At 36.0% G+C, this 60,976-nt stretch overlaps 1 protein-coding gene across 1 annotated transcript; it reads right to left on the reverse strand.

Annotated features, from left to right (window-relative positions):
* Positions 1–12,323: 12,323 nt before the first annotated feature.
* BCL2L11 (BCL2 like 11) lies at positions 12,324–60,380 on the reverse strand. The gene is given in 6 exon segments (XM_069075566.1): positions 12,324–12,536; positions 12,539–12,669; positions 14,802–14,893; positions 32,289–32,398; positions 58,585–59,000; positions 60,144–60,380. Coding segments are annotated over 5 exon segments (765 nt in total). The 5' UTR covers positions 58,988–59,000; positions 60,144–60,380; the 3' UTR covers positions 12,324–12,507.
* Positions 60,381–60,976: the final 596 nt, after the last annotated feature.

The following is a 60,976-nucleotide window of genomic DNA, read 5'->3' on the forward strand; positions in this document are numbered from 1 at the left end:
TTGCATTGTTGTAATCCTTGCCTGCCTTGTTTTCTTGGCTCTTCTTACTTCACTTTGCATCAGTTCATGTAGATCTTTCCATCCTTCTCTGTATTCATCACATAAACCATTTCTTACAGCATGGTAATATTCCATGTTCCATTCATGTGCCACAATTTATTTCACCATTCCCTAATAAATGGGCACGTACTTTGCTTTGCTATAAAAAAAAAAAGTGTTGCTATACGTTTTTTGGTATATATGGGGACTTTCTTATCAATGGCTTCCTTAGCGTATAAATCCAGTAATGGTGATTCAAAGGGTATGAATATCATAGTTATTTTATATACATGATTCCAAATTGCTTTCTAAAGTTGTTTATGATCTCACAGCTCCACCAATAATGCACTGGTGTCTTTATCATTCTATAACCCCTCCAACATTGACTATTGCCATTTTTTTTGACATTTGCCAATTTGCAGGGTATGAGATAAAACCTCAAGGTTTGCTTTGATTTGTATTTCTCTTATTAATGATTTGGAACAGTAATGTTATGATGAGTACTTTGCAATTCTTTCTCTAAGAACTTTTTGTTCCTATCTTTTAACCACTTATCTAATTAGAGAATATATGTATATATAGTGTGTATGTATATATGTGTATATAAATATATACATACATACACACATATATACATGTAAAATATGTCTTGGAAACTAAACCCTTATCAGAAAAATTTGATACAAAGATTGTTTTCCCTCTTTTGACCACTTTCCTTCTTATCCTAGGTATGTTAATTTTGTCTGTGCAGAAGTTTTTCAGTCTCAGATAATCAAAATTATCTATTTTGTCTTCTGTAATAGCCTCGATTTCTTGTTTGGTTAAGAATACATCTCTTACCCATAGCTGCGAGAGAGGTATATGATCTGTTTCTCTTCTAATTTTTTTAAATAGTATAATCCTTAATATTGAAGTTATATATTCATTTAGAATATATTGGGGAATACATGGCCAACCGGATAAATTTCTATATGGAGACAAGGAGATTTGTAGCTACTTTGAATCAAAGTTGTATCTTTGTTGAGTATCCTTTCTTTGCAATTGTTAAATTTACTACTTTTTATTAAAGTATTCAAGGGATTAAAAAAAAAGAATATATTGAGGAATATGGTATAAGGTGTTAGCCTAAATCTAATTTCTTTCTTTTTTTTTTTTTAAAGCAATTGGAGTTAAGTAACTTGCTCAAGGTTACAGGGCCAGTTTTTTTGTGTGGGTGTTAAGTATCTGAGGCTGGAACTCATCCCAGGTTTCCCGATTCTGGGGCTGGTGGTCTTACTCATTTCACCACTTAGCTGCCCCCTAAGTCTAATTTCTGCAAGTCAGCTTTCTAGTTTTCCCAACAGTTTTTATCAAATAGGAGCTCTTCTCCCTCCCTGCCCCCAGTAATTTGTTTTCCATTTTATAAAACATTACAGTATTGAGTTCCACTGTTTCTGATTCTCTCTTATCTTGTCTGTACATTGAGTTATCTATTTTTGAGCTACCTTTCTGTTTGTTTTTAAACTAATACCAGATGGTTTTGATGGCTACTGATTTATAATATAGTTTGGGATCTAGAAGTTCTATTTCCCCTTAACCTCTGCCTCTTTTGCATCATTTCCCTTGATATTCTTTTGCTTTTCTAAATGAATTGTATTATTTTATTCAAGTTCTAAGGTAATTTGGTTGGTATAAAATTAAAAGTGTCAATTAACTTTGGAAGTAATGAAATTTTTATTATGTTGGCACAGTCTAACCATAAGCACTGAAGATTCCTCCAGCTATTTAAGTTGTTTTTTAAAAATCTACTTATAGAGTACTTTGTAATTGAATTTATAAGAGTCTTTTATGTGTTTTCGTAGATCAATCCCTAGATATTTTATGCATTTTGTAGTTTTCTGGAATGAGATTTCTTTTTCTACTTTTCCTTCTTGTATTTCGCTATTATTATTATTATTATTATATAGAAAAACTATTGATTTTTGAATAGACTAACTCCTCTGCCTGAAATTTTCTCTTTCCTCAGCCTTGCCTGCTCAGTTCAGCAGCCATCTTCTTCCTGCTTTTAGTTGGTAGTCTTTCCTCCCCTTGCACTCCTCTTCACAGCCTTAGATTTACTTTTTATATATTTTGTAAATAGATATAGATGTTGTTTCCCTCAGAGAGAATGTAAACATTTTGTTTGTTTTCTTATCCTCCACCCCTAATAGTACTAATATTTTTTTTTAGTAACTTGAACCAATGATTTTTCATCTGTGCTTTTTATGAAGAACACCTTTTACCCATTCTAGCCACCTTCTATTTGATTTAATCTCATGCTGGGGTTAAAGCAAAGACCCCTGGGTTTGAGGATTTACAAGAAATTAGTATTTGGGAAGTTAGTAAAAGTGTGAACTTTATTACTGTGCAGCAGAACAAGTAGACAAAAAACAAAGCCCATACGCATACACACACGCGCACGCACACACACACACACACATACACACTATAGCAATCAGACAGAGATTAGATGAAGAGAGATAGAGACCATGGCAAAGGTCTTGGTGGGGAATACATCATTAAGTGGGGTCTGTACCTTAAAGATGGGCTTTGTATAGAACAGGTAATAGATGCCAGCTTTAAGGAAAAAATAATAGATGCAATGTATGGGAGGGGACATTCCTAATCAGACCCAGATGTGGTAGGGAAATGCCGCAGGTCACTTATTGATACCAGACTCAAGTCAGGGAGTTTGTGAATTCTAACCTGACATTAGGTAAGGACTTGAGTTAGTAATCAGGAATCCCAGGAATGGCTGATGGCTAGCCTCATCCAGTCAGAAGCTGGGATTGTGTACATGTTTAACACAGAGTCAGATGAGGCAGGACAGTGGAAAAGCACACTGCTTTATAGGTTCCTGGGTATTAGAATCACTTAGTCTATGTTAGACTCCATGCTGAAGTCCTATGATTTATAACATCAAAAAAAAAAAAAAGAAAAAAATAACAATCACATCTTCTCTGCAACTAGAGTTGCCTAGGGGCACTGATAGTTTAAAGTGACTTGCCCAGGGTCACACATCCAGTATGTCTGAGGTGAGATTTGAATCCAGGCCTTCCTGACTCCAAAGTGAGCTTTCTATCCAGTATGCCAGCCTGCCTTGACTGACACATGCTAGATACTTAAATGCTTGTTGATTAGGCATATAGTAGGCATTTAATAAATTTTTAATTGAATTATAACCTTATAACAAATGGAGAAAGGCAGTTATAACATTCCACAATCAAGCTTGTCAGAATCCCTACTTAATCCTAAACATTTCTAACATATAGAAGGTAAGAATCCTGTCCAATTATTTTGTACTCTTTGTACCTTATTTTCATCTAAGAAAATCATTAACAACTCTGAAATAGAGAAAGATGAACTTTAAACTATGATTCAAAAGTGAATTCAGAAGTGACTAAGTTTGATCTTGTCTAGCCTGTGGCTAAAACGTACGATATACTTATTTTGAAATAGCTTCTCTGTTTTAAGGAAATACAGCAGAGCCTTTATTACAATCTTGATTTCATTTTCCTCTCTCAGTACTGTCACTTGCAACTCCCTGGTACCAGGCCAGGCGTCAAGGAAGAACTTTTCATCATTTTTCCAATTGTGTTGTTTTTATTTCAACTTAGCACATTTGATGAATTCTTTCAGGAAATAAACTAAAGAAATAAATTTTATTTACAGTCTAACATGTTATCATAGATATACCTTATAGGAAATAGTCACTGAGAGGAAAGATGAGCTATTAATACAACTTGCCCCAAAGAAAAAAGGGAATTTAACAGGTGACCTATCATTTTTCCTTTATAGTGTTTTTCAGAGAAACCCCCACTCTCCTCCCTCCTTCTAGGGGATGCAAGCCCCTTATTAAATTGTATTATTTTAGGATCATACATTTAGAGTTTGAAGGGAGCTCAGGAGTCAGCTGGTTCAAATCCATTTTACATATGACAAAACTGAAGTCTAGAGAGGATGTGACTGGCCCAAGGTCACACAGATAAGTGTTGAGGCAGGATATGAACCCAGATTCTCTGACTCCAGAATTGAGTTCTTTGATACTGTGATAAATTGTGTTTCTCTATGTGCTGATCAGGTGGCATAATTTTTATCTAGGGTGTATTTTATTGGTGCTCAATAAAATACCCGTATGGATTAATCTTGAGGAGAACAAAAAGCTTTTTAAAAACTCACTTGTAATAAAAGGCAGGGCTAATTTGGGAGTATGAGGGCTTAAGGCAAGACTGTACTACCACCACATGTAATAGTCCTCAACTGAGGTAGTATTTATCCATTTCTGTTTTTCTTAAGTTACAGACATACAATCACAAAGTTGAAAGGGATTCCTCAACTATCAGTCTAATGCAATACTGAAAAAGGAATCCTCACTCTGCTTAAGAAGTGGCCATTCAAGTTTCTGGTCTTTCTTGAATACAGCTAGATACCAGTTAGTACGAACAAGGAATCCCATGATGTAGTCCTATTATTAAAATTCAGACTGCATTATTTCCATTGGGCTGGAACCAATGATTATATTTTACATAATTATAATTTAAAATAATTTGAAATATTTTACATAATTACAAACTTAAAATATTATTAAAAATAAATGGAGTTGAACTAGATGGTTCTGAGGTCCCTTCCAGCTCTAAATCTAAAATATTAATAAAATTTAAATACATGGGACCATTTTACAGAATTTGTTACTTGCACTAATCAGGACCTTATTGTATATTAAGTCTGCTTAAAGGCCTGCATTTTATTGTTTTAATTGAAGACTCCCTGAAGAAATCAACCCTTATTTACACATGATGCTGGGCTGTTCTTTGTTGAATACTAATAACTTGTGCTGTTTGGGCAAGGAACTCAGGCCATCTAATTGCAGCTGATTTTTCTGGAGCTGTGAAAATTGTGACCTGGGATTCTCCTGGACAGGCAAGAAAACAAGAAAACGTTAGCTTCCTCAATTAATGTGGTTTATGACCACATCATAGTAAAACTTTAGTGTGCCGATGGCTTCCCGTAGGCAACACAGCACTTTGGAAACACCACACTAAAACAGATTCATTACTAATTCTGTGGTTGATTGATATAGGAAGGGTGAGACTCATATGACTTCTATCAGATGAGAATTTTATGTGAACTGGGATTTTTTTTCTTATTGTCACTACGTTTTGTAAATTTACAAACAGTATTTAATATCATCAGTTACTTTTCTGCCTGTCAAGAAAAACCTTTTACTTATAAATCCTCAGGAATGACTTAAATCATGTTATAGGCTAAATACATTAAATGTTTTAAATGTCAGTAACTTCAAAGAGTCCCCAAACTAAATTGAATTGATGATACAGATGCCTGTGGCAGCATGTAGCAGACTGGAGTCTTGTCTTAAATAGGTGATAAAATGGTGAATTGTAGTCCTTCTTGTATGACTTAATTGTCAAAGAAAGACATAAAACAGACTGCTCATGTTAATGTTAAAGACCCTGTGCTTGTTTCCCTCTCTATACCCCTCCCCCAATCCTTTTTGCTCTAATCTGCAAACTAATGTGTTTAAACATAACTGGCCTAGGAATGACAGCTGACTTTATTCCTATTTAGTGATTTATTAGTCCATGATCTTGGATAAAAATAGCCTAATCTCATAGGAGCATAGAAATAGAGTTGGAAAGGAATTTGAAGGATATCCAGTCCAACTTTTAGGCAAAGAGAGATGAAATGATTTGCTCAAAGTCACAGGAGATTTTCCCATTCTAAAGGGTTAGGGTATGTATTAACACCCAAAAAGTACTAAGAACTTCTTAGAGAAGTAGCAAGTGATATTTTATAAAGTTTGTCCTCCCATTAAAATGGCCTGTAGCTGTTTGCACCTTGGTGCTCCATGACTAGTGCATCTCAGAATCCCTAGCTTCCTTCAAATCACCACTCACATGCCATTTCCTCTAAGTCCCAACTGCTAGCAATTGCTCCATCCTGAAATAACCTTCAATATGTATCTGCTTATTTCTTGGTAGCTCATGCTTTATCTCCTTTTCCTCTCTTCAATAGGAAGCAAGCACCCTGAAGGGACGAATTTGTGCCCCGTACATAAGTATCTGGTAAATGTTTTGATGCCTTGCTTCTCCTTAATGTGCCTATATTGCAATACAATTATCTCTTCCACTTCACAAGGGTTAGGGGTATGGTAGCCCTCCAATCTGGAAAATCCATGTAAAATTTCTTGGCCCTCCCTTCCTACCAGAGAAGCCTGACTTTTCCTTTTATGAGGCATTTGCAGTACCTTATTATACAATCTGGGTTAAATATTTGGTCACAGGCTACATGTAGGTGAATGTTAGGTAAAAACAATGTGAAAAAGAAATTTCTGAGCTTCTAAACTTTTCCTGTGTTATCTGCTGGCTTCTGCATGTCTTTTGCGGCTTCTGCAAGACTTCCAAAAAATTCCTATTTCATTTCTTATGCCTACCTGCAATATATTGAAACCACAATGGGGAAAATTGCATTGTGGAAGGGATAGGTTTGAAGAATATAGCACCCTTATACCGTTTGTCTCAATTATTCGTAATGAAACATTACTTCTTCAATTTGAATATTTCCTCCATCACTGAGACAGATGCCTTTCCATACCTTCGATGGTCTTCAAGAACAACTTTGGCCAAAACAAGGCATCTGGTGGTCAACGAGGTGATTTGATATCAGGCCAAAAAAGTTACAAAATTTTTCTTTACAAACTTATTACAAATGCAATTCAGATTTAGCAAAGCAAACACATAACAAAAGATTAACTACATTAATAAGTCTAGGCAGTTTTTTCTGCTTTTTTTCAGCAATTAGTAGTATTCCTAAAGTACATGTGGCAAAGATCCTCCAATTACTCATTTGAGATTTCTATATTCTATATTTCTTCCTCCAAGGCCAGGCTGCAATTTCTCCCAAACATCTTGGGTTTAATTCATATCCTGAATGCCACTGTTTTTAACAACAATGAAACAAAATGGTATAGAGTGGCAGTCACAAGACTTTATTTAAGACAAGTAGTGATTATACTTACAAAGTCTCATTATGCATAGCAGAAGGGGAGGAGACAAGTAAGGGAACTACTTCTTTCTAAAGTTATGCCACAGTGTAATTTTGCACTAGAACAAAATAGGAACTTCAAGACCTCTTGTAGGAGAGGGCTTAAACTACCAAGGTAAAGATGTAGATTGGTAGGAACACCAAGCTATTAAGGCCATGTTGGACTATTTCTCAATACAGTATCATTAGCAACATTGTATCATCTTTCCTAAAAGTGTAGCCTGGTACATTTGTAGTGTATGATATTTCAGAGCATTTGGTTTACTGATTGGAATGAAGATAAAAGTTTGCTTGTTCTATACTTCCACCCTCCTCAAAGGCAGCATGGCATGGGGGGAATGGTCAGGACATCCGGGAAGTCAGTTCCTGGCTTTGATTGTTACATGGTCTCTCTGTGGTTGTTTCCTCATCTGCAGACGAGGAAATATGTGGATTTTAAAAAATTTACTACCTTACCATATGGGGTTTTTATAAACAAAGTACTCTTTAAACCATAAACAATTATATCTAATGTGAGAGTTAAAGTGTAAAGCACACACAGCCAAGGTTCCAATTAGTGTGAATAATAAATCTGGTGAATTAGTGGCATCCTTCAAATTCACAATGTATATTTCCATTGGGTTGGCACCAATTATTACAATAATTATTTCAAATAGTACAGATTTGAATACATGTGACCACTTCACAGTGCTTATTATTTTCACTAATTGGGACCTGGCTTTATATACAACCAAACACAATTCCAATATGCAATTTAGCCACCCTATCCACTCCCCCCCCCCCCCATCTGATTAAATTAAGTCAGTCAATCCATACCACACAGGAAAACTAGTTGAAGGTTTTATTTATATAAAATTCATTATTAAAGAACATAAAAGATTGAGTTTTTCCTTAAAAAATCTGCAATTATTTACAGCAGTATTGCACAAGTAAGGTGACAATTACCCTGTCAAAAATTTATCAGTGCAAAACACAAGTAAGCCAGGGAAATTGCAATAAAAATGCTACATATGCTGGGTTCTATGAAACAAAGTAAGTGATTAATCAGTCTAAGTTACAGATCAGTGCTATGTACATATAGGTACCTGATGAGTTTGTATACAGTATTAGTGGTCTTAAAACCAGGGTACAAAATGTTCAGATCCTTTGAAATCCGAAAAAATACTTAAGTAGTCAAGTTATTTACACGAGAACTTGAGGGTGCTTCATGTGTAAGGAAATGTGTGTATGTGTAAATATCAAGTTACACGGCTGATTTACCTGTGTGCCTGCACCAAAGCTCCCATACATCGTGGGTATGAGTGCCGAGTAATAGACACACATGTAGGCACCTAGCTAAGCTGCAAAGGCAGAGCTTTTCACTTGTTACATGCAGAGACTATCAGTAAATGCATTTTCTAGAAACATTCACAACTTAGAACATCCTAATAGCCAATTAAAGATTTTTCATTTGGACTCAAAATAATCTCTTTTGAGGGAAATACAAATTAAACCAAGGCCAAACAGGGATATAGGAATGCTATGGATTATGATTCCATTGAGGGGCAGGCAGAATGAACCATGTTCCAACTGCAAAGTAAAGCACACAAGCAAGATTGTTTTTGTTGGAGGGGGGGAGGGAGGGCAATTGAGATTAAGTGACTTGCCCAAGGTCACATGGCTAGTGTGTCAAGTGTCTGAGGCCGGATTTGAACTCAGGCCCTCCAGACTCCAGGGCCTGTGCTCTATTCACAGCCACCTAAGTGGCTGGGGAAGGGGGGTACAAGGCAAAGAGTCAAAAACAGGGTTCTAGTCTTGCTTCCTTCCTGTCAAATGAAGGAGAAAAAATACCAGGGGAACCAAATAAGGTAGCTTATCTCCTGTCCACTTATCCCATGGATCCCAGACTTCGGCAACCTTCATCATCTGATGATCATCTTTCTGTTTTTCTCAACCCTGACTAGTCAACAGCAGTAAACTTTTCCCAAACGCTAAATATATTTTATATCTAAAGATGGGATTTAGGGGAAATATAATCTGCTATGGTTTACAACTGGAACAATTTGGTTAATGCTTTGAATAGGGTCCAGCATTTGGCTATTATCAGCTCCCTCAGTGTTAAAAATCACAATTGGCCAAGTGTAAAAGTTTAATAAAAGTAAAATGAACAAGAATGAAATCTGGAGGACCACAGTAGAAAAACCATACGGACAGCACTGAAAGAGACAGTGCGTTAAACTGATCAATCACTCCTGTGTTAAAGCAGATAATCTGGGGGAGGGAAAGGGAATGCATAACTTTACAGAACTTAAGAAATTAAATAAGCAGAAAATAAATATACAATATTTCTACAAGTTACAGCATTATGAAACAGTAGAACACATTACACAGAAAAGAATCTACATATTTACAAATGTCAATTCTAAAAAAAGGTTTAGAAAACAGTGATTTTTACTTATTTACAAAATCTTACAGAAAAGGCAAAAGAACCACACACAATTGCACACAGACATTTGGCTCAGTTGATAAGATAAAGTAAAGATGTCCTAATCTAATAAATATTCAAATATTTACAATAAAATAGAAGAGGAGGTAAAGGGAGGGAATGAGGAAAAACTTTTATACAAATTTTTATATCAGAAGAAATTTAAACTGGTTTCTCCACAACCAAAGAAAATTCTTCATAAAATTTTGGCAGGATATAAAGGATATATTATCTAAAAAATTGCTCATGAAATTAAGTATTGTATTTGCTTATTGCATTTCAGTGTTATGCCATGGAGACTTACTACAAACCCAACGTGGGTAGAGGTTGTCAAGGCACAAAACCCGCATTAAATTTTCAAAAAGTGGAACTAGTTCTGTCTTTAAAAAAAAATGTATACCCAAGGTATACTCCTGCAAGAGGCATCATGATCTGTAAGAGATACAGTACAGAGAAATGTATTTCTCTCTCAAACTCATGGTGCCAACATCCTGTTCTTTACTGCTTCCTAATTCATAGAATTTCTCTAGTTCACCATTAGGCTTATTTATTTCATCAGCCTGAAGCAATGGTGGCAAACCTGTTGCATGACCATGCTTGAGGTAAATGTACAAGAAAGGACATGAATCCCCACCGGGGCACTGGGCCAGCAGAGCCTTACAGAAATGTCCTTTTATAAGTTTCATTGCTTCCAACTCCCAGGGGAGATGTATAGTTAAAAGAAACAGAAGTAAAGTGCTCCAGTTGTAGAAATTAGCGTAAGTAGGGGATTCAGGTGAAACCATACATCTTTGGTGTGATCAGCAAGGTACACAAATTCTAATACTTTCCGTTACAGTTTCTGTTCATTCTCATAACCAATGGACAATGTGACCTTACTAAATGTTTCAAGACTAATTCAAGAAACCACAGCTGAGATCCAACACAATTCCTATAAACCTAATTCCAAATCACTAAGAGGGAAAGAAATATCCTTCAGTGTAAGAGAAAGAAAAAATTCCTCTGAATATATGGGAAAGGTGGGTAGACCAAAAAAGAAGTGTATGTAATTAAGAAACCACATATTTAACATATTTTTTTCTTCAATTGTTAAGCAGAATTACAGGAACACTGGATCCTCTAAGGGGCAAAAGCGAATACAATAGCTGTTGGCACTGCTGAATCTTATTTGACAATCCAAAAGGAACTTTGAAACAAAAAGTTGCTCAGAAGACTGAGCTGACTTTTCACCATGAAAAAGTAGTGGGGTTCATGAAACAATCCCCCGAACCATCTGACTTCCCTCTCCCATTTGTGGATACACAATGCAAACTCCATGGACTTATTTTCTTTGAAATCAATTAAAAATAAACAGAAACCTCTTCAGATACACTGTTTTCCTAGTCCCGACTGTGGCAATTTTGAGATGTGATGGAGTAATCAGGAACAGGGTCATATCTAAAGGAAGAATTGCACCTGCCATGGATGAGGCACTGATGACCAGTGCACAAAGTACATTTAGAAATCAAACTAAAAGGTGAGAAAGAAAATGGCATTCAGAGGCTTAGAGATGGCTGGAGATAGTAAATGTATTGGAACATTTCATAATTATACCCAATTGAATTTTTCTGTGGTACTGGTGAAACCAGAATTAAACCTGTACTTCCGAAGGAATTTTGCTTTGGGGACTCTCAGGCATCACAGCTTAGTGGGATTCTAAAGAAAATCTCACTGAGCCTTTAGAACTGTCAACTGAAGGAGCTTCTTCCAATCCCACTTCAGTTGCCAAGGCATTTCCTATTTAGTCACATCATCGGGCAATCAGGGCTCAAACTTTGGTCATGCAATCAATCAGGTCTCAGTGAGGGGAGACTGAAAACTCTTGGCTCTTTCTATTAAGTTCACCTGGCATTCTACAACTACAGCATTTCATCCCTGCATCAACAATCTATAAAGAGTAGCCAAAAGTCGTAGAAACTAACTTATTCTGTTTCTTTTATTGCTTCAGCCACCCCAGTCTTCTTGAAGCAAACATCCATTAAAATAAGTTAAAACAAATACTGCCTAGGCTGATCTTTAAAAAAACCAAAATATCCAGAACTACTGTCAGGACCAATATGAATAAAATTATTTTAATTCCATTGTATTTAATTTTTAAATCATGTTAATTTACTTGGGACCTATCTGTATCTGTAAGAATCTAAATTGGCTACAAAACTTTGAAGCTCCCCACAGAACACAAGAACGCTCAAAAGCAGCCTAAAGTTTGACCCTTTGACAGTCAGTCTGCCACTGATGCAAATAAATTTAAAGAGGGGACTAGGTATTTACAAAGGGAGAAGCATGTTGGTGTAGGTTAACAACCTACCCCTTTTTAACCAGCTCCATTTTTATTATGCTGATTTTGGTATAAAGATAGTACAGAATAAGGAGGATAGATCAACAGGGGAGACATCCTTCTCCCTGCTAAAAGAAAGAAGAAAACTGTACAATAATCCCCCCTCCCCCAAATAAACTAAGACAGCTTACAAATAAGCTGGCTCAGTTTCCACTCCAGGATATATACATCCTCCTCTTTCAAGCCTAAATAATAGTTTCTTAAAAATTTAGTACAAAAAATCACTCATGAGTTTGTCAAAAAGTTTCCATTTCCTTTTTGAAAACTTGTTCCTTCTTAGTAAAGAAGCTGAAAAACACACCAATGTAAACACCACTCTTGCATAAAATCCTGCTTCAAAGAATGGTGATTGATATATTTTTTAAAAATCCATCATCTACATTCACAATGAACTCCCTTTTATAAAATTTCATAATATGATGCACAAAATCCACTTTCAAGTTCATGTATACGTGTCTTAAAATGTGGAGTCTTACAGCCTCTCTGTCCTTTAGGGAAAAAAATCTGTTGCTTGCATAGTAATGATTTGAAGATGCAAGTGGTACTTTTACTTGATGACTTGTAGCAAGTGAAAATTTCTGTGCACTCCTTGCTTCTCAAAGAATCGTCACTGCATTCTCCAAACAAGGCGGAAGATGTAACGTAACAAGCGTAAAATAACCATTTGTTGCTGGTCACCTGCTGCTTGATAGTTATTATCCAAAAACCCCTGGAACAAATGGAGACAAACCATTTAGTATTGTACCTTTTTGATACAGAATGATCCCCTCCTCCATTTTAAACATATTAAAGTTACACTTTGAAGATTTACTATAATATATCAAAGTGAAGGCACTGACACCTTCTTCCCAGCAGTCATTTCTACTTTTTGGTTAATAAGTTTCTCCCTCAATATAAGTGGTTATTATAGAGCATACTGCATTTACCCGCAAGACAAAGTTGAAAGAAAGTATCAATATAGAAAACCTACTAGACCCCACAATTTTTTTTCAGGGGGCATGTGCTGCCATCGTGTTCTGTCTCTCATGTCAATTCAGATGATAGTCAAGGCTCAGAGGTATAATAGAGGGGAAAAGTTTAGCTGCTGGAAGACAGAAATTTCTCTTAATTTACATGGGGGTAACTTCATTGCACTCCAGGCTTTCCAACCCTCTTAATATTGCTCCAATAAATTCTTTAGGGAGTCAGTTCCAAGCCCTAGCATGAACAACCCTGGTATAATGTAATGGGGTTCACCACAGATTAAAAGTGGATAGAAGAGAAAAGAAGCAAAAGTAACTTAGGGTACATTCTGAGTATAATTCTATCATTGTCAAAACTGTTGACTCAAAAAAAAAAAGTTTCAGATTCCCCCAAGGGTGAATTCTGGTAGCTATAATTTATTTAAGAAACCAGTGATTTGGTGTAATTTGCCCCAAGAAGCTAAATAAAGCTACAGACAATCTGTGCCAGAACTAATGAACTAGTGAACCTCTAATTGCTCTCAAGTGACTCCACCTGTATAAACACTGTTTGGTCAAGATTGGTGCACAATATGAACAGAAAAGAAACATAAAGCCACCTTCATTCTCTCCCACCCCAATGGAAAAATTCTGCAAAAAAGAGCTCTTTTCATTTTGTTCCAGTGATCATCATTTATTTCAATCTGAGAAACTCCGGAAGTATTCAACAACCTGTTAGAAATGTGAGGGAACATGCAAAAACTATCTTAGGGTTTCCAGAGGCAAATTTGGGTCTTTCAAGGTACCTTTTCCCCTGGTTTCCACTTTGTAAAATAATTATGTATTGGTGAGCATATGTCTTCATATGTATAAATGCAATCTACAGGTTTCATTGTTCAAGGATGCAATCTGGCCATTTCCTTATTGGGTAACCCAAAGATGAAACCTAGAATGCTATACAAAGATAACAAATATTTGCTTCTTTATTGCACCTAAGTGAAGAACATTCTCATTTAGATTCTACAAACAGGGGTTTCTTTTAAATGACTCCAGTTCACAGTCATAGGACTCACTCTTGTCTTCCACCAGATAGAGTAACTATTCTAAGAGGGTAGTGAGCACCTTTCAAATTTAGAACAATGCAAACCTACACCAGCTGCAACTGGATTTTCTTTCTCTAAACTGTTTACATGAGCTCTCAAGTTCTAGTTTGACATAATGGGATTGTGATAAGGCCTGGGCATTTCCCTTTTGCCTCTCCCTAACTAGATGGGAGGAAATCACTTTATGTATGCAATTCCTGTAGAGGCACTCTGTAACCACAGTCTACGATTTTTATCTTTCTGCACACAAGATTGCTTTGTTTTGATTTAACTTTCAAAATTACATTGCTTTTAGTATGTGAGAGTAATTTGATGGTAGGTTAATTTTAAGTTGAAATGAATATTAATAGGCTAAGAGAGACACTTAGTCAAAGTAAAACTAAGGTTTACTATAAACTAAGTTTGAACTCACTGACAATCTCAAAACACTCATTTAAAGATGGAAATGTCTGAGTGAGTTATTATGCCAAAGCTGTCCACTGCTAAAAAGTAAATGTATTTGGTACAATAGTTAAGAATTTAATTCTGCTACTAGGCAGCTAATTTGTTTCTTTATGGTCAGGACTGCCAATCAACAAAACTTTAGCACCTGTCTCCAAAACAAGTAGCTCATTATTAGAAATTATAATAATAATGGTTCATATTTATTATTGTGGTTTACAGTATATTCAAAATGCTCTCTCATTTGTTATCTTATTTGATCTTTACAATAATGAGATGGGGAATATGTGTATTGAAGCTATAGCTCCATTTTACCTGTGAGTAAATTGAGAGTCCAGAGAGACTAAATGACTTGCCTGAGGTTATACAGCTGGCAAAAGTAGCAGAGCTGGGGCTCAAAGCTGACTTCAACTCCAATCCCAAAGCTCTTGAAACCATGCCACACTGCCTAGATTAACAGAAATACTGTTACTAAAAGAAGACTTCATTTCCCAATAATCAATGTTCAAAAGGAGAAAAAGAATTTTGCTTGTATCTAAAGAATACTGAGAACTGAATGATGACTGAGTTCAGAGGTAATTAAAGAAATCAACTTTAAGAAAATTTCCTCTAGGTCATAGCAGTTTCTGATCTCCATTTTCTGGTGTGTTTCTGAGTAATAAATGTGTTCATACAAATAAATACATGCTGTTTCTGAACAGTCACAAAATTCTCAAGGTTGCCATTTTGAGAGTTTTAAAAACAAAAGATAGTAAATTTATATACAAGGATTTGATGAAAGTGAGTATAAACAGGACCCCCAAAACATTGCAAGTAAAGGAATATGATTTAATCAGAAATGAAGAGAATGCCAATACTTTCAAAAAGAGAAACACTACCTGACAATTTAAAGCCCCTTAAGTTGGTTTGGACAGAATTCAACTTAGGAAACAACCTCTTTCAAATAAAAAACTCTTACCAGCTCAGAAAATCCTTGATGGACATTTAGCTAGCACAACTGGTTAAATCTGCTAGCTGCCTAATGTTTAAGATCCTTACTAAAACATGACTAGATGGGAAGCATTATTTTGGGAGTACTGGGGGGGGGGGGGCGCATAGTGGAGGGAGAAGACCACACCTGTGATTCCATCACTCTAGGAAACTCTTAGTGTAGAAATGCCTTCCACCATTGCAGATAGGCAACTCATCTTCAAGAGCTGCTTCAAATACTAAGAGAAGTATCTTTTTCATAGTAACACTGGCTCATAGTCAAAAACAGGACTTAAGCCCAAGTCTTCCTGACTCGAAAGGTGTGGCCTCTATCTTCTGTCAAGGTCTCATATGAATGTTATAGCTTTTAAATTTATTGTACCCAGGGCAGTTCCAATACTAACAATATGGATAAAGGTACATACTTAGGGTACGCCTAGGTGTGGAAAACAAAAACATTAATAAGGGCCTAAATTTCTGAAATGTCATTATTATCATTAACAGGAACTGAAATTTCTGTTCAACTTAATGGATTATGTAACTAATGTCTCCTACCTTAATTAGGAATCACTGTCAAAAGAAAAAATTTACTTTTTATTTCCTAAGACTATTAACTTCTTCCTGGAAATTTTCTTTTCTTGATGTACTAAGAGAAGCTGCATAAATAAACCTAGAAACAAAGGTGTAATCTTCTTACTGAATATACAAATAAGTAAGGACAGGGGGTGAAGTGAGCATAAATACATTTTTTAGGAGAGAGAAGCAAAGTTAAATATATAATTTGGTGAGTACTTGGAAGAGTTTCATATCCACATGCATTTTGGGGGCTTTTAGTCTATCCCCAAAAGAAAAAGTAATTAGGTCAAAATGAAGTAAAAAGGAAATAAATGAGTGAGCAAAAATACTGAGTGGATAATCACTGCCACCTGATGTATAACTGAAATGGCACTAAAAACAGAATTTTACAGGCTGAACAAGGTTGGTTTTTTTTTTCTAAATAGACCAAAGATTTCCTAAATTATTTATTTAGACCAATCCATATTTAACTAAAGACCAGCTGTAAAAAATTTGTTTTGTTTTTATGCCATCCTTCATAGTACAAATGCTATATATCATGCTAACATTTTCAAAGGCTGAATCATATCACTGCATGAAAAAAGATAATACTGGATGAAATACACAAAAATTTTAATTAAACTCTATTTTCCTGTTTACCGATTAAAACAAAGTGAAAGAACAAATAAATAACTTGAGGCTTTCCCCCAAAGACTAATTATCTGAAATTTACATATCTTTTCTCAACTCAACATTTCATCCCTCCTTACCTTAAGATCAATTTAGCCCTTTATCCTTTAAACTAAAAAATGAATATTTATTCTGTTAGACTTTATTAGCTTTTCTCTTTGGTTCAAATGAGTGGTTTTCTGAGACTAGTAGAGAAAAATTATACTATGATTTTTCTGAGTAAATAAGCAACAATAACAGCATAACTGTATTATTAAATGTATTTTTTGCTTAATGGGAAGATCTTTCCCATCCATTAACAGGCCCATGTGACCTGATTAAGTCACATGAGTTTGACTCACATGAGCCTGGGTGATGAAGGTTGTGATGCCCTCTGACCCTGAAGAAGTATATATATACTCCGAGGTTAGCATTTTGCTTTGGGGCTCAATCATTGGAAGAATGTTCCGTGTGATGTAGCCAAATGAGACTCTGGGTAGGCATTAAGAAGCCCCCCCAGCTTTGAAAACCAAGATACTGGTGCTTCTTTCTGGTAACTATGTATATATACAATGGTCAGATAGTTGGATCTATCTGTTGATCTATGATGTATGTGTTATTGGTCAGACAGTTAGAAGCCCTGTCAGTCTTTATGCTATTATTTCTGCTTGTAATTTGTTTGTATTTTCTTTGAAGTTCAGGGTGCTTACTTTTTCCCCTGAACTAAGTAAATGATATATATGTTTGATTAAAGTAAACTTGTTGACCCCTTTTGAATTCCTTTCCTTTAGAAAAGCAGATCAAAGAACCTCTGCAACAGCTCTCCTATGTGCTGGTGTTATTGGTCTTACACCCCCACAGCCCCTGTAATAGCATTGCTGTTGCACTAACCAATCAGGAAGGCACCTCAGTCCTCCTTCTAGTTCAGATCTAGCAGCCATCATCCAAGGAAGCAACCCTAGTGGAAATGAGGTTGGGCAACTATCTCTCAGGGGGCTGCAGTCCCTTCTTCCTTAATACCCATGGCTACTGAAGACCCAGTTCTTATCAGTAAAAGTTTTTGGCACTGTCAAATGATTCAGTATCAGAAATGGGTATGATTATCAGCAGAAATAACAGTAAAGGATTTGATTTGCCATCTGCTTTGCTGCTGCCCTTTAGGACAGTGGGACCCTTTCTATCTAACTTGCAAATGAAACTCATGTGTTGTTGCCCCCAATAACTTGGGAGCTCCTTGACAGTAGGAACTATATCTTGTTTTCCTCTGTGTATCCCCGGCATTGGGCACAGTACATTTTAATTGTAAGCAATTAAAAAATGGCTCAATCATTCATTCCTCTTGCCCCCTAACTCATTTACTGCCAATAGTACTATTTGCCCCTTATAGTAATAGCTATCTTTTTAATACATCTGTCCTCTCCCCAACCTCTCTGTAATAAACTCTGATCTAGCAGAGTACCTTGAATTTAGGAGGACCCCAATAAATGTTTTGGGATTGACTGATTTAGTGGTTCACAGGCTAGTCTCTGGGCTGTCCTTCAATTCTTTACAGAAGTAATACTAGCCACCCTTATTGTAAGGAACTCTATTTGAGTTTATTGATTGCAGAATAAGAGCTGGTAGAGACCCTCAATGCCATATAGACAACCTCTTCATTTTACAAAGGAATAAATGAGGCCTCAGAAAGATGAAGTGACTTGCCCAAAGTAACAGAAGTAATAACTAGCAGAGTCAAAATTCAAACCCAAATCCAGTGCTCTTTCCATTGTATTTGGCTGCCTCCCTAAGAGGAGCATAGTTAATACTTGGATCAACATGTCTTTTATCTTTAGGAACTTGGGTACTTTCTACATAATTCAAGTCAGTTGAAGGAACATCAATGAAGTTGATGTGAGCAGATATTGCCAGATGGAGAAAAAGACCAAGAGCATAAATCCCTACTACAAGTTAGTTTTTCATATTCTAATGAAATAATCTCTACACTGAAATTGTTTGACCACAGGAGCCAACTTCCCCAAGAGGGACTTATGCCAACACTTCATAACAAAACTGTAGATGGTAGATGGATGCTTGACTAGTAACAAATTAAATCTGGTGCTATTTCAGCTAACTGGAGCAGACAGGTATTGGTCAAAATGGCTTAAAAGAAGCCCCAAAATCTAAACTCTAAATGCCATCAAGTTACTTTTCTGTGTCTCTCTGAACAAGTAAAGCATTACATTCTGAAAAGCTTTCACAAGGAGGGAAATTCTTTAGGGGATTTGCTGCTTAAAAATTAGAAATACATCTCTTTGTAAACTCAGAGGTGACTAAATCACAGCACTCCACTCCACCCCCACCCCCTTATCCACAGTTCCATTGTGATAAGTTAAGGGAAACTCCCCAGAATAGGGTTAATTGGCTCCTGCTATATTTACTTGGATATTGTAACTGGAAGGCAGCCATCAATAAATAGCAGTAGTAAGAAGGATTTGTTGGGTGTAAAGCAGGATCATGGAAATCATAAATAAAAGGTATGAAGGAGAGTTGAATTTGCCGTTGTCCTACTACAATGCTCCCTAAGCAATGTGATATTAATATTAAACATTACTAGTGTTATAACTGTTCCAGAAACTACCACAGTGGCCACTGCTAAAAGTCAGTAACTAACTCAGTATATTTACAGGCAAAGTTATTAATTCTAATATTCCTCACTCTATATTTCATTTTCAAATTTAGTTTTCTTTAGTTACTGACAGTCAATCAAGTATCAGGAATTTAACTACACTATACTAATTTTTGCCCAAATAACCAAAACAATGTTGGTTTTTGGTTTTTTTTTTTTGCTTTTTTTTTTGGGGGGGGGGGAAGTAGGGCAATTGGGGTTAAGTGACTTGCCCAAGGTCACAAAGCTAGTTTTGTGTTAAGTGTCTGAGGCCAAATTTGAATTCAGGTCCTCCTGAGTCCAGGGCCGGTGCTCTATTCACTGCGCAATATAGCCACCACCAAAACAGTGTTCTAAAGCTCAATCCAGGGAAGCAACTGCTTAGGCAACAAAATAGGCCTTGACATACTGAGCTGCTCTTTATAAACCGATTATGGTAACAATGGGGACAGTCAGAGCATTCAACTATGGATTTTGCAACTATGGATTTTGCATAGCTTTTATGGAAATAAACTTTTCTCTCAAAGCTGTTCAAAGTACATACATTAAAGCATTCTCACATACAAAACTGTTGCTTTTGGTCACTGAATCAAGTACACATACAACTCTGAACAAATGCCTAAGAAAACTAGACTCACATAACATGGAAAAAGAAGCTAAACAGAAATTTTAGATCTAGAAGTAACTTGGTTTGACAATAAAATTAGGTTAATAACCAGACTTGTGAAGGTAAAAATTAAAAGCTCTAGAACTAGAACCCTGTGATCTTTCTGCACCTCAGTCTCTTCATCTGTAAAATGGTGATACTACTTGTTTTATGTCAAAGGATCTGAGTTGGAAGAGACATCAGAGACCATTTAATCCAACTTGTATATGAAAAATAACCCTCTAGGAATCTCTAGCAAGTCATTATTTGGCCTCTGTGTAAAGGCCTCCAATGATTAAGAAATCTCCCGAGGAAGCTCATTACCATTTTGCACATATCTACTTTTAGCAAAAATTTCTTTACATATCCCTGCAATGTCTCCTCATTATTCTTAGTTCTGTTTTTTGGAGCCAAACTAGAAAAATCTAATCTTTCTTACACTTGATAGCCATAAGATACTTGAAGACAGCTTTTATTCATCCCTACCCAAGTTGTTTTGCTGCTAGACATGTTTTCTAAAAGGTGGTAGCCTAAATGAAATATAACATTCTAGATGCTGCATAATTTGGGCAGAATGCAGGAAATCTACCACCTTCCTAGACCCATGCACTACGGTTCCCTTATTACAATCCAAGAAAATATTAGTTTTGGGCTAATGTTCTAGGGCCTATTGGATCCTTATTTTGTCATCCGACATATCAAATATTCCTCCAACCTTTTACTTAAGCACAGCTTTGATAAAACATGCTGTCTGTTTTTACCCAAATCAATGATAAAAAAGCTTACCAGAACCATGGAATGTTCTAACAAAACCATGTTGGCTCATAGTGATCTCTGCTTCTTTTTATGGACATTCGCTAACCAATTGTTTTAATATTATGTCCTAGAAATTTGACAAAATTCGAAAACATACTCTTTGGTCTCCCTTTGCCAGCAACCTTTCACCTCATTCTCTAGACTTTTAAAGATTGTCAACAGTGGTGTAAGCCATCCTCCCTACTAGTTCTTTCTAGAAACCAGCTCAATATTCGCTGGCCTGCCAACTGATCCCTAGGGGACTCAGTCCCACCTCATCATCTTCACGTCCTTCTTCTGGACATACTTCTGCTTATCTATGTTCTTCTTAAAACAACCCTGTTGTGCCCAGGACTCTAGATGTGCTTTTTTTCAGAATAGAGTACGGAAAACCGTCACCTCCCTTACTCTGCACACTACATTTTTTACTGTAATTTAGGAGAGCATCAGGCTTTCGGGAGGAAATTCTATACTCTTTTTGGCTCCTCTTTCTACATCTTTATTATGGATACTCGGGGATACTTGGAAAGATCCCCTCACACTTAAACTCTTCTTCGAGGTTTGACTATACATATACAAAGTTATGGTAAGACAAAATCAGTTCTACTATTTCATCTCTAGAGAATGCTCTTAAAAAGATGGGATACTCTTTGATAATGTTACCTTTTTGATAGTGTTAATATTATCCTCTAAAAAAGTTGGCAATGATTCACAATAGGTTGAGTGGTTTTAAAAAATAAATGCTTCTCCAAAAGTGATTAAATATTTGTGCATGGAGAACTACACAAGGTACTGAAGGAGATAAAAATATTAACTAAAACAGTTCCTACCCTTATATAACTTAGCTTATTTTGTGATAAGGCAAAAAGTCAGCCATACTTCAATGATGTCTGATTTTTATCAGCATTGAGTCAAAGCATACTCTGACAAAGATAGCAACTTTTCTTGGCCAGGCCATGAAAATCCTACAGATCCTTTAAGACTCTCTGCCTGGCTTCTTATAACCTGCACTTCCATCTCCTGCCTTCAGGTCTCTTCCTAAACTGTCCCTTTATGTCTTGAATACAATTCATCCCTATCTGTACACTATGATCATTGTTCAGGGGTTACCTATGTTAGGAGGTCTTTTTTGATTTATTCTAGTTATTAATGCTTTTTACTTCTTGTATACACACTTCATATTTACTGATCTGCGTACTGTGGTATCCTCCCAGTAGATTCTAGCAGTGTCTTGCACATTGTAAGTGCTTAATAAACGTTTGTTGAACTAAATTACCCTAGGATATAGTTGTCTGGGTCAGGTGACTTGAAAAAAAATCAAGGCCAGAAAGAGAGGAATTGAAGCCAAGTAGGAAGTTAGGAAAACCACTTTTGTTCTATGTTCTTTCCAATCCATTTGCCCCAGAGCAGGTACTAGACCTGTGATTTTGTAGGTATTGGAAACTTCCTCTACCAGTGCAAGCTGGTACTTATTCTGCAACTCATAGTCAAAGAGATACCTTGCCCTGGCTCACATGGCTAGGATACATCAGAGATTCAAGTCTCCAGCTTGTCTTGGCTCTGAATCCAGCTATCCATGACAACTACTGTACTTATCTGTTCTCCTTGACAGAGGAAATAGAAGCAAAATACAATTTAAGGTCTAGCTTTTGTTATCTGTTATTAAAATTGAGTATCAGTCCTATATGCTTTCTCTGAGACCCCTTCCCCCCAATATAGTTTAAAAATTAAGAAATACCTTGTTGGAGTGGCTAGGTGGCACAGTGAACAGAGCACCAACCCTGGAGTCAAGAGGCCCGTGTTCTAATCTGACCTCAGACACTTAACACTTATTAGCTATGTGACCTTGTACAAGTCACTTAACCCCAATTGCCCTGACCTCCCCACCCCCCCCAAAAAAGCAAAACAAAACAAAACAAAAAAAAAAACCTCATTGTGGTCTTGGGCATGCATTCCAAATAAGCTTTGGCTTATTCTGAGTTTTTTTTTTAACACTACTTTTCTAGGTCTGTGTCATGCCGTCCTCTTTCCCTGTTATTTGTCCTTGCTTCCATGTTCTATATGTATGTGTTTTTTGAAAATCTAAGTTGGTTGAATAGTCTCACTGTATATAAATATTGGTCTCTTCAGACAACTTCCCCTTTTCCTTTTTTCATCATTGAAGTATGGCTATCTGACTTTTTGCCTTATCACATAATAATCACATTCCATCACAATGACTTCCCTGCAGAATTTTAGGGTAACCTTTCCTATCTTTTCTTTAAACTCTGAAATTTTATTTACCAAAATCTAGGGTGCATTCCAAGCGCACTCAGCTTTCTTTTCCTTCTCTACCATAAAATCCAAGATGGAATAATCAAAAGATTTTCATTCCTACTCCAATAATCAATTCCCTGTTGGTGAGGAGAATCAGATTCCTTATAGGTTCAACTTTCTGGGGGAAAGTAGTAACCTCCTAATTGGTTTCCATCATCCCAGTCTCTCTTCTTTCTGACCTATTTTTTGGAAACACAGCTGCCACGATCATCTTCCTAAAAACACAGGTCTATGTCACATCCTTGCTCAAGAATCTTTTTTAGCTGCTCTTTATCCTCCCCTTGATACTAAAAGCCCATAAAAATTTAGCTCCAATCTACACTTTCTAGACTTACTTTACGAGATCCCCCTTCGTGAAATGTTATTAGGGCCAAGTTTGGTCAAACTGCTATTTTCTGAATTTAGGGTTCTTCCTCCTCCCACCCTGCTTTTGGACAGATTATGGCCCTGGGCACAAAGTGTCCCTAAACTTTTGCCTTGCAGGCTCAACTCTAGTGTCACTGCCCTACTCCCAGATAAGTCTATGGTCTCCCAGTCAGATCAGGGTCTCCACTGTGGGGTTCCTCAAATTTGCAGATTACCCTGCAATACAAACTCCCTAAGGTCAGAAATGACTTATGCTCAATGGATCATGAGGGAAAATAAAAAAATCATTAACAATCAATGGACATTAAGTGTCCAGTATGTGCTAGTCAGGTGTAAAGGTCAGCAAATGGAAAGGCATAGATGATGCTGATCCCTGCCTTCAAATACTTTAAAGTCTATCTGGCTGAGGACTGTAGGAGAATCAAATAAGATATTTGTAAAGCACTTAACACAGTGCCTGGAATATAGGTGGCACTCTATACACTTGTTCCCTTCCCTTGTTCCAAGGAAATAAAGAGTATTTGAGGCCAGTTAAGGTTGGATCACAGAGGAGTATGTAAGGGTATCATGTACAATAAGGCTACAAAAGTAGACTGAAGTCAGGTTGTAAAGAGTTTTAAATGCCAAAGTAATTAACATTTGATCTTAGATGTAACAAGGAACCAGTCACTAGAGTTACTGATGTAGCATGGCCAGGCTTATGCTTTAAGAAAATTGACAGGGGTGGCTAGGTGGTACAGTGAAGAGAGCACCGGCCTTGGAGTCAGGAGGACCCGAGTTCAAATCCAGCCTCAGACACTTAACACAAAAACTAGCCATGTGACCTTGGGCAAGTCAGCCCCAACTACCCTACCTTCCCCCCTCCAAAAAGCAAAGAAAAATTTAAAAAATTGGTAGATGTGTGAAGGATTAATTGGAGAAGGTAAAGTCAAAGCAGGGAGACCAGTGAGGAGGCTACTACAACAGTCCAAGTGAGAGATGATGAAGGCTAGAACCATGTTAGTGGCTCTGTGGGTAAATACTAGGGGATGGATGCAAGATGTGTTATGGAGGTAGAAAGGACAAGATTCGGCATCTGAGGATGTCTGGACTACTGAAATATCCTACTAGTACTACTATACAATGCCTCCTTGCTAGGACTTCAACTATTTTCCAAACTCATGCATTTCTTCTTGCAGTTCAAGTAGTATGTGATATAATTCAGATGACTATTTTAGGTTTGTTTTTTTCCCCTTCCCATCAATTGATAGAGCAATAAATATTTGCTGTATCATTGTTTTCACCTAGTATAGCTGAATACTTGGTCCATCAGTCTCCCAAATGTGCCAGCTGCCACAATATTCAGTGTGTGGGCTTGAACCCAAGAATAACACTCTAAGAAGTTTTAACAGGAAAGATCTCTAAGTCAGTAGAGACACTGGCAGGGAGAGGTATGCGGAGCAGATATCTGAGGAGAAACAAAATAGTGACTGCACATTTTTAATATCCATTCTCATAACTTATGGCTTTCCATATCAGAGAATCACAATTTCCTAATTACCAATGCCTTTTACATTGTGTTGTGTGTATGGTGTTAGGTTTTGAGACAATTTTTTTTTAGCTTTTTGGGGGGCAATTGGGGTTAAGTAACTTGCCCAAGGTCACACGGCTAGTTTTTGTTTTAAGTGTCTGAGGCCAGATTTGAACTCAGGTCCTCCTGACTCCGAGGCCGGTGTTCTATTCACTGTACCACCTAGCAGTCCCTGAGACTAAATTTTTATTGGGCATCTTGCCAAGAATTCAGGGTATCTTGCTGCTCCTAATGACATTTGGTAGCTAAAATCACTAGTCCAGCACTCTCTTAGCATAAGGATACATGGAAACCATCCAGCTTGCTTGTTTCAGCATTCCCCTGATGGAAGCCTCAGAAGCAAGCTTGATAGAAGCTTGAGAGCAAGAACCAGCTTCGGCATCAAGAACGTTTAACCAATTATTTCAGTAGTATCAAGGAAATGTGCTCAATTTATAATTGTCTGAAAATAACATGGAAGTGCTCAGTCATTAAAGGTAACACACTGGCCTCAAAGAGTGACATGTATCCATAATTATGAAGTTAAGGATTCAAATCCTTGGGGGTTACTTAAAGTAGAAATACTTCTAAGCTGGAATTGGTCTTTAAGAAATCCTTCTGAGGTAGATGTTGCAATTCCAGTTTAGAAGCTGGAATTGCAACATCTACCTCAGAAGGATTTCTTAAAGGCCAATTTTCAAGTTACAAAAGTCAAATCCCTCCTGCGTAATTTTACCTCTTTCATCTAAGCAAGCCTCATTCAGATCGAGATAGGTCTCTAATGATTTCTTTAAATTCAGAAAACTGCTAAAAAGAAGCTGCTCTGTAGCATCACGTCCAGTGGAATGACAGCTATTTCCCTGCCTTAGAAGGCAAGTTACCACCACCACCACCACCACCACCACCACCACCACCACCACCACCACCACCACCACCACCACCACCACCAAATGGCAGGAAATAGCACCACCTGTGGAAAAACTTGACTTGTCTAGAAAACAAACACCCAACTTGAATTCAGTTATTAAGAAGTTGATTATCCATGTTCTCAGTTTCTTCTCCTTGCCTTTTAGGCCATTTCTTAGCTCAACTGAACTTCTAGTTTAGAAAGGGACACAAAATGAAATTTGAATCAGTTTGGTTACTGAGTAACAGCTCTGGTTAAGGGTTTGTTAAAGTCAAGAGTCCCACACTGTCAGCCACTATGAGGTCTGAGGATTACTAATGAGACTGCTATCTCTCCCCGCCGTGGCTTCATCTACTGCTGCTTTAATGGTTTACTTTTCTGTGGGACAGCATGGTGTAAATAATGAAAAGAAAAATGAATTTGAAGCCCTGGATTCAAGTCTTAGTTGTTATAACTTACCAGAGGTGGGAAACTTGCAACCTTGAGGCCAGATGTGGCCCTCTAGGTTCTCTCAAATGTGGCCCTTTAACTGAATCCAAACTTCAAAGAACAAATCCCTTCAATAAAAAAACTGTTCTGTAAAATTTGGACTCAATCAAAAGGTCACACCCAAGGACCTAGAAAGCCACATGTGGCCCTCCAGGTCCACGGGTTCCCCATCTCTACCTTAGATAATAATTAAATCACTGAGCCTTAGTTTCCTCATCTCTAAAACAAGAATAATATTTTATTCTTCATGGGAGGATAAATAAAATAAATGCAAAATATTTTTTAACCATAAGGTGCCATATAAATTTAACATATCATTACCAACACCATTTGAACTGTAATAATCCTAGACTTTTAATAGCATTTTTTTTTGAGCTAAAAGAGATCTTAAAGATCTAGCCCAATACTTTTTGACAGATCAAGAAATGGAGCCCCAAATGTACCCCTTCATCTGTCAGTATGACAGTTTTCCAGCCTGTAAAAAATTCCCATATCAAATACATATTTACTACTTGGGCTTCTCCATTCTTATATTTTTTTTAATAAATTTTAAAGTTTATAAATTGGCTCAAAAACTATTATTCAAAAGCTGTATAAGATAAATTATAAACATTTAAACAAGTTATGGCTATTTTCTATATAATATTTAAAATTTTTAAATAACCACTCTTTAGCAACAGTGCTGAATTGTTTGATGTTTTTCTTAGTTGTTTCATTTGCTAGTCTTCTAATTTGCACAGTATCCCAGATGTTCTGCCTTCCTTTCCGGAATTTTTCATAAGACTTTGATGCATTTGTCAATTGAAAACTTCCACACGGTGGCAATGACATTCTGTAGTGGAAACATTTTTTTGGCATTAAAAATTTAATTACCACATATTACCCATTTGGGGACTATATATTAACAAATTACCCATTTAAAACTAATTATATATCATGTAATATTTATAGCTAATGTACTTATTAATAGGATTGTCACAAATGCCTAAATACCATACTACAAAGATATTGCTGTTAACACAGAGAATACACTACTAATTTTAGCCTTGTAAAATTATTTCAAGTAATCCTAATGCCATTTATAAGCTCATTTCAAGAGCAGAATTAAAATAGTCATAGCACAACAATGACGAACAAAAAATAAACACAAATTAAGTGCCTAACATAGGTAAGGAAAGGTGAATATTCAAAAGGATAAAATGGTCCCTGTCTAATCCAAAAGCAGATACAGTTTGAGTGCCATTAGTTTGTATATTAAGGTATATTTTGTTTTATTAAAGATAAACTATATTCCTGAAAACTACATATAATGAAATGTATGTAAAAGGAACTTTCTAATTTACCAGGCAAGTTTCACTATTTGAAGGAATCCTGTGAAACCATGCTTTGCCTTAATTTCCTCTCTCAGGCAAAATTAGATGAAATTTAGTCTTGGGGCAAGAACACACTGTTCTGAGAGACCTCAACCTCAGATAAATGCTCACCGAAAATGGAATGTAAATTAACCACAACCCCAAAGTCACTTTGTTCTGGGGTTCAGTTAGCTAGCATTCTAACGATGCTGTAAGAAAATTTATTTTGTATGCTAAGCCTCATCTCAGATATATGCTCATTTCCTCCCTAAGAAGTAAAACCCAAAAAAGACTGGAACTGTCCATCAAACGTATGCATTTATGTTTCTGAAATGATTACATATTTGAATGTGCATATGGACATATATCTGGATGAGTAACAGTGCAGGTGTACCACCTGCACTAGGTCTGAAGTGAGAATTCATATTTGGTTTGAATAAACACAGCTGCATTTAGCTGAGTGCCCAATCAGCCATTTAAACACACACCAATGCACAAATCTGGGCCCACATTTGGGTATACCCAGATGTAGCATATGTTAAGAGAATCAAATATAAGAGTTAAAAATTAGTTCTAGACTACTATGTACACATTAATACTATTACTAATAAGTTAATTCAAGAATAATATAGTTACAGTCCAAGAGAAGAGAAGGTAAGACATGCTATTCCAAGAGAGCCAAAGAAAGGGCACTCAGGACCTGGTGTATGATTCTAAGTCGATTGTCTGTACAACCTTGTCTCTGGTCCTAACTCACCGAGGCTCAGGAAGGGAAGTTTTCTTAATTTCCCATTAAGTTGCCAATTCTTGTTAATGCCACCTCTACATTTAATGGGTATGTCATCTCCTTTTTTCGACTCTCTGGGCCACCAGATCACTTTAATTTTGGTTCTCATCTCCTCTCTCTTGAACTTCCTTAATAGCCTCCTAATTATTCCTCCTGAATCCTGCCTCTCCCCAATCCTACTCCAAGTTGGAGTATATGATCTCTGACAAACTAACAAGCACCTAAATGACCTTCACCAAGGTCCTTTTGGAGTCTTAAAAAAGGATCTAATTAAATTAATCTTTTAAAAAATCTCCTAGCTCTTATGCAATATATGAAATTTTACATTATTATGGATATTTTTCATTTAATGTTCATATCACAAAACATTAAATTTTCTTCTTCATTCCCATTAGAATGGGAGGTCTTTTAAACCAACAGAAAAATACTTAAATGTTATGGTTACATCCTAAATGATCAATCAACAAACATTTATTAAATGCTTACTATTAACCAGGCCTGAGCGATTCAAAAACAAAAGTGAAATCTTGAGAAGACAGAGAGGGCACTAGGAGGTAGTGAGATGAGGAAAAGTGTCACGTAGAAGAAGTGGCAGTGTACCTGAGACTCAAGGGAAACTATGTATGCTAAGAGATGGAGAAGGGGGAGTACATTTCAGGTATAGGGGACAGCCAAGCCATTAGAAAAATATACTTAATGAGAAACAGTAAAAAGGACAATTTAGCTGGAATGTAGAATAAGTCAAAAAGAATGATCTTTGATAAGGCAATTTTACTCATATCTGCTCCTTTTGGTTACTGAAATTGTTCGATTCCATAAACTAGTGTGACAATTTCTGGGAGATGTGTATGACAGGTCTTTGGTATAAAAAAACCACATTTGATTTAAACATGATTACTATTTGAGGTTTAAATTACTTTATAATTTGTTATTGTTCAGTACTGTAGGACTCCGAGTAACCCCCTAGACCTCTGCATTCCAGACTCTTCTATCATACTCTACTATCTCCCAAAGTCTGCCCAAGTTCCTGTTTATTGTTTCCATGATGCTATCCATCTCATCTTCTGCCTTCCTCTTTTCCTTTTGCTTCCGATCTTCCCAAACATCAGGGTTCTTATTATGTGGCCAAGTATTTAAGCTTCAGCTTCAGTATCTGCCATTCCAGTGAATAATCTGAATTAATTTCTTTAAGTATTGACTGAATTGAATTTGCTGTCCAAAGGACTCTCAAAAGTCTTCTCTAGCACCACAATGTGAAAACACTGATTCTGAGGCACTCAGCTTTCCTTGTAGTCTAACTCTCACAGCCATACATTGGTATTGCAAAAACCATAGCTTTGATTATACGGACCTTTGTTAGGAATATGATATCTGCTTTTCAGCATGCAGTCCAGATTTGCCATAGCTTTGTTTCTAAGGAGGAAGCATCTTTTGATTTCATGGTTGTAGAAGCCGCCTGCAGTGATCTCTGAGCCCAAGAACATAAAACTTGACACTGCTTCCTTTTCTTCTTCCTCTATTTGCCAGGAAGTGATGGGTCCAGTTGCCAAGATCTTAAGTTTTTGATGTTAAGCTTCAAGCCAGCTTTTACACTCTCCTCTTTCACCCTCATTAAGAGGCAATTCTTCACTTTCTGCCACTTTAATGGCCACTTCTGCCATCAAAATGGCATTGTCTGTACATCTGAGATTGTTGATATTTCTCCTGGTGACCTTAACTTTGGCTTTTGATTTGTCTAGCCTGGCATTTAGCATAATGTACTGCGCATATAAGTTAAATAAATAAAGTAATATACAGCCCTATTATGCTCCTTTTCCAACTGGTTCCAATGGTATTGTTCTGGTACTTCCTAAACAGTTCTAAGATCCTTTAATAAATGAGATACCCTATGCTGCAATATTTTCAGGGCAAAAAGTCAAGGAACACGCAGTACACTAATTCCTAAAGCAAAAATTTTAAACTATCCAACAAAATTATTCAACTATAGATCCAAACTGAAGAAAAGTCTTTGTCTAAGAGTGAAGTCTGCCTCTGCTTTTCTCTGTCAGGCCTTGTTATCTAAGAATATCATCAAAGACAAGCTCCTAACCCTAGAGATTAAGTACATTAAAGATGTTTTATTTCTTATCTAAGGGTTTTTTATTAAAAGCTTGACTTTTTAAAGTATTTTGATAACTATTTCAATATATTTGAATTTCTTCATAATGCTTTGTATTTTATTGTATACATTTAAAAACACTACTCAGAGAAGAGTCATTGGCTTGATACCCACCCTAAAATTGTCCATAGCACAAAAAAGATTTAAGAACCAATCTGTACAAATCCCTCAAATAATTTAGACCTCACATAAATAGGGTAAAAAAAATCTATCATGGAGGAGCCTATATGAGAAAACAAATTATAAAGTGTAACAATAAGTAAAAGAAAGCTTTTCCTATTAGTCTGAAAAAGAATTGACAATAAAAACTCATAATAAAATGTGAATAAACAGAAAAACTGAAACTTGAAAATAAAATATCAACCAGTATACACATCTTCTCCATGACAATTATTTACAACCAAAAACATTCAAATGTTTAAAATGTAACTATTGGGCCATACTAAATACTAAGTGAAATGATTCTTAAGAGAAAGCTATCTAAAAAAATTAGTAACATATAAGAAATCCAATTAAGATCTTAACATAGTAAAGGATAGAAATGACAGAAAAATAAGAAGAATCATATGGATAGGTTTTATAAAGTCTATGTATTTTTCCTTAGATAACACTACAGAAAATACCTGCCTGCTTCATACTACATAAATTTTTTCTTTAGGAAAAAAGGCTGACTAAAAGTACTACGATGAAAGAATACATATTCTAGATTAGGAATCTGGTTAAAGTTTCCCCTCTAACACTAAGCAGTCATGTGACCTTGGGTAGTAAGTCACATGATCTCTCTAAGGCCCAAGTTTTTTCATCTAAACAGGAACCTGATGAACCCTAATCAAAAGTTTCTCCCAACTCTATCCATTTGATTCTATAGATCATTAAACAGGACACAACCATTATTCACAGCAACACAATCCTTACAAATAAGATTAAAAATGAAATCAACAAAAAATTCAAATATATATTGACAGCTTTAACCCACAAAGTTGACCCTAAGTTAAATGCCTATAATTTTTTAAAATGAAATTCCATATTTTAAGTAAAATCATAGGTATTCTCATCAATGGCAAAAGCACTATGAAAATTAATAATACTTAAGAAAATCACATCACAGAAAATCAATAAAGTCACTGGGCTAGTTCATTTTCAATCAAACTAGTGTTAACAGAAGTAGTATTTCTAAATTTCTAAAAATGCTTATCTTACATTTTCATATCTTACCTATATAAAAATAATTATACAAATCTAACAGCTAAGGCTATATTGTTAAAGTGGCTAAGGCTGTATATTTAAAGTTTTAAAATTTTATTTGTAGTCAATCATTTCAATTGACTAAAACTATAAGTTTAAATTCTCTTAATTTTGATCTAAATTATTCTAAAACCTCAAAAGTTACATTAAAAAAACCCCAAACCCAACAACAAAAACAAAAAAAAACCCCAAAACTTCTCATGTAAATTTCTTGAATAATACTTTAAAAGTATTGTTCATAAAAATAAAACTTGTTATCTACAAATGAATTTAAAATATTTTGTTAATTTAAATTCAGGGATAGAACTCATACATAGGAGGAAATAAAGAAATAAAAGCGTGTATATTTAAGAAACAAGGCCATTAGGCAAAAAGAATAAAGAAAATTTAAGTTACCCTTCTTGGATAATAAGCATTAAACTCATCTCCAATACGTCGCAATTCTTGTGCAATCCAAATTTCTGGCCGCATATCTGCAGGTATTGATTGAGCCTGCCTCATGGAAGCTGTATCAGAACAAAAAAAGAAGTTTGATATTTCCTAAGATATGTATAAAAAAAGATACAAAAATAAAAAAGAATGCTAACATACCATCTTGCCTTAAGACACCTAACATTAATGACCAGGGTCCCAGAAAGAAAAATTAATGTCACTATCTATTATATAATTTAGGTTCACAGAGAAGGGCTATGGGTTATCTGGGGTTTTTTTTGTTTGTTTTTGTCTTTTTGGAGGGGGAAAGGCAGGGCAATGGGGTTTAAGTGACTTGCCCATGGTCACACAGCTAGTAAGTGTTAAGTGTCTGAGGCCGAATTTGAACTCAGGTCCTGACTCTTAAGGCTGGAGCTTTATTCACTCACTGTGCCACCTAGCTGCCCTGGATTATCTGTTTTAATATTTTAAAACTCAGGTTTGAAATAACAGAAGTTAACATTCTCACAGGTCTCTCATTTTTAGAAAGACCATGACTGTCCAAGGTGTATTATATCATTTATAATTACATTTGAAAAATATTAAAATATTTTAAGTATCACTATAATACTGGTAAAGAAATAGGCAGTTTCCTGGGAGTTTTTAAGTTTCATGTAGATCTGTTCATTGAAATAAATGGCCATTCTATTTTAAAGTTCTGTAAGTAATAATAATGATACATTCAAAATCCATTCTACAGATTTTAATATCCTTTCATTTATATATATTTTATTAGAGATTTACAATAGTACCATTTTGTAGTATTACCCTCATTTCATATCTAGAGTGTAACAACTCAGGCTCAGAAACTTAGAATCATTTGCTCAGACAAATAACAAATAAGGCTAGGACCAGAACTGAGAAACCAACTTAGTATTCCCTATTCCAAATACCATTCCTTTATTTTTTTTTAAATGGTTTGAGTTTTGATAACTAAATAGAATTTAAGTATAAGAGAACTGATATAGAATAAGATCACAGTATTGGTGCTTAGGTATAGAAAGCATATAGTCTTTGCCAATTGTAAATTGTGGACTCAATGAAAACAATATAATTTTATGTTTTGTCTACATAATTTAAAGTAGTTGATAAGCATTCATTCGGTCGTACAAAATACCATACACACTGGGTACAAGAGCAAAGGCATTTTTCAAAGGACAGAAAAGAGGGAAGTTAGACCTTTCATTAAGCTGTCACTGACATTTATATCAAGTAAATTTATTCATTCATTCATTAAAAGCTATGTAGCAGTCAAAAAATGGGCAAGAACCCAAATGTGAGTCACCAACACACCCCACCAACATACCCCTAACTCTATGCTATATGAGAAGAGCACACAAGACAGAATGCTCTTCTCATATAGCATAGATTTTTTTTTAATGTTACAACACAAGAGAAATGTTTTAACATAATGAGTTTAGGCAAAAAATTCAGGATCCCTGGTTTTTGCTGCTTTTGTCATGATCCACATAGCTCACTTATAAAAAGAGAAAATAAGGAAATATTAGTTCACATCACTGCAAAGTACTCAAATCTTAAGATAAAGTATTGCCAAGTACAGTCATAGAATGATCCAGACAGAATGTCATGTTGGCACTGATTTACATGTTATACAGTTTCTAAAGAAGATCACTGTTACCTTTCCTTTCAATCCCCTTTATGGAACATCCAAAATAAATACTGACTAAAAATACAGGCTCTGGAGTCAGAACCTGGGGTCAAACTCCTACTGCCATTTAGTACCTATGGAACTGCCAGCAAGATCCTTAAACATTCTGGGCTTCAGTTTCCTCACTGTAAAATGAGGGAGTTGAACTAACTGGTCTCTAAGGCTCCTTTCTCACATTTAAAATCATGTAAAAAAAAGATAATGACATCTTCTCCCAAGTCTGAAGATCCCTAACATTAATAGCCAGAATCCCAGAAAGTCTAACATACACTACCTGTTGTATCTAGGTTAGAATACTGGCTACCAATTGTCAGTTTTAATTTCTCAAACTTCAGGGACCGAAAGAGCAAAAGTTAAAAATACTTTTACACAATTCCTATTTCAGAAAGACCATGACTGTCTAAGGTACACTACTATATAATTATACTTGAAAATATTAGGAGAAAAAGTGACAGTGACATATATAAAGTGTTTCGCAAACTTTAGAGCCCTATGCTAGCTATCATGATTATAAGAAACATTAGGAGAAAATGAACATATTTTCTCAGGAATTTTTAAGTTTCATGTAGAAACATAGCTGTCTTATTTCAAAGTTTCATGTATAACATTCAAAATCTATTTTTATCATTATGTTCAGGCATGCTAAGGCTTATTATAATTACTAATATAAGTAATGGTAATATCCAAAATATGGGGAAAATACATGATTACTGGTGAACTATAACATTGGAATAGTGGCCTAAAATAGCATCAGCAGGTACAAGACCTGGGAAAGGCTTCTAAAATAGCTCCTTTGCGTAGGGATTATTTTGTTTTTCTCTTTGCACCATCAGTGTTAAAAAGTGGCAAAAACACAGTAGGCATTTAATGAATGCTCACTGAATTAAGTAGATTTATAGGAGAATATCAGTATGAATTATACTGGATAAAGGGGCCTAGAAAGGCTGTGGATAGGGTATCCACCTTGAGATAACAAATACATTCAAATATAGGGATAAAAGACAAGCCAAACTAAAACCATCCATATTCCACACAGAAAATGTTTAAAAAAAAAAAGGAATTGAAAAAATCCTTAAGGAAATTTCAGCATGTCAGTAAGATTTAAGGAAGGAAATATTTAAAAGAAGTCATCTGGGTTATGGTACATTCAAGTAAATTAAAAGTCATTTATTATCATAAAGTGCACCTTATAAACCTAAAGATAATAACTTTTATTTGCAAAGACCAATTGCCACTAAAAATGACGCCTGATAGAAAACTTCATAGCAGAAATATAAACCAAATTTCCAGGTGTTCAAATCCTTTATAAATATAGCCAAAATACTGCTATGCCAAAATCATTACTGTTCTTCCTAGTATTCTTATGTCAGTCAACCACTGGTTCCTCCATGTTATGTACAATGTACTATCTCTCTCTTTTGTTTTGGAGGGCAATTGGGGTTAAGTGACCTGCCCAAGGTCACATGGCTAGTTTTAGTGTTAAGTGTCTGAGGCCAGATTTGAACTCAGGTCCTCCTGACTCCAGGGCCGGTGCTCTATTCACTGAGCCACCTAGCCACCCCCTGTACTATCTTAATGTTGTCACTTTACTTTGCTTGTGAAAAAGACAGCCATAGTACTAAAGGAAAAGTACACTAACAAAATTTATAAAAGATATACAAAATAGCAAAAATCGTAGTTTGACAAATGCTTAGTATGAACATGTATTAAACCCCCTTTTAAAAGTCTTTTTTAATTTTTTCTTTCAAAAAAAATTATTAGTCCTCACTTCCACCCCCACCAGCAAATAAAACCCTCAATATATAGTTGCATAGATCAGCGAAACCAATTACCACAGTAACCACGCCTGAAATTGTATATCTCTTTCCTCATTTTAAGTACAACCCCTTGGGTCAGGAGGTGAGTTTCATCTTTATTCCTGTGGATTTGTGGCTTATCACTGTGTGGATTAAGAGCACATATCTGTCAAAGTTGTTTTCTCTATAATATTGTGATTACTGCATATATTCTTTTCTAAGGTTCTGTTCACTTTGCTCTGCATCAGTTCACTGAAATCTTCCCAGTTTCCTCTGAAACTGTCCATTTTGTCATTTTTTAATAGTATAGTAACATTACATTCACATATTACAGTTCTTTTAGCTATTACCCAATAGGACATCCCCTTGTATCCAATTTTTGGCCACCATGAAAAGAGTTGTTATAAATGTTTTTGTACATATGTATCTTTTTCTTCCTTCTAGCATTCATTAGGTTTTAATTAAATTATAAACTCCATGTGAGCACAGAACAGGGAAGGTACTGCCTAGTCTGCTTCTCCAGACCCTAGTGAAACCATTTTGAATTTCTATTAAAAATGTTATTTAACTGTGTTGTTTTGTGAAGACTAGTCTGATTTATGATTAGAAGCATCATAAAATCAGGCAGTTAATATCATGAGTTAGTTTATAAAAAGTTGCACATAACCAGGGAGTCACTGTGAATAAATTTTAAGAAGCCTCTACACCCAACAATAACAGGGCCTAAATTCAAATTCAAGTTCTGTTATTTGTGTATGACCTTTGGGCAAAACATTTATTCCCTCTCTCTCTCTCTCTGGGCCTAAGTTTCTTCAATTATAAAAAAATAAGTGAATTGAACTAGATTGAACACTAAGGTTCCTTACCGATTTGTATTCAAAACTATTTCTTATAACCTAAAAAGACTAATAGTGGAAGGGGAACTTGGGGATCCATCCAGGTCAACCTGCCCTTGTTGGGAACAAGGAAATTTTGGGAAAGTCTAGAGTACATTAAAGTAGAAACTGATGTTTAGGAAAATTAGCCATATAATTTTTCATGTGCTCATGAACTCTGTAAGTTCAAACTTACAAATTCTGTCAGACTGACTGACACAAGAAGAAAACAAAAACAGGAGACTCAGGAATAAGAAGGAAAAGAGATGCTGTATCTTTGATTTCTATGGTAACTCTCCTTGTGATAGCTGGCAAAAAGGCTGAAGAGAAAAGGATACATTAATAGCTGTGAAAAGCTAGGACTTTTTTTTAAATGTTGCCCTGATCTGAAGTGACCCAAAAGTGCTATCTTCCAAGGGATAAGACTTGAGTTAGGTTTAACTGTAGTTATCACTAATATTTATGGTTTAGTTTAAAAGGTACCAAAGTGTTTGCCTCTTTTAAAACATTCTTGGGGTGGCCAGGTAGCATAGAGAGTAAGATGACTTGGGGATCAAATCTGGGCTCAGACACTTGGCACCCACCCAGAAACACCTGGCTGTGTAACCTTGAGCAAGTTACTTAACCCCAATTGCTTAAAAAAAAAAAAAAAACATTCTTTACAAAATAGCCTACTTTACCATGTAATATAAACTGTCAGACTAAGCAGGTTAGTGGATAGAGGGCTGGGATTGGAATCACAACATATAAATTCAAATCCCAATTTAGACTCTTAGTAGCAGTGTGACCCTAGGTAAGCCACTTAACTTCTAGGTGTCTAAGGTGACTTCCTACCACTTATCATAGACAGTATGTGATTTTGGATGCAGGGAATTTCTCATAGAGGAATTCTCTATTCATGAAACATTAACTCTTAGCTATCTGAACAAAGCTTTATTTTGATAGAAAGCTGAGATATATGTTAACCTATCTCAACTAACCACATTTATGGCATAGGCTTATTAGTCTGGACTAAGAAGACAAGACACCTGACGCCATCTGGTGGCAGCACCTCCCAAATGCAGTTCTGTTCTTCTGAATATTAAATACATCTTACTCAACTTGAATGTGCAAGCTTATAAAGTGATACCATGTGTTATGCTCCTGCTGAATTTTAAAAATAGGAATGTTTGAAAAGAAAATTATAATTTTTTAAAAATCTGTATCGAAATTAATACAGCACAAACTTCAAGAACTAGCTCTTCTGAATAAAAGATTTGATAAATTAAAAAATTTCCATATTATACAGTTGATACCACTTTGACACATTCTTGAGGGAAAAAAACCCTAAACCTTTTCCTTAACACCATTTAAGACAGTTAAATTCAAGTACATCTGTAGTCAGAGAATAAACTTTAAAAGTAGAAAGGAGAATGGATCAAGCTAGAAGACTATAGTCTAATTGCTCAATTTGTTAGAACAAGATACCAATATTAAAAGTTTTCATCCTCAAAAAGTTCAGTTTTATTCTATTCCAGAGTTATATTAGCATCTATAAGCATGGCTAAACTTTGGACAAATGGGACCTGGGAGAAGTCTAGCTTAAATCACCAACACTGAAAAAAATAATTCATATCAGACAGTCAGTATTATCTTTGTATAGTATCTTTCACCCAATTTCCCTTTTTTTAGCCAAAGATCTGGTCATATTACTTCTTTGGTCATAATTCTTCAATGGGTCCCTATCTGCCTACTGAGGCAAGTTCAAATTGCTTTACCTGACATTTTCAAGGCCCTCTATAATCTAGTTCTACTAAACCTCTCCAATCTTTCCCCACTACTTATTTCCATGCACACTACATTCTTTGTATTTTCCTGCCTCTTCTAGAGAATCCCTACCTATCATTTAAAGTCCCATTAAGATTGTACTCGTGAAACTTTCCCTGCTTCCCCTTAATTAAGATGACCTTTCCTTCTTAGACCTCACATAGCACCTTAAACCTCTATTTAACTTTATATTATAGGAGTCAAAAATTATGTCTATAAAGGCATGAATCTAGTAACCATACTTTTGGATCCATAATTTCAACAAACTTGAAAAGTATGCATACATTTTCTAGCAATCAAGAATTTCAATGAATTTAATATTAGTTTTATTCAGAATAGTTTATGTCCCTCTGAACAAAAGCGAAAATTCTATTGGCAAAAAGGAATGTTAGGTTCATTTTTGCTTATGAAAAATATGACCCTAGTATTTTAAGACTACATTTTGTTCCACCAATCTGCCCTCAATAAACTTTTTAAATGAATTTTTATTTCTTTTGTTTTAAACATCACTTACATTTCACAATGTATCAAACCTTTCCCTTTTTCCTCTTCCTAGAGAGCAATCCCTTACAAAAAAAAGAAAGACAAAAAACAAGTAAGCAAAACTAAGTAGCACATTGAAAAAAAACTGACATTATCTGTAGTGTTCCATTTCTCCCTACCACTCCCTGTACAGAAGGGAGTGAGTTGCCTTCTCATATCTATCTCTTGGTCATTATAGTTTCATAGCATTCCATTTTAATGATTTTGTTATTCTTTCCTTTCACATCATTTTTAGTCATTGTATATACTTTTTTCCTGGTTCTACCTACTTCAACCTACTTCACTCTAAGTCTCTCCATGTTTCTCTGTATCCATCATTTCTTAAGAGTAAATTAAGGGGAAGCTAGGTGGAGCAGTGAATAGAGCACCAGCCCTGGAGTCAGGAGGACCTGAGTTCAAATTTGCCCTCAGACCCTCAACACTTACTAGCCATGTGATCCTGGGCAAGTCACTTAACCTCAATTGCCCTGCCTTCCCCCTACAAAAAGTGAACAAAAACAACAACAAAAAAAAGTACATTGATATGCCATTATATTCTTTGCTACTACAAAAAGTAATGCTTCCTTTTTATCACTAATTTCCTTGGATATGGCTAGCTATGGAATCTCTGGGTCAAAAGGGTATGGTCATTTTTAGTCACTTTCTTCAAATAATTCCAAATCACTTTCCAGAGTGTTTGGACTACTTCACAGCAAGTCAATCAATATAACCATTTTTCTGAGACCTTTAAAATTGAAACCATGTAACCAGTCAAGTTTTTTTTTTTAATATAGGGTATAAAAATGTTGGCCAAAATTTAATTTCTACCAGATTTTTTTCTAGTTTTCTCATCAATTCTTTTCAAATAGGCAATTCTTTCTAAGATATCTTATATTTTCAAGTATATTATAATATATATGATTTAGTCCAAATATTTCTGATTTTTCCTTATTTTAGAGTTCTGTTTTTTTTAAACCAGTACCAAATAGTTTCTATAATTACTGATTCACAATACAATATAGAATAATTATAGTTAATGACATAAAGTATATTCCTTTTCATTTCTACTTTTATTCATTATTTCTTGGAGGGCAATTGGGGTTAAGTAACTTGCCCAAGGTTACACGGCTAGTTTTTTTGTGTGGGTGTTAAGTATCCAAAGGCCAAAACCGAACTTGGGTCCTCCTGACTCCAGGGCCAGTGCTTTACTAATTATTTCTCTTGATAAAAAATACTGCTTTTCTAAATAAATCATCTTATATTTCCTAGCTCTGTAATAAAGCTCAGGTTATTAAGTATAGTCCTAAAGCTGTAAATTAATTTCAGTAGTATTATTATACTGGCATAGCCCAAGCAGTGAACATTGACTATCCAAACAATGTTCATGTTTGATTTATCTATATAGGTATCAAGTGGCACCAAGAAACTTTAAAGAATGCAATAGAAGTCATTATTAACAAAAAACTATCCCAAAGATTAAATAGATAATGAAATTTTTAAGTAGTTATGTATCTGTCTTTAATCCTGCTAGAAAAATTTATTGTTAAGCTAAAATGCTATCTGGCTAAGGTTTTCTTCCTTTTCCCCAGAGAAAATAATATCATAAGGTATTGATTTTAAGCATGAGACTTGTTAGAAAACTTTTTTTTTTCCAAAGAAAACATTCAAAAATACAATGTAAATGGGCAGTTTTCTATCATTTGTGGAATATTTCTAAGGCAAAAAAGCTGTTTTGTTGCCCAATATAAAATCCATTAATGTATTTATACGTACACATTTCTGAGTAAGTTAATGTTCCCACTCATAAGTTAATTTCAAATCATAAAAGCTCTTCAATGCAGGAAATTAATATCGTGGTTAAGTGGTTGCTAGTGAAATCAATCTGGCACTTTCAGAAAGGACTTTCTCTAGTGCTGTCAGCAAGTGCAGAAAGATCAAAAATCGAGAGTGTCATCACAATTAGCTGAAGCAACACAGATAAACTTTTCAAGTTCATTTCAACACTTGATAGCTTTCACTAACCGCTCATGCACTAAGTATTTTAGTCATAGCATTACACAAACTGCAACTGTTTGTAAGGAAAGTGCTGGGAAGGAGAAAAAAAGGGATGAAGATAATTATATCAGAAGAGAAAATTTTTAAAAAAGTTTTATTAATGCATTTCTAACCCTCACCACTCTGCCAAAAGGAGGGAAGGATGCTTTATTATCTGTTCTCCAGGATTGTTTTTTTAATTATGCAAAAATTCAGCTCCCCTTTTAATGTTCTTTTCATTCCCTTTATTGTATTGTTTCTTTTAATACAGCTTATTTCACTGTTTCAATTCACTCATATCCTCCCAGGTTTTTCTGAATTCCTTATATTCTCCAGATTTTATTCTACACAACATTTAAAATGATAATCTCTATGTATAACTAATATTATTTACATGAAATCAAGATTACTATTTGAAAGTCATTTGCCATGTTACATATGCTACACAACTCAATTTGATATAACTGAAAATAGAAAAAATGATTGGTATGTTTCTAAGACAAGATTCCTTATTTAAGATTTTAAAATATTAGCAAAACAGTAATTAAAAATGAAAATCACGTACAAACTAATTTCACTGCAGTAACTATGTGGTTGACTTCTAAAAGTTAGTTCCTATTACTAGGGCTTCAAATGTGGTGCTTTTTGATAACAGAAATGTTCTTTTGAGAAAATGTTTCTGATGAAAAAAATACTATTTGCTTCCAGAAAGAGAACTGATGAACTCTGTAGACAAGCTGAAGTATAATTTTTTTCACTTTCTTTATTTCTCTTACTGGTTTTTTTTTTTGCCGTATGTCTGATATGGAAATGTGTTTTAAATGATTGTGTATGTACAGTTGATATAATATCACTTGCCTTCTCAGTAGGTAGAGGAGGATTAGGAAATGGACAGAATTTGAAACAAAACAAAAAGTGTTAAGCATAAATAATTTTTTAAAATAAAAAAGAAAATTACTTTCATAAGCCAATAACTAGAATCAAATATTTTTTCTAGACTTAATAAGACCCTACCTGTACCAAATATAATAGATTACTAGACAAGGAATGAGAAGTATTAGAATTTTACTCTGTGTGTGTGTATATATGTGTGTGAGTGGGTGAAAACCACTGTTGGTATAAACACTGTAAGAAGAAAAGAAGTCTTATGGAAAATACTAGGAAACCTAAAACAAGCTGCTTTCATCAAATCCCAGGCTGACCATTTACAAACTGCCAATCTAGTATAAAACTGAATAGAAGCCTAGAAAATATTTTGGTGTTCTAATGTTCTAATTCCACCCTTTTACATTCTGTCTCAAATACTAATGGTATGTTGGGTTGTTTCAAAAGTCAATATATACTTTTTTTTATTTCAATATTTTTCTTTTACATGAACAGAATGACCTTTAGGGGCTGAAGGTAGCAAAGTCCAGCACTTAAATTTCACTGATGAAGAGAGAGATCTCCTCAGAAGAAACAATTTACCAATGTAAGCAATTTTTGTCTGGCACTTACTCAATTTGCCTGGGGTATTGAGGGGTTTAATGCTTCACCCAGAATCAAAAACCTATATATTTAAAAGGCAGAATTTGATTTCAGGTTAAGAATATCCATCTATACCAAACTACTTGCAGAATTTCTCATTTGCCACTAATCCCCCATTCAGTCTAGAGCTCAAAACTATCACTTTTATTTAGATTATCAGTAGAAACAAAAATTCTACCTTCCTACCCCAGTGCCCTACACACTACTCTACCAAGTGCCCAATGTGATCTTAGGCAAGTCATTTAAACTCTCAGTACACTCTAGGCAACTCTGTAAGTTGCAAAGCAAATGCCTATCTGCATTGGTAGAGGGGGGTCCCTTAACCAATGAAATCAAAAGTGAGACCAAAAACAAACAAAAATAAGAAACTTCATTTAAAAACCATAAACCAAAATATTTTAGTGTGGCTTTCAAGAGCTTTTAATAAAAGAAAACTGTGAACATGGGTGTTTGGTTTTCTCTGCAAGAAACTAGTCACAGATTAAATTAACGTGTTGATGCCAAGATGTTAAAGTTGATTAGGTAAACATCTGGTTTCAATAGTTCCATCTTCAGTTTAAAAAGTACATGTCTTTTCAGATGAAAATGACCTGAGTTTATGTACGTATGATTAAATGTGCTTATGATTAAAAGACTATAACTTATAAAATCTTAATTGATCTAGAGCATTTTTTCTCTTAGAAGATCAAAGCCCTTAAGTTTTATCCCTCTTAAAGATGAGAAGAGATGTTCCCTTGTATGTGAAGATCTTTCTACTGCTTGTTTAAAGAATTTGTTGTTTTTCATTGGAATTGTTAAATTTAACCACTATATGTCTTGGGAGTTTGCAGCCTCACTTTTTTTTTATCCCCCCTGAGGTGATCCATGGAATCATTTGAATGGTAATTCGCTTTGTGTTCAAAAGTTCTGGGCAATTTTCTTCCATTATTTCTTTAGAGTGCTCAGATTTTTTGACTTGTCATATACTTCTAGGAGACCTTTAACTGTGTCTCTCTACGTATCAGGTCTTCAAAATCAATATATTTTGTTTGTCTAGTGATCATATTTTCTTTTAACATTATTGCTTTTTTGCTTTTCTTCTTTCAGATTGTCCTTTACTTCTGTATATTTATATTCATAATTCTGGGTTCTCTTTTGTTTCTTTGGTAATGCTTGCCACAATGGATCCTGTTTTTTCTATTCTGCCAATTATTTCTGCTATGCAGGCCATTAATTCTGCTTTTAAAATTTTTCTTTTAAACCATTTAAGAAATATTCTATGCTCTCTTGGGAATCCACAGGATCCTCTGCTTCATCAAGTGTTGGGGTTCATTTTCCTTTATTTTTCAACATTTATTCATAGATTTCTGGACTCTTTTAGTCATATTCTCTTTTGTTATTATTATCTTCCTTGTTACTTTATCTGCTTAGACCCAAAGATTTTAAATTGAGTTTTCTTCTTTTTGAGATCTTAGATAATTTTAGTTTATTTTTTTCATTACATACTCCCTATATAACTTTCTGACTCCTGTTCCTTTAATGCTTATTTCCCTAGGGGCTGGACCTCAAAGCTATCTCAGTCTCTTCTAAAAACACAGGACTCCAGCTGTGCCAAAAATGACTTCTGAGTAGACAGAACTAGACTCAGCTAGATCCTGGGCTCTTTCCCTTGGGCATAGTGGAATGTCCCTTCCCCCAGCTCCCACTGTTCTTCAGTTCTGCTGCAATACAGAGCACTGTCCAATTGCTGTCCTAGTCCAAGCTAGCTTCTGCCTCTGTTTTTGAAGCACTTAGAGGGGAAGGTTTCCAGTTGAGTTCTGTTGCAAACCTAAAGGTTGGCTTGTGCAGATTTACTGTGACCTCTCAAATATTTACTTTTAAACTAAACTCTACATACTAATTCTAACATATACCTGCCTAAAAATTATTCTAAAAATAATTTGCTTTGAATTTGGAAATATAAAGGTGTATACTTCATAATTTCAAAGACGTGATTTCACTGATTTGGCTATTCCTTTCCCCAACACTGATTCTAACTCCTTTTCACTTTAGTAAATTGTCTTTATGAGTTGATACATGTAGCTAGAAAAAATTCATCTGGTTGCTAACCTACTGCTGACAACTTTCTTAAAAATTTAGCTGGACTGATAATCAATCATTAAGAATGCATTAAATGGAGCTATGTCTCAGGTACTGTGGATACTCAGGTGATGATCCACTACTAGGCTCATACTCAAAGGCTTTTTTATCTTGGTGGTACTTGCTAAAACACCCTAAGTGTGTTTAAAGGTTGCTCTCCTCAGGAGAAATCAGCATTTTTCTTTAATTCCCCTCCCCCAGAACAATGGTAACAAGATTAGTTATACAGCAATATAAAAATACAGAGTCAGTATGACAGAGCAGAAAGAAATCTAGCCTGGATGAAGAAGACTAGGATAAACACTTCCTCTGACATGAACTGGCCCTGGGTAACAAAAGCCTTTAACCTCCTGATGCCCCCAACAACTCTGAGTTGCAGAGCAGGTGTCAATATGCACTGGTAGAAGGTATTTACTTTCTCCCTGGGAATTCCCCAAAGTCCTAAATTCGCAGATATGGACCCCAAAAAGGATAAAAATCAAGAGGAAAAAGACAACATTTTAGTTGCATTATCTTCTCCTTGAAGTACAGTATAAGCATTAGTATATTAACACCGAATAAAATTTCAATAAGAATGTCATATGTAACCTATTGTTTTAAGGGTAAGTATTAAATCTCGACGGCTATAAGGACAAGTTCTATAAAAAAGTCAAAAATAATAACAAAATTTGGTGCTCAAAAAGCTGCCAAGTTTTAACTGCTTTAATCAAGAATATATCTACTGTAAGAGATCAAGTCTGCTTAAGCACTTAAGAATTATAATCACTATTCAAAAAAGCAAAAGTAGTAATTTGTTAGCACAAACAAACCATTAAGTTCAACATAAGTTTTCTCCAAAGGTGAAAATCATTTGAATTTCACAGGAGTTGTATAAAAGGTAAATTTAATCCTTCCTTCTCTGGTAGGCACATTCAGAAACATTTAAGTCTCTAAACTTAGGACAACTAATGGATGGTAGTTCTACTCCTGACAAAACTGAGCTGCATGTCTCATCTGTTCTTATCATCTAATGAGTTGATGTGTATTTGTTTCCCCACAGATGATTACTTCTTCTACTGAAGAAGGAAAAAGTCCTGTAATGGGTTCTAACCAAAAGGCTCAAAGTGCATGACCAAAGCAAGCTAAAAATAAAGATTTTCAAATTCCAAACCAACTTTTTTTGAATACTGAATCATACTTCTTCTAAATGCACACGTCTTCTAATATTGTTCACAAGCCATTTCTTATGTTAATTTTTTTGTTGAAGATTCATGACTAAAAAACTCCACAAAGTTTAGTGACCAACTAAGTTTCTCACTAAACATTCAATAATGGCTTTTACTATGTTCTACAGGACTACTTCTCCTAAACACACTTACTGAAGAGAAAAGTTGCCTATTGTACAAAATAAGGGGGAAAACCTAACTAGTTTATCATCCAGAAAACAAACAAAAAAACCCCTGCTTTTTCTGGTCTGGTTTTCTCTCCCACAATCTCTGTTCCCTGGCTTGCTTCCTACAACTGATAACTTTTTTTTGCCCCAACTATTCTCTGGCCTCTACTCTATCCCCCAACAAAAACATTCTGGAAGCTAAAAACCAATCAGATTCATTTAAACCTGACCCTTCCCCTTCCAATAACACCTAAGCTATTCCACTGCATGTTTTTGGAGTTGACTTGAACTCTCCAGAGGCAGGAAGTGCACACGTATCCAAGAACTCGAGTGTTAATGGACTCATTTCTCTTGCCAGGGCCTCAAGACCACTATGCCTGAGATTTCTAAGCAACATCCCTTGTATTTCTTCCCAGTCCTATTCTGAAAGTTCTAGACCTTGATCCAGTATGAAGAAGTTGATAGGATGCCCTAACCTGGACATAATCAGTATTATTCCAGGGAGAGAGTGGTAGAATCCCTTGGACTGCCGAAGCATCCTTTCCTTGTTGTCCCTGCTTCCTGGTTGCAGTGGGCATCTCCAGTTAAATAATGTGAACTTCCCTTGATTATGTCAAATAAAAAAGCATAATGCTTTTGGCATTTTCTGCTTCATCCAATTCTTTTGGAAGCCCTTGAAAGCCTAGCAATGGACCTGCCAGTATCTTATATACACATATTTATGAACAATTTTAAATATTTGCTCTCAAAGGTGTTCTCTCTAAATCAATTGTGCCATTACTTAGATATTTAATAACCATCACCAGAATCTTTAAGCCAGTAGAAAATGAGTTGAAGCTTTGACACGAATGGGGGAAAATAAGTGTCCTCTCACTAAGTTTGCAAATCCTTGGAATACCCTGCAGAATTTATTTTAGTCAATTTTGGTAGATGAAACCCCTCAACAGAGAACCTTCACTGTGGTACTAACAGATATTTAGCTTTCAAACATACTTGGTCCACACTAGTAAAGTGGAGTCATTTTAATACTCGGGACTGTGCCAACAAGCCAGCTCCAGACTTTCCTCTTCTATCCAAAGAACCTAGGGGAAGATTAATTTCTAAGCACTTATCCATAATTCACCTTATACCTAAGATTCTGTGTACCTACCCAGAATTGGACTGCAGTTCCTCTTTTAACAGTCTGTTTCAACTTGACATACTAACAAGAACTTCCTTGGATAAACAAATTAAAGACCCAAAAGGGTTTCACTTTTTAATCACACATAAATGGATAGAACAAGACTATAGTCAAAGAAAGGGAAAAGTACTTTTAGCATCTTTTTTTTTAAAAAGTCCTTTACTAGGGGCGGCTAGGTGGCACAGTAAATAGAGCACCAGCCCAGGAGTCAGGAGGACCTGAGTTCAAATCTGACCTCAGACATTTAACATTTACTAGCCATGTGACCTCGGGCAAGTCATTTAACCCCAATTGCCCTGCCTTCCCCACTCCAAAAAGCAAAAAATTTAAAATTAAAAAAATTTTTAAAGTCCTTTACGTCTTCTACACAACATTCTAAGTATATCATAATACTACTTTTACTGATTATTCTGAACTAAGAGATAATAATGAACTTGGTCTCCCATATGTGACAGGAGAACTATATCACTAACTCAATCTAAAAATAATTTATAAATCCTGAATTCCTAAATATATCAAAGAACTGGAAGTAAATATGAAATAAATTCAATTTCTTGACTGTGACTTCTAACGTCACAGCTATCATTACTATATATCCATTAAGGTAGAAATATTTTAAAAACTATTAGTCATTCATTTAAAAATCTGAATCAATTTTTTTCTGAATGTTTCTCACTGGGAGGTGAATTTTCCTCCCAGTGTGACTTCTATACCCCCTGAAGTACTCCAATGACTATAGTCACAGACTCTTTCCAAGAGAAAGTAAGAGGTATATTTTCCCTAGCTCACTGGCTAGACAAAACTGAAGTGACAAAGCAAGTAGAGATCACTGAAAAACAATGATGTCTGGGGCAGCCAGGTAGCACAGCAAGTAAGAGCACCAGCCCCAGTGTCGGGATGACCTAGGGATCGAATCTGGGCTCAGACACTTAGCACCACACCCAGAAATAACTGGCCGTGTAACCTTGAGCAAGTTACTTAACCCCAATTGCTTTAAAAATAAAGAAAAAGAAAAAAAGAAAAACGATGTCAGAGCTTAGAGACCATGTGCTCAGGGCCATAGATGACAAAATCATGGCCCAAACAGTAGAAGTAACTTGCTCTAGGCTATGGACAAAGCTCTAAGTTCCATTCATCTGTTAGTGCCCCTCTGAGTACGCAGAGTCCTTCTTCAACAACATAGTAACTTACATTAAACTTTAGTGCTTATATTTGTAAACAGGGATCAAACTATTCAAATTGAACAATTGTATATACCACATGTAAAGGAATGACTTGGATGAGATATCAGTAATCAACCTAGATAGAGTGATGGTAGTATGCCGCAAGGCTTAGTTCTTGGCCCTGTCTATGTTAACTTTTCAAATCAATAGATTGGAAGAAGATTTAATTTGCACACTTTTCAAATCTGCAGATAACACTAACCTGAGAGGGATGACTAGTGGTACAATGAATGACAGAACTGAAATTCAAAATTCTTGACAGACTGGGTCTATTGTTCCATCCTAATAAAATGCAACAATAAACAGAGATATAAATTCTTGTATTTTAAGGTTTTTAAAAAAGGTGAACAAGTATCAAATAGAGGAGACTCAGTTTAGTAACCAGGAACTTAGATTAAAAAAATTTTGGCATTTTGGCCCAAGATGAAAGAATAATATGATAGTGCTACTGAAAAGGTGAGTGCATTCTTACAATGCATTAACAGAAATATAATATCTAAGGGGTGGCTAGGCAGCACACTGACACTGGAGTCAGGAGGACCTGAGTTCAGATCCAGCCTCAAGCTTATTTAACACTAGTCATGTGACTTTGGGCAAGTCACTTAACCCCAACTGCCCTGCCCTCCCCCCTCCAAAAAAAAAGCAAAAGAAAAGAAATATAATATCCAGAACAAAGATGTTAACAGTCCAAATACATTCTGTCCTGGCTAGAACACATATGTAGCATCATGTTCCATTCTTTATCACAATAAAGGCAGACACTGAGAAACTGTGAGCCAAGTCCAGACAATAGCAACCAAGAAAGTGTGAAAGCCTATCATGTCCTATGAGGAATATCTGAAGGGACTAAGAGGTTTAGCATGATCATTGTCCTCAAATGTATGAAAGGCTGCAGGAAGAAAAGGAATTAAGGCTTATACTTACAACTTCCAAAGAAGAGAAGCAAGTTTGATGGCTAGAGATTGTTTCTATACAGATGATTCTTAGTATTTATCTACACCCACCCCAACCTCTCTGATGACCTCCAGTCTCACATCTCCAACTGCCTATCAGATAACTTGAATTGGATGTCCTGTGGACATCTTAAACTCAACACAACCAAAACTGAATTATCTTTTCCCCCAAACCCTCCTCCCTTCCAAACTTCTTCCCTATTACTTTCAAGGGCACTACCAACTTCACTGTAGCCAAGGCTCAAAGCTTCGGTATCATTCTCGACCTCTCAGTCTGTCTCATTCCTTATATCTAATCAGTTGCCAAGTCCTGTGATTCTATCTTTAAAACATCTCTCATACGTGACTTCTTCTCTATGGTATAGAGCCCTCATCACCCCATGCTGGGGTTATTGCAATAGCCTTCTGGATGAGCTCCCTCCTTTTCTCCACTCCAGTCTACCCTCCAAAAACATCCCCAAGTTCAAATTTGACCATGCTAACCCTCCTCCTTTCAAAAACTATGTCTCCCTATTACTTCCAGGATTAAATACAAAATTCTCTGTTTGGATTTTAAAGCACTACAACCTGCCCCCTCCCACTTCTCAAGTTTTTTTTATATCTGCTCCCCCCCCCTCCACAAAAAATCCAGGGACAGTGGCCACTTTTGTGTTCCTGGAACACAATATTCCATCTCCCAACAGTGTATTTTCATTCATGCCTGTAATTCTCTCCTTCCTAGCTTCCCTCAAGTTTCAGCTAAAATTCCATTCTCTGAGAGAAGCTTTTCCAGACCTCCCTTACTGCTAGTACCTTCACCTTGAGATTATCTCTGCTAATACCTAGTTGTTTGCATGTTATCTCCCTTGTAATACTGCTTTTCCCTTTCTTTGCATTCTCTGTGATTAGCACACAACTTGACACAAAGGAGGCACTTAAATGCTTGGTGATTTGACAAATTTCTGTTCAACATAGGAAAAAACATTCTAAAACTTGGAATAGTCCAAAAGTAGAATGGGTTGTCTTGCAAAACAGTGAGTTCCTTATTATTGAAAGTCTTCAAAAACTCCATGATCATCAAACAAGAATGCTATAGAGAGGAGGATTCCTGACTTAGGTGGGAATTTTGGGACAAAACAACTTCTAACAGACACTTTTAATTCTACAACTTTTTCTATTCCAAGATAAAGAAGCACATCTATCAGACTGTCTTATAGAACATAAGCTCCTTTGCTTCATAAAATAATTTATCATGGGCTTCCTTTAAATAATCAACTATCCAAGTATATTTAAAACTTGGATTAAATTGATTCATAGACCTCCTTTTAGGAATACATCACTGCATAACACTCATGAGTAATTAATACATTTTATTTCAACTTTTTGTCTAACACTGCATATGAGTAGGTTCTCATTTACTGGTTTAACTGTCTGAAAATAAACATTAACAGAACACTCAATGAATTGAAAGAAACAGTGCTAAATAATCTTGACAATGCCAGAGTCAAAGTGACTGGACCTATGACTTACTTCCTATATCAATAGAGAATGGCACCTTCTCTGCAAGACAAGAATCTGAGAGAGTTGCCTAGAGCACCCAGATTACTCAGTGACTTGGTCAGCATCACGTAGTGAATGTTAGGGCCTGGTCTAGAATATGGACTTTCTGAGTCTCAAAATTCAGCCCTCACTCCACACTGCCCTGCTATATTTCTAAAATGCTATAATTCTATGCAAAGTATATAATGATATATTAAGGGGAAGAGGAATAATTTCTACAATTTTAAATTGCCTACTAGTCAGAAATGCAACTAATATTAATTGCATTTTATCTGCTAACATAAAAATTATTTGGAGCGGCCAGGTAGCACAGCGAGTAAGAACACCGGCCCCAGTGTCTGGATAACCTGGGGATCGAATCCGGGCTCAGACAATTAGCACCCACCCAGAAACACCTGGCCATGTAACCTTGAGCAAGTTACTTAACCCCAATTGCTTTAAAAAAAATTATTTTATATTAAATTAAATTAAAATTATATTATTTTATATTAAAAATAGGGTCACTAAAGAATCATAGCAACAAATATGCTTTCCTTTGATTTTCCTGGGTAAAAAACACTCCCCAGTAATTAAGAATGTGATCATAGGAGAAAAATTTTACTCTTTTCCCTCTCATTAGGACTTGGAAAAAATGAATCTGACTCTTTCAGTGACTATTACAATGAACATTTTAAGAAAGATGAGAATTCTCACAACAGGTGCTATATGCCAGAGTATTTTTCAAAGCAAATTTGTCCCATCAGGTAGTTCATAATCAGTAAGACAAAAACTGACAAATGACATCTTAAATAAAATGGCTAATTCTGCAAGGTTTATTTAATTTTAAAGAATCTTGACCTACAAAAATATCTAAAGAAAAAAAGTAACATGGAAAAAATAGCAGAACAGATCCAACTGGTAATCGTTTTGACTTTTAATAAATAAATCACAAAATCCACAAGACCATATTTCCCAAACACCACTCTGAAATAACTCAAATGGAACAGATCCTACTTGTACATCAGTTATACAAGTACAAGAAGCAACTACCACTTGATGGTGGTTCATTTGTTTTATTACAGTCTAAAGATGTAATTTAATTTCTACATGTTGAGTATGGGATTCCTGTCCTCTATTCTTCATTCACAATAGCACCACTGTGAATTGTTTTATTACCTAAGCTACTGATTAGGTATGGCAGAGAAGACATTTTATGGACTGGACCTTGTAAGATGTCTCAGCACAAAATAAATTATATTAAGTTGTTTTGTCAGTATATGTTATATGTTAATATTCTGCACTGTGCCAATTGGGGGAAAACTCATATATAATATACTACGAGGAAATATAAATACCATTTTGCTTGAAGTTGATGAAGATCTATAAATTCAAAATTTTGCCATTAAAACAGTCCTTATGGGCAGCTAGGTGGCGCAGTGAATAAAGCAATGGCCCTGGAGTGAGGAGGAACTGAATTCAAATCCGACCTCAGACACTTGACACAAAACTAGCCATGTGACCTTGGGCAAGTCACTTAACCCCAATTGCTCTACCTTCCCCCCTCCAAAAAGAAAAAAGAAAAATCTTTTCACCCACCCAGAAACACCTGGCCATGTAACCTTGAGTGGCTCAGCAAGTAAGAGCACAGGCTCCAGTGTCGGGATGACCTGGGGATCAAATACAGGCTCAGATACTTAGCACCACACCCAGAAATAACTGGCCATGTAACCTTGAACAAGTTACTTAACCCTGAATGCTTTTAAAAAAAAACAAACAGTCATTATTTAAGAGAGCACTGGGAAAGCCCAAATTCCTAACTAGCTACTTTTCAATTTCTAAACCTTACTCTTTTGCAACTTGTTTTGTATTATAGTAGAAAGAGTAATTTAGTAATCAGAAGGTCTAGAGTTTTTGTGATGCTCAGATGTAAGAAGGTACATAAAATGCTTTGCAAACTTTAATTTTTTTAATTTTAATTTAATTTTATTCATTTATTTTTAAAGCAATTGGGGTTAAGTAACTTGCCCAAGGATACCCGGCCAGTTTTTTTGTGTGGGTGTTAAGTATCTGAGGCCAGAACCCATCTGGGTCCTCCCAATTCCGGGACTGGCGCTCTTACTTACTGCACCACCTAGCTGCCCCACTTAGCAGCCCCACTTTGCAAACTTTAAAGAATAAATAACTATCAGTTATTGAGTTTCAAATTTACCACTTACCAGCAGCATGTTCAAGAGTCACTCAATACCTCCTCAGTCTCAGTTCCCTCACCTCTGAAATGCAGATATTTCCACTGATATTTATAGAATTCTTAACATTCTGCAAAGTACTTTCTACGTATTACCTCATTTAAGCTTCCTGTGACTTAGAAAGCAAAAGTATTGTACTCATTTTGGCAGTAAGGAAACTGAGGCTTATCATTTATCCAGGGCAATACAACTAGTAAAACATGAGAAGCAAGATGTCAATCTTTCGATCCATGCCACTGAAAATGCTGTACCACCACCAGACAAGGTTGTTGTAAGGAACCAAGGAAATCATATATGTAATGCCTTTCCTAGAATATGATATGATGTGGCTTTTAAAAAAGCATATGGCAGTGGCCAGGTAGCACAGCACATAAGAGCACTGGCTCCAGTGCAGGGATGACCTGGGGATCAAATCTGGGCTCAGACACTTAGCACCCACCCAGAAACACCTGGCCATGTAGCCTTGAGCAAGTTACTTAACCCCAATTGTTTAAAAAAAAAAAAAAGCATATGGTTCAAGTTTCTAACCTAAGCAAAAGCAAGAGAACGGAGACCTTTTTTGATCATTATGTTTTATTGACTAAAATAAATAATGAAATAAGGTAATAAGCTTTTACTGTCCCTAGAATATAAGAATCACTAATTTAAAAACTGTAAAAAAAATTGTATATATGTACCTTATGTTATGATCAAATGATAACCAATATGAATATAGTAATGAGTTATCTTTATTCTAAAAATGTATATTGTAAGAGTAACAAAAGTATTCAAGATATATTCTTTTTAGACAAATGCTAAATATAACCAATTTCTGACAGAAACTTACTGTTTGCCTAGAAATATTCAAGTACTGATGACTTCTACAAAACATACAGAATGTATATGATATCACTTAGAAAATTTCTTGATGGAAGGAGTCTATTTATAGCCTCACATTTTTGTTGTATTTGTATGTACATATACTAATCATATAAAGACTTCTTTGTGAAGAAGCATCTTTGTAATAGATTAACAAAGACTTTATTAAAAGCCTTAAAAAACAGTGTAAAATAGGGAACATTGAATATCGATAGTCCCAAAGCCCAAGAGAACACATTTTTGGATAACATTTCAGTATCCCTTATAAGTTTCCTAAAACAGTGAAGATTATTAGCTGTGGTCTGAAAAAAGCACATTTTGAGGCTTAATCCTTAATAAAGGATTGTAAGATCAAAAATTACTGAAAAGTAAATTTTTAACTCTAACTTTTATAAATGACAAAAATTTATGTGATTCATAATTATTATTTTTATATTTAATAATTTTAGGAGACATGACATGGTACCTAAAATACACAGAATCATGGACTTAGAGCTAGGAAAAGGGAAAGAAAAGGAGTAAATATAAATGCTCTGTGCCAGGCACTATCCTAAGAAACTCATTTGATCCTCATAATAACACTTCAATATAGATACTCTTATGATCCCAATTTAACTGCAGAGGAAACTGAAGCAAACGGAGGTTGCCTGGCTAACAGGAAACTTAGTCCAACCTCCCCATTAAATGAGGAAATAACAGCATCTACCTCCCAGAATTGTGAGAATCAAATGAGATAATATTGGTCAAGCCCTTAGCACAGTTCCTAGCACATAGTAAGTACTATATAATTATAATAATTATTATTATTACTACTTATTTTAGTGGTAGCCATTGGTAACAAAGATACACTGCAGAAGCAGACCTCAAAGTAAGGGTGAATTTGGTTCAAGTCCTATCTCTGACATGTATGTCCCTGGATAAGTCATGTAACCTATCAGGTGTCTCCATAAACTATGTAACAGTTGCATTCTCACAAAGAGTTTCCCTAACCACCAAAACTGAAACCTACCTTCAATCTACTCACCCCCCCACATTCGTTCTGATTTATTCCCATGTTCATTTGCATGCACATACTACCCCCACACACACAAACTCAACTCACTATTAAAACACTGCTTCCATGCATTTTCTTTAAACCCTAACAAATTCCTTATCTCTATCTTCTAAATCAATTTCAACTATAATTATCACACATCAAGTTAGAAAGTAACTTAACCTTAAAAGACTACATATCTAAGAGAGATTACTATTATTGAAATCTAAATAAAACACCCAACAAGTATCCTTTGGGATAATTGCTTTATAAGAGCAATACTCTAATAATTCAGATTATTATCTTGTAAATTAGATATTCATTTGTCCTTTCAAACATAATTATTTCAAAATAATTTACATATCCGGTGGTATGCTACCACCTGCTAGCTCTAAAAAAAAAAAAGCTTGAGATTTCTACATGTCTCTGGACCAAAGAGTAACTTATTCTTCTTACTGTTTATTTACTACAAAATGACTAACTTAGTTTTTAACTGAGTTCAGTTTCAACCACAAATAAAACTTGGTAGTCTTTTTACCTATAGAGAATAAGATAGGTCTTATATGAAATAGCAAGAATTAACAGCTTTAGTATAGTCTTTCAGGTAATTGTTTTTACTTAATATATAAACTTTAAAACTATTAAGTTGGTTAGTAGACAGTACTACAGAAAGAAAGAAAGAGAGAGAGAGAGAGAGAGAGAGAGAGAGAGAGAGAGAGAGAGAGAGAGAGAGAGAGAGAGTTTAATTAAGAGAATGCTGGATGTAGAGTCAATGGAGACCCTAGTTTCTAATCTCACCTCTTATCCACACAGCTTTATGACTATGGGCAAGCCTTAGCTCAACTGCCTGTGTATTGTCCTCTGTAAAAGGGAGACAACAGTATCTATCTCAAAGGTTTGTCTGTGAAGCTCAAACAACATCACATATGCAAATTGCTTTGCAAAACTAAAATGCTACATTAATATCTGTGGAAGAATGTTAAGCTGGGACCATCATCTGGACATAGGTTGTAACTAAAATATTTGTTATATGTATTAAATACTCCTGGTGAATATATTTTCAGAATCAGTGACTTTCTAGGCACACATAAGCTAAAAGTAAAGAGTTATCTCAACAGGCATCAAGGTATGGTGATAGATAGAGCACTGGACTTGGGAGTCAGGAAGACCTGAATCTTGATTCAGAAAGCTGCTGTGTGACCAATAGCAGTTCACTTAACCAAATTGGCCTCAGTTTACTCTTCTGATCTCTCAGGTCCCTTCTAACTCTAAATTTATGATCCTATAAAGTTACTTCCAAGACCTTGGATGGATACAGAAACTTCCTTTTTAAGAAAAGTTTAAGACAGTATCTTTAGCATACAGTTAGTTAAATGTCTGCAGATATTTATGTAGACTGTAAGAATATAAAGGTGCTTTCCAATTCCAAATTCAGGTTTTCCTAGAGAGCATGTTTGAAACATTTTTAGTTTCTTGTTTCCTTATGAAAAAATTCCAAAATAAAAATACATTGTGTTCAAGCACCTAGTACAGTGCATAGTAGGAAAGTAGGAAATAAACATTTATTAAGGGCATACTATGTGCCAGGCACTGTGCTAAACACTTTACAATTATTCTTACCCTGGGAGTAGGTGCTATTTTTACACCCATTTTGCTGTGGAGAAACTGAGGCAGAGGTTAAAGTGACTTGCTCAGTTAAGTGTCTGATGCCCTATCTGAATTTAGATCTTCCTGACTCCAAGACTGCTCTATCCACTCTGCTACTTTGCTGCCTCTTAGTAGACACTTAATAAATGCTTAATTAATTTAATTGAATCCAAGGTGTAAGACCTGTGTTTTTTGGAAGAATTTTTTTAAAAGTGGCTAAAATTTTTAACGTTAAATTTGATAAGTTCCACATAAAATTATCACTTTCCTGGGCAAAACTTTGGATAAAAATAATTCTGATACTGATTATGCTTTCCTATGGAAAATCTCTTGCCCTTAAACAAATCTATCCTTTTCTAACCAGTATTTTAAATCATAAACACTTGAAGTTTCTCTTGTTAAAAATTTAGTATTTTCTTGAAACTACCCACAAGTAAGATTTTCCTCATATATACATCAAGCAAAATTTACCTCTGACATCTATGGTTAGTATCAGTACAAAATTAATCTTTTACAGTTTTATGGCCCAAATTATTCATTTACTTTTATCAAATGTTGCCAAATGTTTTGAAAAAAGATAGCTTTGATCTCCCACTGTCATACAATTGGGTGTAGAAGCCCAGCTCCATATTCCTAGTATCAAACATACTTTTTAAGACATAATGAAAACAATCGTAAAACTGTTTAACTGGGTATAGCAAATATCATATGTTCTTATTCCAAATACATATTTTAACTATGCTAGGTATTTTAAGTTAAATTTTTTTTGTATGACAAGCTAAATTCAAAATTAAATTTGACCATCAGTAGTGTTATTTGCCTTTTGTGACATTATCTGTAGTAGTTGCAATCAGTCAGTAAGCATTTATTAATTGTCTGTTATGTGCCAGATACTGTACTAAGCAATGGAGATACAAAAAGTTAAAAAAAAACAATCCCTACTCTCAGGAAGCAGTCTAATGAGGGAGTTAACATGCAAACAACAACATCCAAACAAAATACATACAGGATAAATTGGAGATAATTTCAGAGGGAAATTACTAAGATTAAAGAGAACTAGGAGAAGCTTTTTGTAGAAGGTAGGACTTTAGCTGAAACTTGAATGAAGCTAGAGAAGTAAAGAGGTAGAAAGTGTTCCAGGAATGGGGGACAATCAGTGAAAATGCCTATAGTCAGGAGATGTGTTCAAGAAACAGAAAGGAGCACAATGAATTTGATGAGCCATCCAACCTCTCATCCTGGTTCTCCTGGTGATGAATGCTCACAACAGCAAGTTATTAGCAAGAATTATGAATATTGTTTTCTTCTCTGTAAAATTTAAATGGCCATGCAGGCATCAAATCCATCACCTGAAACTAATTAACGCTGAACAAAATGAACTAAGGAACTCAAAGTCTAATTTGAATGGGAAACCAGATTAACTATTTCCAAAGGATAATGCAATGTTAAAAACAATACCCAGGCAAAATGGCTTTAATATAAGATTTTCAATTTTTAAATGGTAAATACTTCATCTTATTAAATACATAGTTATATCTTAAACTAGTTTTATACACACACAAATGTTTCCATACTTCAACCTAAGATAGATGTTTCATTACTAATACTTTGGAAGTGAAAGAAAATGTTCACACCAGACACTAGAATCTCACCCAACCAGTTCCAGCTGTTTATAAAAATTTGAGAACACGCCTTTAAGAGATCAGTCTGATGTTACTATTTGACATGTAGTCTATATGCATTAAAACTCGGACTATATGAGAAAAGTAATAACCCAAAGGAGCATTTTTAAATGTTACACACATCTTGTCAAAAAGAATAAAACAAGCCAAAACATGTCTTACCATGATCTTGCTTACCCATTGCACTTAGATAATGATTGAAGGCTTGACAAGGAGGGCTTGGAGTTTGTGTAGATTTGTCACAACTCATAGGCGCTGGACTCCTGTCTGTGTCAAAAGAGAAATACCCACTGGAAGATCGAGGCAGCAGTGGGGATCTTCTTACAAAGATGAAAAGTGGGGATCTGGTAGCAAACGGACTAGGGCTAGTGGGTGGTGCAAACGGTCCCTGAGGGCTGCTGGGCGAGCAGCTGTCCCCTTCACCTGAATTACCTTGATACTGTGTTTGTATAGAGGTAGGGGCCCCTGGTCTGAGTTGTTGAGGCTGAGCAGGCCTTTCTGTAGGCTGCAATTGTCCACCTTCTCTGTCGCACTCAGAATTTAGATCTGACGGTTGCTTTGCCATTTGGTCTTTTTTTCTGTAAGAAAAAAAGGTACAGTTAAGATTATATTTCATAATTATACCTATCACCTTAATTTTCACTTATATTACATAAAGATTCTATAAATTAAACCAGCATAGGTGGATTTTGATTCTTATTCCACTGCTTTCCTAAACTTCTGCTTATCTTCCAAGTAAAAATATTTGAGACTGCCAGTTTATGGTTACACTTCCTCCCCTTAAATATAGAGCTAATAAATTTTTTAAAACTTAATTTTAAAACACCAAGTCATGAACACAGCAGCTATATTTTCAAATCCATCCACATACACCAAATACTAAGAATGGGTTTGGCTAATTAAAAGGGAAAAAAACACCCAACAGTAGGCTCTAATTTCCCATGGATCAGATACTGTGTTGAAATGTAGGAGTGAAGAGTAGATGCAGTGATTGTGCAGCTTCTGGCCAAGTTCCCTGTTCTAGCCCCATTGTTCTACCGAATGTGCTGATCACAGCAAGTCTGGGGAAAGGTTTGGCAGCAGCCATCAGTTGTAGTAAATGCGTCACAATAGTTTGTCCATAGCAAAGTGCCTCTTCAGTTCCCTCTACTACCAACTCCACCCCCATTCCCCCTCCCTTCTTTTTCCTCTTCTAACTTAATGCTAACTCAACAAGTCTTCAACTCCTACTGCAAGAAAGCTAGCCTCTCCTGCACAAGCTGACCAAGAACTCACTTTCTTTTAAAACACCCTGCTTCCTTCAAATGTTAGGCACACGTACGTACACAAAGGGAAAAAAAATACACATACAAAAAAAAAAAAAACCTCAGGGAAGCTTTCTCTTTGGGCATGCTCCCTGAAGTGCACAAGACTCAAACTACACACAACCACCCGCGGCAACCTAGGAGGTACCTTAACCAAGCTCACCTCGGGAGGACGAACAGGCAAAATGATAATTATTACAATACCTGTTTTTTTAACACAAATTCTATTAGGGAAAATTTGGGAGAAAGGTAAAGGGCCTCCCCACACACACCTCCCCCCCGCCCGGCACCTTCGCTCCCCGGGATGTCCCCGGGAATGCGCGCGACCTCACCCCCGCCCGGGCTGCCGCTCTCCCCAGAAATGAGTGCCCCCAACAAAGGGGAGCAAGGGAGAGAAACAAAAGCCTCGGAACTTACGATCAGGGCTCTCGATTCATCCCCAGAGAAACAAAACAAGTTCCCAACTTGACACTCTCACACGCCGGAGCCGATGGCCCGCACTCCGAGCCCGGCTCGATGCCTCCGCCTCCTCAGCAGCCGCCACCGCCGTCTCCTCCTCCTCCTCCCGCAGCCGCTGCCGCCGCCGCCAGGGAACATCCTCCGCCTCCGCCTCCTCCCCCCACGAAGTCTTCAGCCAGACTGTAGAGAACCGCTGACCTCCCCCTGGCCGCCGGGCTCGCGGCGCCCGCTCTCCCCATTGGCCGAAGCGCGGTCGCTCGGTCGAGCCTCAACCAATCCGGAGCGGGCAGGGGCGGCCCCTCGGCGGGTCAGCCTGCCAGAAGGCAAGGCGATTGTTGACAAACTTGCCTTCCGAGTGGCACTCCGGCCGAAGAGCGTCAGCGGCGGCGGGGACTGCTGCGAGCTGCTAGCTCGCGCCCTCCCTCTCCCCTAGGCTCCCTCCTCCCCAGTCACCCTCGCCACACAAACACCCGAAGCCTCCTCGGGTCACGTGCGGCTCCGGGCTGCGGCGCAGCGCTCAGAATCCGAGGCTCGTACCCCTCGTGCTTTACCAACTGCTGCAAGGGGAAAAAGGGGGATCTTGGGCTAAAGGGAGGGCAACAGTCTCGTCCAGGCCTGTGTCACCAGCAGACAAAGAGGGAACCGCGCTGACTCCAGAGAGCATGACCCTCGGCCAACAACATAAACCACACCCCGAAAACCTGAATATCTCCCTGGCATCCAGCCACCAGCCTTCAAACTAAACCCCCCCACCACACACACACACACACACACACACACACACACTCTCT

The sequence above is a fragment of the Petaurus breviceps genome, unplaced genomic scaffold (genome assembly GCF_028583685.1).
Source record: "Petaurus breviceps papuanus isolate PSGF00001 unplaced genomic scaffold, PetGlider_PUasm1.0 90919, whole genome shotgun sequence".
Lineage (NCBI taxonomy): Eukaryota > Metazoa > Chordata > Mammalia > Diprotodontia > Petauridae > Petaurus > Petaurus breviceps.